Raw genomic sequence first — 56783 nt, forward strand, 5'->3', positions numbered from 1 at the left:
AAAGGGCAGCATTGCTACTAAAAGTTTTACTACCTTCCTATCTTTTATCCATATTTTTTTACTTTTTCTTTTAACTTGGCTCTTCTATAATAAGATACATATTATCATCTTTCATCATATAGTCATGTTACAACACGACGACATTATTTAGTACAAATATGTTGTAGTTAAGTATATTCTTGAAATATAAAAGAATATAGAAATCAACTTACCAATGATTTTTATGGAGTGTAGAGAAGTATATACTAATAATATCTTCAAAATAAATAATATCAAGATATATATTATTTAAATAGATGAAATTTTCTATCAAATGATGATAGACTGTAGAATTAATAGATTTATCAATAAGACTAAAAGATAAAGAAGTAACTCAAGGGAGTAAATATTTGAGTAGTTTTTAATCTATCATTTTTAATTTCTCAAGAATACTTTAGATGGATCGGTGCCAAAAAAATAAAATGTCATTGATGTAATACTTAATTTCTACTTCATAGTATTTTTGCAAGACTAGGACCCTTCTTCTTATATTTCTTATAATTTTTTTGTTTGATTGTGGTAATATATAAAGATAAACTTTTAGTAATAATTTGATTTTTAAAAATAAAATAAAATAATAGTGATGCAAGATACATTTATAAATATATTTTTAGATTATAAGAGCTCTTGGTCTATGTATACAAGAAGAAAAAAATTAATTTCATAATACTACATACAAAGACTTTATTTGAGTCCATAAAATGACTTTTTAAGCCTCAAAATAAGGTGCTTAGATTTAGAGTTGACAAAGAAAAGAAACTAGTGCATATAAATTATTTCTTAAAGAATGTTATTGAAAAAAGAGGTCACAACATTCATGTAGAATATTGGCTAATTAAATAAAATTATAAGAAAAATATTGACTAAGATTATTGTTTATTTGAAATCAAGAACAAATATTTAAATATAATCAATATTATTTGCAAATTTTAGCTTTTAATGACAAGTCAGGCTTTTAATGTGGTACATATTCCATTCATGTTTAGTTTTCTTTAAAGTATCTATTTTTCAAAGTCTAGTTTATTATTAAGTAGAAGTTTTATAAGATCTTATGTGACATTCTTTTAAAGTAACCAAAATTTGCTTTCAAAAAAAATACAACAGTAAGAATTCATAAGTGCTTTTCAAAAAGTGACCTTATTTAAGCAATTAATACTGAAAATATATATATTAAGTGAATTCTTATACAAATAGAGATTGTAGTGTAAAAATTATAATATGATATTTTGTATATTATAAGGAGTATCAAAGAGTATCATTAGAACCACTTATAGGAATAATTTTAATTAATATTGATAGTGGTGAAAGTTATAGATGAGATACTTCAAATGGTATTTTAAGAAAGGAAGTAAAAGAAATTAGTGATTTTACTTCATATAAGTCTATAATGGAATAGTTATTTTAGTAGTGTGATTTTGGTGTATCTAAAAAACTATTATTGAGGTTGTCATAGAGAGAATAGAATTGAACAAGTCAAATTTGATAATAGCAAAGGCAATAGCTTTAAAATTGCCACACTCCTACTTATTGAAGACAACATTGAACACCTGACTACCTACTATCAAATAAAAATAAGAAAATTTCTTCTATGCAAAAGCATATCAAGGTATAATTCAAAACAAACTCACAAATTAGATTCTAATATTACTAATATAAACACTTGTAGTAAATTAATAAGATGTAGAATTTTTATTTTTTATAATTTTATATTTAATAAGACTATTTTTATTATATATATTTTTAGTTGATTAAATTTTCTAAATAATAAAAAGTTGTTCTAATTAGCATGTATATTAGACACATGGATACATAACTAAACTCCCTATTTACACTTAACTACTTTAAATTCTTATGTTTGTATTTCTATTTACATCTAAGCTTCTATTTTTTTAAAATCTGATTTCTATTAGATTATTTTTTTTAAATCCATTTTTCCATTTAAATAAAAAAAAAATCTAATTTATTTAATATAACCTATTAAAATTTATAAAAGAATAAAGTTCATTCTTCCACCAAAATTTCAAGATGGCCTCAATTGAGAATTTCTTGTGATTGAAGATGTGAAGTGAAATATATATATATATATATATATATATAGATTAAAGAAGAATAAATACAAAAAATTGAAAGAATTTCAATCAAAAAATTATATACTAAAAAATTAGTCTTAGCTATTTTATTAGATTTTTAATAAATAAAAATAAAAATAAAAATAATTTTTTATATATTTAATATTTAAAATATTTCTAATAATATAAAATTAATAAAAATTTAAGTTATTAAGAATAATTTATAATTATTTAAAGATAGAAAGAAAATTAAAAAATCAAAAGAACATAGATTATTACAAGAATAATAAAAATAATAATAATAATATTATTATTATTGTTATTATTATTATTCTACATCTATAAAGTTTTTATTATTTTATAAGTAATTATTAGATCCTTGGTATAATTTAGCATAAGTAGTATATTTTTAAAATCAAAACTTCAATATGTAGATCAATATATTAAAAGAGATGTAATTGATCTATTTTAGTATATTAGATAATGATATATTGCCAAAATATCTTCTACAAAAGAAAAATCAACCATCTTTAGGATTAATTTTTTCAAAAAATCATAACTTATAGAAATAGTCATATTTTTTATTTATTTTTATCTATAATAATATATAAATTATTAATCATAAAAAAATATATAATTCTATTCAAAAAAAATCTTCAAAAATAAGACTCTTTAAAACAAAAGAAATTATATTTTTATTTTGCAATTGACTCAATGGACAAAATACAAGGTAAGACCATTTATATCCGTCTTGTTTCCTATCTTTAAATGAAATATAAATTCATTTATTTAATAAATAAAAATTAGATATTTCATCCATTGATTTAAAAGAATTACAAAAAGATAGTAGGAATAGAGTATAATAACATCTAGAATATTGTTGTTCTCATTGTGTTCAAGTTTTAGTATACCAAAGCAATTGAACTAATAGAGGTGGATTCAAACACGAGGAAAGACTGGTTATATGAATTGGGTCTGTTAGTGTCACCATTGACTCTATTCTGGCTATCTGAAATCAAGTATCAAACTACAAAATACCGAGGCTTATTACTTCTATCTTAATTCAATCTATAATCCATTCTACGATTATCAATTCAACAATACTTCTCTCAATTACAATTCTTCATAAGCAAATAATAAAAAAAACAAAGACGTAGCACCAAACTTACCCCGGCTTATGACTCTCACAGTTTGGCTCTGATCTCTCTTTCCTCAACCTATTTATCCTACCAAAAAGATGATCCATTGGCCAACGGATTCCAAAGGTTATGACCCTTTGAATTCTTAACCATTTATTCCACTAATAACCTACTGTTACCAACTAAACTGCCTAACCATCAGTCTAATTCTCAAGGTTGTCAATAATCAACCAGTAACTTACCACAAAGTTTATTTACCTATTCTACAAACATCTAGAAAGTACGTCTAACAAACCTTATTCTTTCTTAGGTCAATATATATTATTTAATAAAATCTTAATAATGATATGCTCTAATAAGTATGGCAACAATTCAACACCCACATTGACATGAAATACTTAAGGTTCTTGTAATTTGTGTTTACGGTGTCATATTACGTGCTTTCCTGCTCGAGAACGCGCCGGACGTCTGGCTGTAGAAGGTAGTATGGAGATTCGCCGATAGTCAAGCAGTCTATCAGTTTTTGACTGCTGGAATATAAACGACTGCAACAATGTACCGTAAATCTATACGGATGCTCTTCGACTGCTTGTCGAAGTCTTTTTTTTGCCCCAGCCGATAGGTCTCTAGACGTTACAGAGAACCCCGAATAATCCAAACTGTTAATCTTCAATACCCCTTTGTACTTACGATCTTGTATCCACTGACTGTCCTGTTAGATTAACCCAATAAATTTCATTCACTCCGCATACTCAATCCTATAGACACCCCTTTAATCCTTCAATCACAGACGTAACTCGATTTTACAAAACAGTCAAGAGTATTCAAACCCACTTCATTTAAAAATCCCGATTCACCATTACAACACTGACTTCAGTAGCGATTGCCTCAGTCTTCCCAAAACTCTACGAAGAAGAAAAATCCAAATTCTATGTCTTTCCTTCCCCGATCCGAAGCATGAAGTTCCTCTCTCTAATTCCCTTGATCTTCAAAAACCTCCAATGAAACCGAACTGGTAACCTTGCAAAAGCTTGAAAACTAGCTCCCCCCCCCCCCCCGATTCCCCAAAAAAAAAAAAAAAAAAACCTCCCCTCCTTAAAACTATATTCTCCCCTAATCTTATCCTCTGAACTTCTTCAATCTTCCATCTTAGATCCGGAATTGGCTCCCGCCGTCAGAGCTTAGATCCAAAATTGGCTCACGTCATCAAGGCCTTCTCCTCCGTTTTTACCTTTAAGAGATCCATTTACCGTAAACAACGTTCCCTGAAACGGCACAGAGAACAGGACAGCCCGAAACAGAATCGAAACCCCGTAATCGGGACCACATTGAGTCGCCCAACCAATTCAGGTCCCATATTGGGTAAGATGCCCGTAGTAACCTGGATGCTTGCGTAATTGGGTCAAATTGGTCTTCGCGTCAGACTGGCTGAGGCCCGTAGTAAGACCTGGATTTTCCCATAACTAGACTGCATTGGGTTGCCCCGCCAATACAGGTCTCATATTGGGTAAGAGGACCCGGATTGGATTCTCGAAATTGGATCCAATTGGCTCTTCAAACCTGTCGTGTGAATTGGTCCTTCTCATCCTGCTAACTCCTGTTATTAGAATCGAATGGAGCATTTCAGTATGCCCCGGCTGACTGTAACGGGGTGACTGAACCTGACCACTCAGTATTTGCGCTGGAGTTGGTCGATGCTCCCAATATTCGAGGTAACTGAATATTAATAAAATTCCCCTTCTTCTTCTTTTTTTTTTATTTTCACTGTATATTCGTGTTACAACACGACAACGGTAATTGAATTAGAAGAGCCTTGTAGATAATAATGTCATTCCAAAAATTGGTCTCAAATGTTGAAAATTTCCTAGAATGAAAAGATACTAGATGAAATTTGTCATCTACTCTCAGTTACCATAATACTAGGAAGTTAACTTTGATAGTGTGAAATACTCACTTTTCCAACTTGGCATATAAACTTGCATCTCTAAATATTTGTAACACATGAAAAATATGAAGTTCATATTCTTTTATATTTTTAAAGTAGGTTAGAATGTAGTCTAAATATTAGATAATAAAATCATGAAGAAACTCACAAAAAATATTATTAATGAAATGTTGAAAAGTAATTGACACATTTGTGAGTCCAAAAGACATGACATTATATTTGAAATATCTATAATTAGTTTGAAAAATAGACTTTCATTCATCACTATCTTAATATCGATCAAATTATATACTCTTTATAAATCTATTTTTATATAGATCTTTATTTGATTGAGTTGATTAAAAATTCTTAAAATTAGAGGTAGAAAATATCTACTCTTGATGGTGATCTTGTTAAATCCTTTATAGTCTATGCACATCCATAGAGATCCATCATTTTTCTTCACAAATAAAATAAGAGTCCATGTTGGATATTTTAAATAGAGTGTGAAGTTCTTAACCAAGTTCTTATCAATATATTTTTTTAGTGCAACCAACTCATTCTGTGATAAGTTATAGATTGGTTTAAATGGTAGTTGAGCTCTTTCTTGCAAATAAGTTGATTTTTCTTTTGCCGTATAGATAAAAGATCTTATACCTATTAGTAAAGATTTTGATGTACTAGATTTTTGTATTTCTAATTAAATAAAAAAAATAGATTCAACTACAAAAAATTAAGATTACAAAAAATCTAATTTATTTAAAGGTTGTATTTTTTTAACCATGATAATCTTAAAATAATTGCATTGAAGGGAGATCTTATTATATTAAATATTACTATGATTTTATAATCTTTAATTGTTACATCTAAAGAAACAGTCTCATAGGCAATATCTTCAGAAGACAACAAACAACCATCTATGACTTCTACATGTACATGTTTAATTTTTTTGATTAATGATATTTCTTATTTTTTAATAAAGTCTTTGTCTATAAAAGGAGTTGAGGCTCCTAAATCTAATAAGGTAAAAACTTTATGGTTTTTAGGTCTTAAACATACATCTATTGTGAAACATGGTAAAGGATCTAAAGAGAGAATATGACCTACACTAAGTGTTGTATGTGATTCTAGCCGCATAGCCCCTATTGTAGTTGGAGAAATTTATTTTTTGATACATTGTCTTCTTTGGTAACCATTTTTGTGATGCAATATGACTAATGAATGAAAATGAGAAGAAAAAATTATATTATAGAAGATTTTATTTTAAAATATTATAAAAAAAATATCTTAAAAATTTAGATAATAGTCAAAAAGATAATAAAATTAAAAAATTCTAATATTTCTCTTTAAAAAAATAGGCTTCTATTTACTTTATAGAGCTATAAATAAGGCAAAAAAAAAATGGAAAATAAAATAATATAAGCATGTGTAGAAGAAAATTAAGAATAGATTTTAGCAATATTATCTTTAAGAAGCTAAGAATTGATATCCGGAAAAGATTGGTTGTTAACTTGAATCAAAATTAGATTCTAAAGCATTAAAATATATACCTACAATGATTTTAGAATTATTTTGTAGATTGAAGAATAGAATTTAAGAGAAAACTAAAAAAAAAATAAATAAATAAATAAATAAGAATTGGTTTTATGTTATTTGGATCAATATTAAGATTTTCAAGGATTTTCAAAGTTATTAATGTTCTTGGTAGGATTAGGATTTGAGAAATAAAAATATATTTACAAATTTGAAGGTTTCTTAAATTTTTTATTGTATATATAGATGAAATTTGGTCACTATATTATTATACTAATTGTAAATGTATATGCAAGTTTTGAGATCAATCAAATACTTATATTGAAATATATGAAGGTTTTTGTAGATTAAAGTCTGAAAAATTGGAGTTTGAGGGTCAATGAGTGTTTCTAAATTCTTTAGCAATTTGTTAATTGGATTGAAGTGAAATTTTTTATATAGATATTAGATTCAAATTCTATAAATTGGATGAAATTTGAGAGCAATTCAATGATTAAGAAGGAGATATTAGTACTAAAAGTTTAGCATTCAAGTTGGAATAGGAGACCACTCAACATCCAATTGGATTATCTTGCATTTATATCAATTGATAAGTACAATCAATATCATCTTTCTTATGCATATTTCTAACTAAGATATTAAAAAGTGTACAAATTTTAAGTTGATATCAATAATTTTATCATTAGTTGTTGAGGTTCTATTTTGCTATAGAATTTGTTAAGAATTTGTTTAAGCTCTAAGATTTGATTAGGATTTAGTTTAGGATTTATCTACAATTTTGTTAGGATTGAAGATTTGATCTAGGATTTGTCTAGGATTTAGGATATTAATTAGGATATTAATTAGGATTTGATTTAAGATTTGATTAAGATTTAATTAGGATTTCAATTAGAATTACATTAAGATTTTTATTTTTAATATTTTTTTAGGATTCTTTGTTATTACTTTAATTTTTCATTTCTAATATTTCTTTTAAACTATTATTATTTCTTTGAAATTAAATCATGATTTTTTTGTATTTTTTTAAATATTTCTTTTAAATTTATTTTGATAGATTAAAGTTTGATTGGATTTATTAGAGACTACGTGAAGTTTATTTAAGGCTCTATTAGAATTAGTAGAATTATTATTACATTTTTACTTATCTTCTATAACAAAGTAACTGATACATTCTTAAGCAAGAATATATGTAATACAACACCATTGTCATATTACATTAAGCCTTACTTGAGAATGCATTGAGCATCTAGCTATGGAAGGTAGAAAGAAAATTATAACAACAAGATTCTAACTCTAATAGAATCCTAAATAAGTCCAATTAAACCTTAACAATGTTAATGAAGCTTTAATTGAATCTAAAAAAACCTTAAAAAAATTACGAAAGAAGTATGAAAAAATCCTAAAGAAATTCAAAAGAAATAATATAATAAAATTTTAAATATATCTTAAATAAATTCTAATCAAATCTTAATTTAATTCTAATTAAAATCTTAGTAGTCCTTAATTAGATCCTAAATAAAATCCTACCCAAATTCTAAAAAATTCTGAATCCTAAAAAAAATTGAATCCTATTTAATCTCTAAATCCTAAACCAAGTCTTAAATGCTAATCAAATCCTAATAAAATTCATCTAATCTTAAGGTAATTTACTACTTCAATATCTATCAATTATACTATTGATCTTGCTTAAGATTTTACACACCTCTTGACAACTAAGTTGGCAAGAAGCATATAAAATTTGAAGAAGATCAAACTTACTAAATAGAAGATCAATCCTAAATTCTACTTAGGTATTGACTAGCCTCTTATTCCAATCTAAATGTTGAACTTTCAGCACCAATGTTTCCTTCTTCAACCATTGAATTACTTTCAAAATTCACCTAAATTGATAAAAATCAAGTCTAATTTCTAGACAAAATAAATTTATTTCAATCCAATTGATAAATTGTTAAAGATCTTAGAAATATTCACTGACCTTCAAACTCCAATTTTTGAAATCTCAACCTACAAGAACCTTCACATACTTTGATCTAATCATTCAATCAACCTCAAAATTTGCACACACACTAACAACTAAAACATCAATGTACTGTTCAAAATTTATCCATATACATACCACAAAATTCAAGAGATCTTCAAATTTATAAACATAGATTTATTTTTCAAAATCTTATCTAATGAAGAACATCACTAACTTTGAAAATCTTACAAAAATAGAATATTAACTTGATTAATATAAAATCAATGTCAAAAAAAAATTTACAAGTCTATTCTCAAATCCCACTCTAATATCTTTCAAAGAACTCTAAAATCTCAATAGGTGCATAATTTTGTCCCTCATGGTGTTGTATTACCTGTCGTCTTATTTAGAAATTTACTAGACATCTTCTTGTGGAAGGTGGGATTGTATTATACAAGTATCTAAGAATCCTAATATGTTTCATTCTTATAAGAAAAATGTAATTTGAATTTTAATTCAAAAGTACTTAAATTCAATACAAAGTACTCAAAAGTATTCTTTTTAGTAATTTCAACTATAAATAAACTCCAATTTCCTTATTACTTTTATAATTAGGTAATTTTGAATTTTCTTTGCAATCTCTAATCCTAATCAATAAGCTTTAGCAAGCTGTAGCTTCTAATCTAAGCATCCACTTGGAGCAAAAATTTTGCATAAAAATGCCACTATAAATCTTCTATGTGTTTAAAAATAATTCACTCCAATCCAATTTGCAAATCATGAGAAAATGCCCAAAATCCACATTGATGTTACTTGGCTCTCAACTTGAAAGTTGATACAAATGTTCTAGCAGTGATTTCTCCTTCTCCAATTATTAACTTTAATTCAAAATTGGTATGTAGCTTGTTCTTTAAGTCTTCTAAGACCATGCTAAATTTTACTTTGATCCAACAAGTAGATCTTTAGATATCATAGAAACCCTATCCAATTCCAAACTACCAACTTTCGATACATTTTTATACCAAAATCTAGATGTCTCTCAATTTTACTATTAAATTATCACAAAATTTTACATACACTTAGTGCATCCAATTAACCAAGCATTGTCAAATTTTGAACTCTAGATGTGATACCAATTTCACAAACTAGCTGAGAGTGCTAGCCCTAATTGTATTTTATAAATTCTAAGTCACTAATATAAACCTTGATTTTGAACAACAATTACAAAGTCAAATCAAATCCTACAAAAATAAGCCTTATGTCTTTGAAAGAAGCTTATAGCTAGCTCTCTAATTCTAATTTCCAAACTTAAAATACCTCCTTATTTTACCCTTGGCAGTCATTTTAGTGACTAGAGGTCTTATTTTGACCTTTTCTTTTAAATGGTTGTCCCTCAAGTATCAATCTAATCTATCTTAGAGATTTTTTAACCCAATCCTACCTTCAACTTAATACTAGTATCAACCATGCTAATTATTTACTTCTTTTAATCTGATTTTATCAATTTATGGTCTTTCTAAAGCAATAAAAGAGTCTCTACAACCTAGAAGCTAAAATTACTAATCAACCTTTAACCTATCAACTATTAAGATAAGAAAATAAATTAAGAAGCTTTTATAAAATCTATGTTTAAATATATTGAATTATTATTGAACCAAGATAATTAGATATTAATTAGAAATTTATTCTTGATTATATTTTTATCATATAGTCATATTACAATATGACAATGGTTTGATTTTGATCTAGGTTGACAACTAGTCCTCTCCAAGTATCAATATTTGGTAATTTGAGATAATTTTTACTTAAATCTATTGATAATCCTCTCCTAAACATGTCTATATTAATTATTTATCTCATTTACTTTGATTTGAGGTATTTATGCCCCTACAAAGCAAATAAAAGTTTCTTTTCTAAAAGGCAACATTAAGACTAAATATTTTATTACCTTCCTATCATTTATTCTTATTTTTCTACTATATCTTCCTATTAGAATATTTTGTAATAACATCCATATTTTTATTTTTTATCATATAGTTGTATTCTTATACAACACCATACTCCTCATTTTGTGATTGTATTACTTTTTTAGATAATATTGAGTAGTGTGCTTAATTTTTCTATAATGTAAGTACAAATCCTCTTCATGACATTGAATCTTTTCTTACTTAATAAGAGATTTAAAACATACTACATAAATTTGTATTAGTTCCAGCTTTGATGAATAAGTTTTTAAAAGCTTAAAAATTGCCATCATTACTTGATTTGTTCCTCTCAAGCCAAATCTTAGTTCTTGACATCTTTCAAATAGTTAATTGTTGCATGCAATGACTTGAGCAATAAATTATTTCAAAGAATCTACTTTCAATATTATTAATAACAAATCTTTGATATTATCTTTAAATCCATTTGTATCTCCTATCTTTTAATGTGGTTAGAAACTATATTAAATAATAATGGCCATCTATTATCAAACATGTACTGAGTATTCCTATGAATTGTTCTACATGAACCAAAGAATCTTCATCTCTTATATCTTTAAAGATTGGAAGATTAAAAAGCATAGAAGCGGGATTAAGTTCCTCTAGAATCCAAATAGGTAAATTCTTTGGTTGAATCAAGAAATTAATTCATATGGATAAAGGTTCTTTCTTTTCTATCTTATTCAAATTTATTATTTTTCATGGTTGAGGTGAATAAATGCTCCTTTGATCTAAATTACTTATACCACCTATCAAGAGATTTGAAAATAAGTTTTCAAAATTTTCTTTAATTTCTTTTAAAGAAAGATCTTTAAATTCTTTTAATAGATCTAAGAAATATATAAAGTAGATTCACTAATTAAAATCCTATTATTTGATAAAAAAAATTCTAATAATTCTTATGGATTCTTGATTCTCTAAAGGTTGTACTAATACAAGTCTATTTCTATTTCTTACTTAACTATCATTTTAAGCAAGGCTTTCCTTCTTTTAGACTATTGTAGAAAATGACCTCATTTGAAAGTAACTTTAATCAATATTTAGTGCAAAGATATTCTATTACTGATAATAAATCTAAGATTTCTTTTTTTATCATTTATATTAATATAGTTAAAAAATTATCCACTATTTGGTGAATAATGAAATTTTATTAAATAATAAAAAAATAGAATGCATTATCTCAGATATAAATATTTATTCTAATAATTATCTATATAACTAAGTAGAAGTTGGTAAAAATAAATTAATTTTATAATATCTTTTAAAAAAAAAATTTAGAAAAGAAAGCTTTATAGATGCAATTTTGATTTTACATGTATTTATAATTGATTGGTATATTAGAGATAGGGTGAACAAGTTAGCTACATGTCACAAGCTAATTATGAAGTGCATATATAGAAAATTTGCCTTATAAGTTAAGATACATATCTTACAAAGTCAACACGTGTTGGAGGTCATGTAGAGCATTGCCACATAACTCATAACTAGATAGTATATATAGAGGCAAGAGTGAAGATTTTTTACTCTTGTCAACGCCTTTTTAATTCTTAGTCTTGTTTCAAGACTTTCTAGTCTTCTTGTCTTTGGCAATAGCCATTCTACTTCAATACATTACCATCTTTTACTAACTTTATCCATTATCAACCTTAAAAAGGTTATCCTTCTATACCTAGTGATTGATATAAGAATTTTTTAAGACAATCTTTAATACAAGAATTAGAACGGAAATTCGTAAATATATCATATAAAATAAAAGAATCTTAAAATATTAAAAATAGAATTTATTTAAATTAAAAAGAGGTATTTACATATTATCATTTGATTATAAAATATCAAGATATTTATTATAAATAATCTTTTTGAGTATGGCTGTTCAGATTATAATCAAATTATTATAGTATCTAAAGATCACCATAAAATAACTTTTACAACTCCCTAAAATATTTTTAGTTTTTTAGTCATGCATTTTATGCTTTGTAATGCTCCTTTTGCTTTCCAAAGAATCATGTTCTTTATTTTTTTGGATTTGCTACACAAATCTATGAGAGTATTTATAGATGATTTTAGTATTCAATTAAATGCTAAAGATTATATAAATCATGTAGAAGAAACTTTAGAAAGATGTAAAAAATTAGAAATTGCTTCAAATTTTGACAAAATATATTTGGAAGTACAAAATAGGATCTTATTGGACTATGTGGTATTCTAAGAGAGAAGAAAACATGATCCAAAAGAAATAGAGGTTATAGCTAAAATGAAACCACCAATAAATCTTAAGGAAGTAGAAAGGGTCTTAAAATACATTAAATAGTATCAAGAATTAATTTTCAATTATGCTACAAAAAATTTATCCATTACCAACCTTAAAAAGAAGTTTGTTAAGTTTGAATGATTGAAAGAGTATTAAGAAGCCTTTGATTGAATAAAGACAATATTAAGTTGATACCTAGTATTAAAACCACCCAATTAAAATCTTTCTTTCCATATTTATTGTGATGTTTCATTCATAGTAATAGATAGTCCATTATGTCAATCAACAAAAGATAGATGTAAAGATTATCCTATAGTCTTTGCTAACAAAAAATTAAATGCAATAGAATAGAATTATAATATCATAGAAAGAGAATGCTTAGCTATGGTCTTTTTTGTGAAGAAGTTTCAACATTACTTTCTGTTAAATCCTATGGTATTTTTTGTTGATCATATGGCCATCAGATACTTAATCAATAAGGCAGATTTGAACGGTCGCATAGCTCAATAGGTATTACTATTGGGAGAATTCGATTACAAAATAGAACATAAACTCCAAAAATTACATAATCAAATCGTTTACCTTTTAAAGTTAGAAGGAAAATTAAGCCCTACTCCTATTGATAACAACTTGGTAGATAAATCTTTTTTTATCATCTTCACCTATCTTTACTTGGTACAATTACATTGCAAAAAAAAAAAAAAAAAAAAAAAAAATCAACAATTTTTTGAAAGATTAAAATTAATAACACTCATTTTCTTATTATCAAGAAATGATTGTATTATCAAAGAGTAGATGGTCTATTCAAACACTATATAGTGGCTAATAAAGTATCAACCATATTAATTGCATGATTATTCTAAACAATGTGATGTTTGCCAATATTATACAAAAAATGATTTGCATATGGTACTTCTTTTCTACATATCTTTGATTTTATTTTCTTTTAAAAAACAGAAAATTGATTATATAAGAGAAGTTCGTCCTATTTTTTCAAGAGGGATGAAATATATAAAAGTTGCAATAGAATTTTAACAAAACAGATTAAAGCAAGAAATGTCAAAATCAATGATGCTATCCATTCAATTAATTTTACATGTGAGCAAATCATCACTAGATTTGGTTGTTCTAAAATTATAATTAGTGATTGAAGTACATATGTTTTAAATAGTATGATTGAAAAGATGATCAATAAGCTTAATATAATTGTATGATGTGAGTTCCACTAATAGATTTTAATTAGTAGAAAAGTTAAAAATGAAGATTTTACTTATTTAAATATATAAAAAAAATAATATTAAATAATCTTTTTGATGATTTAAATACTTATTAGAGTTTGGAAATTTTTTTGAGGTATAAGAGTCTTATTTTTAAAAAATCGTAAAAATGGAGTATTAATAAGTCTTAGAGATAATTATTTTAGTTAGTTTAATATTTTATTTATTATTAAATATTAAGGATTAATATTAGAATCAATATTTATTTTGGCCTTTTAATAAAAATATATATATATATATATATTATTAAAAAAAACCTATAAATATTAGTCAATAGTTAAAAGAAGCATAAAAAACCTCATATCTTTTTAATTATATTAAAAATATTATTTTTAGTAGATTTAAATTTTTTCATTTACTATAAAAAATCATCAAAGTAAAAAAATTGGCTTTGATTTGATTTTAGTATTATAAAAATATTATAGGATTTTTTAGAATTTATTTAAAATATTTTAAGAATTTTTAGAGAAACTTTCAAAACTTTAAAGTTGAGTTTTTACCACCTTAAGAGATATTATGAAGAAATAGAGTTAGATTTAAAGACTATAAATTTTTCAGGCTAATTAGGTGTTTTTAAATACATAGTGAATTCAAAAATGTAAAAATATTAGTTTTACTAATGAAAAATAGGAGGACCAATAACTAGTCTAATTCTTGCAAAAAGAAAGGTGCACAATTCTCACATGGATTGTAGCACCTGGAATATAGTTAGGAGGATAAGACTAAGGCCTCATGGCTTTATATGTTTCTTATGTCATTGGAAAGATAATAAAATTAACTATTTAAATAATAATAATTATAATAATAATAATAATAATAGATAAAAATCTAGTGAAAAAAATGTGACTAAGTTTTGAAGTGTATATTTGCTTGAATACATTCATTTTACTTGTTTTGTATTTGTTCTTCTTTGTTCTTGTTAATTACTTATCTCACTTCATACCATGAATCATAAGCAACTCATAATTGAGGCCATTTTATAATTTGAGTTGAAAGGTGAATTTTACCTTCAAATATGGCTATCCTTTATCATCTACAAATTAATGGGCATATGGAAAGAGTGAACCAAATCTTAGTTAATATCCTAAAAAAAAAATAGTACAAGATTCTAAGAAAGATTGAGATACAAAATTACTAGTAGCTTTGTAGGCTTAGTATATAACCTATAAGATCACAACTAATGCTACTATTTTTGCTTAGTATATAGAATAGAAGCAATTTTCCCAATTGAGTTTGAAATCAATTCTCCTAAGATAGTAATAGATGATAGATTAACTATCCAAGAATCTTTAAGAAATAGATTAGAACAATTGGAGGGCTTTGACAAAATTTGGACTATGGCTCAACTCATAGAAACAATTTAAAGAAGGAGAAAATTTATTTTTGATTAAAAAAACATAAGAAGAGAGTCTTACAACCTCAAATGCTAATGTTGTTACAAAATGGTAAGAGAATGGATTTCCTTGTCAAATTTGATGCTCTTTGGTTAGATCCTTATCTCATGTGGGAAGTCTAAGACAACAATTCCTTGTAGTTAGAGATATTAAATGGTGAAGTATTTCCAACTATAACATTGAGAATAGATGTAAGGAGTATAGAGTGTGAAAAATTCATCACATAATAAAAAAAACAATTTACACTCTTATTACTCAAGTTGAAGATCTAACTATACAACCTAATGAAACTTGGTTTTTATCAAGAAAAAAGGACCATAAACTCAATAGAGAGACAAAAACAATTTTTTGAAAGATTTTTGGTTCCCCTACAATATTATCTCTTCTATTTACTAGGAGATGAATTAAATCCAATGTACACTTTTTAATTTTTCTCCCTTCTCTTTTATATTTTTTGCATAAAAAGCTTCAATACAATGTTCACTATTACAATAGTTTTTTTATATAAGAACAGCCATTCATATTAGATATGAACCTTAGAATTGTTGGCTTAGATTTGTTTTGTTTAAAAACCAAACAAGATCTGTTTTGAGATCCAAGCCACAAAGTTATGTGAATTTGTGAATCCAGTCAATGAAATTGGATCTCAAGTTGCAATGAAGTGCCAGTTTATTACAAGCATAGTTGGTCAAACATGATTCAAAAAGTCTTTGCATTTGCACTTCAAAAAGCTAGGAGGAGCCTTGGAGCAGCAATGTCTTAGCCAACTTGTTTCTCAATTTGAAGCAATGACATGCTAATAACCTTAGCAATTTGAAATAACAAAAGACTTATTAATAATCTCCAATAATAGTGGACCTCACTTACTCAAAAAATGGCAAATCAATCAATTTCAAGGATGTAATTCTTGGACATGTCATTACACACGATTCTGATAGATAGAATTGCAGGTGTTCTGTCAAGGACACATGCAAAATCATTGACAATTATTTTGGTAGAGGTAGACGTTAGACTTTATTTACAATAAGTCGACATATGATTAGATAGGTCAATTCAATGTTTGACGTGATTGTAAACAATTAATGCGATTACAGGATAATATTATTTTTCTCAAAAATTGTTAAATTAATTTAAGCTATACCAACCCAATATAGGCCATCTAACATGATGTTTCAATAAATAGCTTAATAATGTTTTGATTTAGTCACATCTTTAATTGAATTTTAATTTAATGCAAATTCATACAAACAATTTGGAACTGGTCACAGGTGGGATGTTGTCACCATAGAGATGTAGCAACTTAGCACCATAGAGAAGTTGACATTACAACAATTTCACATGGATGTCTAGAAATTTCTAAAAACATTCCCTGCATATGGTAGTGACAACAATATACAACCAAGAACGCTTACCCTCCACAGATGTTTGTGGTTTTATTATTTAAATCCACATCAGCCTAAATCCCTCCTGAAGGTCAGCTTTATGTTTTGAAGCCCTATAGAATTGCCAAAGAAATTACATTCTTAAGTGAAATATAAAGACGAAGGTCGATGTTGCAGTGCAATCAACACTACAACAGAACAACAAATGTACAGATCCACTCTGCTAAAACTTTCCCAAGACGACGAGGCGCTGATCTACTCCAGAAAGGGAAACAACAAAGAAACCCATTCTCAAAAACGATGCAGAATACTCCTGCACTCAATTATACACAGTGAAAAGTAGTGTCCGAGTTGAACTCTAGAGAAAAGAGCGTTCAGAAAATGGAGGTGAAGGTCGGATTGGCATTATACGATAAACAGAGCACAAGATGATGCATTAAGGTAACATCATAGCAGCTAATACCATAAAATGACTACATTTTACCGAATGCTCCGGATTCTATTACTTGATCCCTTCCTTAATCAGTCAGGCAGTCACATTTAGACTAACCAATCAGTGATACCTTTTAGGCCTTAGCACCGGGGGCGCCCTGAACGCGTGGGGGTCCGTCCTCCTGAACAGAAGAAAAATTTGCTGTTAGAATTGTACTGGCTTAGGGACACAATGTACGAAAATGCACGGTGCAGTGTTCAAATCTCAATGCCTAATTCTTTGAAGCATCAAATCCACAGCTGACCTTGCGGCGAAACCTCTGCGGGGGCTCACGGATCCTTCGTGCCTCCCGTGATCTCACACGAACGACGTGTGAATGGATAGCACAAGAAATGCAGTATTGCATCTTGGCGTACAACTTGGGGAGCACATACCCTGCAACACATAGACAATTCAGCAACAGAACTCGTCAAATGTTGCCTCCATGAAGCCCAGGAGTTGTAAATGGTAAGTCACATCCAAAACCCTGTTGTAATTTAGCCTCGTCCTTTCTAATCAGGTGGTACATAAAATGAATTTGAAGACTATTGTCTGCACTTACCATCGTATACGCAAGCTTCTTGCACATCACGGACAGCAGCCTGCTCAACAATGTTACGCACCAAAAACCGCTTCACGGCCTTGTCCTGCAAAATTCAACACCAATGATCAGCGATTCTAAATCCTAATGTGATAAAAATGGCACATACTTGAGTTTGACAGTAGTTTACGACACCTGATTCTTAACTGATCAGCCAATTACGACACATTATTGCAACGGAAGTCTAAAAACTGTTTAGGAGCACGGCAACCTTGGGGACACAGCGCCCACAGTTAGAGCACCGAATAGGGTTCACATGGCCACGGCCATGCTTGTTGCGACCTCCGCTGCGCCTCTTGACAGTCTTCATCACACAAACATAGCCCACACCCAAAGCATCAGTAACTATCGATTGGAGATACCGACAGACTACTAAATTCCAGCGAAACCCTAAATATCTTAAACATTAAGAAACCAAGAAGCCTAGTGTATTCTTAAAGCAGAAAGACAGAGCTGCACAGAGCAAGGTCCACAACCCTAAGCGTACCATATTGCGATACTCGGCAGACGCTGGCGAGGCAACGACGCGAAAGCGGGTTAGTGCTCAGCGATGAGCAAGTCAAGCAAAAGGGGCAACACGGGGGAAGTGAAAGACCCTATGTTGGGTGTTGCTGGAGATTGAGGGAGCTGCTTTGAGCCGTAGATACCGTATGGGTGTGGGCGGCTTGAAGCCGTCGGGAGGAGAGGGATTGTAACTCTAGACCCATGTCTCAGTATGTTAGGGCATTCGTGTCTGGTGATGGGGTTCGACCAAGCCCTATTCGCGGATGTAGGGTTCAGAAACATGGGCTCTTCACCGTGAGTTAAAATAGGGGTGCTGTTATGTGGAACAATCACAAGCTATAATGCTGAGTCATTTTTCAGAATTCGTGTCTGAATGCGAGTGTTGCTCACCTGAGGATTTCCAAGAAGTGCAGAGCTAACTTGAGCTAAAGTAGTGTTCTATCTTACATTAGGTGTAGTGTTTAAATGTATGTGCATTCATGCAAAACATGCATCGTTCCCCACTTTTCTAGATATTGCAACTTGTATTTGTAGTATTCAATGTCTTCACAGGCTAACATGATGGTGTGTTACACCATCACAAGCGTGGCACCGTTAGCTTTGAGCATTGTGAAACCACACAAAATCTCTACATGCCTTCCCAACAGACTGCATAGAGGAGATCAGACTAGGTGTTTCACACTCCAAGAGGTTCCCCAGGACCACCTACAGAAGCTAGAATTTGAACACATTGTGAGACTGGTTTGCAAATTTTGTGCTTACATTCGGCTGCAAAGATATGCATGTCTCGAAGCTACCTTTAAATGATATCTCAACCAGTCATGTATTAACATGTGAAGACTGCGAAGTGATGCACGATAGACCAATGATATGATGATATTGTAGACATATAACAAGAGGATACATTGCTTCTCCAAATAATAATAGGAACTACCGGGGCAGCCAACTATTGTGACCAACTCGAAAAGTCATTGGCTTTACAGCATTCATTAAACAGCATTCATTAAACATACTAACAAGCATGTAATGCACCCAGTTCGACTTCCTCCCCTATCTGACTAGGCCAGTAGAGCCTTAATTCACAACGCGAGAGATCTCACAGGAGTAACGCTCCGTAAAGAATCAGCAAAAATCTCAACCATATTTCTGTCACCAAGTAGGTTCCATACGCTGATAATTAAAGCGGAGCACACTTTCCTGCTTGGAAGAACATAACGCTCATGAAAATTTAGCTTCTCCTACTTCAGGTTCAAATAATTTCCCTCGGTGATTGAATGTCATGAAGTCCAGGTTTGCACAGAGCATTGTTACCCTGCAAGGGCAGTCACTTGTTATGATTAGCCAAGGAGTCACTGGGTACACGACTGAACAAAAGTATCATGTTTAATGAGCTCAGCATGAACTTCACTGAAGCATCTGTGCTCTGAAATACCTGTCCAAACATGTTATCGCTCATTCTCCAGTAACGAATTAAATTTGTAATACTCATAAGCAAAACACAAACCTCAGATCATCACATTCTTTTATTAGAAAAAGCAAAGGCTTCCAGGATTCCCACCTATTAGCTTCCGCGTCTGGTAATATCGGAAGAAAAGAGCCTGGTACTTTGAGAGCAGCCCATAAAAACAGAAGCAGACTTACAGCGACCTCAACGACCACCTGAAAAGTAGAACAACAAAAGACTCTAATCAGATCACACCCCGTTACTGAGAAGAATGGCAACAAATAAAACCTACACATGCAACCAAATACTTTTAAGAAAGACAAACGATTTAAAAATTCCTCTCACCTGTATCGGCGGATACGTGAAATCTTCTTCTCTGATCTTCAAAGCACTCCTATCTGCAAAAACAAAAACGAAAATAAAAATTTCTAAGAAAGAGCATGATTCAAGGTGATATTTAAACACAATGGAGGACTCATTAGCTTAACACCAGGACCCCAGATTCAATCACTGAATAATACGAAGGGACACTGATTCCCAATATGCAAGGATCGGAAACAAACCGATGGACTGAAGAGAAAAGGGATGTCAGGCTACACACATCTCATTCACATAAACCTAACCTAAACCAAAACATGAAAAGAACCAAAAATCAACAAACGAGCGAAACAAGATCTGCGCTTACATTCTATGGTAGAGACGGCACTGTGCATCAACAAGAGAGCGCCGACGACCCCGATCCCAAAGTCGACCCGTCCCATTGCTTCCCCTCCCGCGAGGAATCACTCGCACCGTTGTCAATCACGCTCGTCGGAGAAACAGAATTAGGGTTTCAGGGTCCCCACGCCTTCTTGCGCGAGAGACACAGATCCCCCCACCTCCCCCCCCCCCCCCTCCTCACCCCGTTCCTTCGATATCACCGACCAAACGTAAAAGGAGAAGGACACAGGGGATAAAGTAAACTCCCTGAAAGCTGGATCTCAAAAATATATATATGTATATTATCTCAATAAAATAATGGTATTTTCTATTAATATCGAAGTTTTCTATGTATGTAGAACTAGATAAAAAAAAGGATTAAGATCCTTGAAAAAACAATTGATTTCCATTTAAAGGGAACTTAATCTTTTATTATACAATATCGACTGTATTTTTCTTAACTTGATTTCGGTAGTCAATTTTTTTGAATCAAGTTAAGAAAAAAAATTTAAAAAAAAATTGACGACCGAAATCAAAAAAATCTAGATTTATCTTTTACTGATAAAAAAAAAAAAAAAAAAAAAAAAAAAAAACTAGATTTATCTTTTACTGATACAAAAAAATCTAGATTTATTTTAATTATTTTTTCATTAAATACTCTCATTTTATACAGTGATTTTAATACTTGTAGAAATTCTTAAAATAATATTACTTTGATTAATGAGTTCAGATTGAAAAGTTACACGCAATCAAGAATATATTGAAAAAAAAAAAAAAAAAAAAAATCTTGTGAATGTAATAATCAAAATATTATGTCGTAAAGATTAAATTATATATGCAAATTCTAAATAATCCTTTAAAATGGTATTTTAAAAGCAACACATCATCCAACTTAAAAGGTCTAATGCAGTTTTACTTATAATTCAGTTCTATTAAGTATTTAAAATGCACAGAATAATTCATAAAAATCTGAATTTTTTAATCAAATCTTACAAATAAATTTTGATCTTCATGCATCATATTGTGAACTTTTTACTTTCGTAAAATTTTGTAATTAGGAAGCATTTCTTTATGTTAAGTACATCATTTGTATTTATTAGAACATTAATTTATTGTTAAGAATCAATCATCAATGTGAGTTTTTTCATGTCTTATGTTGTTGATTTTGTATTTTTGTATTTAGGATGTTTTATTTTGTTTGATTTATGTGTGTAATTTTTTTAATATTAATATTTTTATTTTTATTTTTTATTTTTTAATGATTAAATTATTCTTAACAATTAATAAAATAAATTCTAATTATTTATATATTCATTTTTCTTGAGCTTTAAAATAATGACTAATAAAATTACAATAGATTTCAATCTTCATTACGTGGCAAATTACATTAAAATCATATTCAAATCCAAAGTATTTGAAGATTTAATTATAAACAACATCTATTTCTTGACTTTAATTGTGTTTTATTCATAATGACTCGGAAATGTAGTGTATGTTTTATTTGGTGTTGATTTTAATTGAAAACTATAATTTGAATGTATATATCAAAAAGCATTTTCTTTCAAAACATGGGTTTCATTGCTTACTACACAAATTTCATTATATTCTATAGGATAGATAAAAAACTTGCTAAAATAATCAACACTAGTAAAAACTACATAAGTATTAATTTCAATATTGTGTATTTAACAAAATAAATAAATAAAAGTTAAGAAAATTTATTTGTAATACTTGAGTTTAATAATATGGTAGTTTTAAAATTACAAGATAAATTATATTATACATATTTGATTATAAAAAGATAAAAAAATGAATTATATATATATATATATATATATAAGAATCTTTAAAACATATAGAAGAATAGTTTCTAGCAAAAATTATCTTCAAAGCTACAAATTGATATCCAAAAATGACCAATTATAAACCATAATCAAAACCAAATCCCAAGGCACAAAACTACATACCTATTGCAATTCTAAGGTTATTTTTTTAATCATAATAATAATAATAATAATAATAATAATAATAATAAAATAGAGAGCAAACTTGCTAGGATTTGGTTGAGTATTGATTTTGAATGATTTGGATTTAAATTAAATTTTTGAGGGCTTTTCAAAATTATAGGTGTTTAAAATAATTTGGAATTTTAAAAAATAAGAAAAAATTTGTATATTTAAAGATTTTTTGAGCATTGTAGTAGATTATTATTTTGAAAGAAATTGAATAATGCATTAGAGAGAAACAACTATTTGTAGCTTAACATTAAGATTGGAAAAAGAAATTTGAAATCCAAGTAAATTAAGAGTTTTTTATCTTAAATAATAATTTGGATTTTTTTTAAAAATATGTTTTGCTTGTTGTTAATGAATATATTTTAAAAATAGGCATATTATATAATAAAATTAACAATTCAATTAAAAATTATTAAGGTTTTAAAGTTTCTATAAGATTAGATTGAAATTGAATAGAATTTTATTAAAATTTAGTAATAATTTATTTAAAATTTACTTAAGATTTTTTAGGATTTTTTAGGATTTTTTAAAGATTTATTGATGATATATTTAGAATTTTTTTAAATATTTAGAATTTTATATAATTTTATTAAGTTTTTTTAGGATTTCTTCAAAAAAATTAATAATTTCTTTAGGATTTTTTTTAAAGGATTTTTTAAGGTTTTATATGATTTAGTATCTTTTTAATTATTTTTTTTCAATCTTTCTCTTCTATTAATCAAAGAAACTCAAAATTTTTACAAGTACACAATTTTGTGTCTTAAGGTTTGATTTTGGCTTTAATTCACAACCTACCCTCTTTACATATCAATTTCTAGTATTTTTTAGTAATTTTTTTAAATATACTATTTATTTCTATTTAAATATGCTTGTTGCATTATTTTTAATCTAATTTATATTGTGTTATTTATGGCTCTACAAAATAATTAGAAGCATTTTTTATAAAAAGGAAAAATTAATACAAAAAGTGTTTACTATCTGTCTATCTTTTACTTATGTTTTTATTAATTAATATTTTAATATATTTTTTTAATTAAGCTCTTCTATAATATAATGAATATTTTTCTCTTTCATCCAATAGCCGTGTTATAACACAACACCATCATTCTTTAATCCAAGTATTTATCTTCTAGTTTGAGTAGCTCTCTTTTGAACCATTTACTTCCTCTCAAAATTTGCACAGATTTTAGAAACTAAGTCAACTACTAGCATACAAAAAAAATATTTCAATCCAAAAAAAAAAAAAAAAAAAAATGATTAAAATTATAGAAACCCTCATCGATCTTTAAAATCCAATCTTTGAGACCTTGACTTAATTGAATCTCAATTACTTTTGATTTTACATCTAATTAAGTTAATTTCACAACACATTTAATACAACAAAATTAAAATTTCACTATTGACCTAAATGTGACATCTTTTCTATTATACAAAAAACAAAAGTTATCTAAAATAATCTTGACTTTGCAAGCTCTCACAAAGTTATTATAAACTCAAATTTCTAAAAAAATCCTATCAAAGCTATTTTTTATTTTCATCTAAAGGTGCTTGTAATACTAATTTTTCTAACCTACTTTGCTTTGTCTTTTTTATAGCCCTACAAAGTATTAGAAGTTGCTTTTTGTTTTATCTAAAGACAACATTCGTACAACATTATTTTTAATACTTTTTTATTTTTTTATCTATGTTTCTAAAGTGATTTTCTATTATATTTTAAAATAAGTTCTTCTATAGTATAATTATTTCTTTTCTCTTTCACCTAATAGCCATGTTACAACATAACAATAGTTGGCATTAAAGTGATTTAGCTACATTCATTTTTAATTGATAGTTTCTATTCTCTTCAAATTTAGTATTATTTTCTTAACTATAATATTAAGAAATTTTTAAAATTTAATACAATATTAGAAATTAGTTTTATAATTATTAAGGTTTTAAATTTGCTATAAGATTTTTTTATGATTTAATCGAGATTTACTTAGGATTTTTTAAGGTTTTTAGAAATTTGTTAGGATTTCTATAAGATGTCTTTAGAATTTCTTTAATATTTATTTATTATTTATTTAATATTTATTTAGGATTTATAAATATTTTAAAAAGATTTCTTTACAATTTCTTTGAGATTTCTTTAGGATTGAGTAGGTTTTTTGAAAGATTTTTTTTAGATTGGTTAGGATTTTTTTAGAATTTAATTAATGATTTTAAGGATTATTTCATATTTATTTGGAATTTATTAGAGTGTGATAAACCACTTTGAATGGCAAATAATTGCCTAAATAAGACAAAGTCTTCTACAATGAATGCATCATGATAAAAGGTTCAATTCATGGTTCCAATCAACACTATTATAAATTTGAAAATCATCCATCAACTTTAAAAATCAACCTAAGAATGCACTTGCATGTGTTGTGGCATCAACATGGTAGCTAAAGACATTAAATTCTCTTTCAATAACAAGGACAAAGCAATCATCTTATAGAATATTGTTATTTTATATTTTCTTATTTAAAATGGCATTGTTGTAATATTATTTAGTTGTAAGAGAAACTCTTAAGATATATCCTTAATTCTTTTGTGAGACAATGCACTTATTCAACATCTCATAAAAAAGTACAAACTATTGATTAAAATTGTGGCAACGAAATATGTATTACAATAATTATTAAAAACTAACTAGAACATGTTGTTTTATTAAGCATAGCTTCTAGTTGGTTCTTAATTTTCTTAGTTTTATCTATTTGTTGGAAATATTCATCAAGTTATGCTTATCACATCTCATACCAAAGGCAATTCTTTCTTAATAAGCTACCAACAAGACAAGAATTGTTCAAGTCTAACATATTTCTTATTAGAAGGAATGTTGCATTCTAAATAATACCATTTTTCTTAAAACACATATGTATATATATATATATATATATATATACATACATACTATGAGAAGAAATAAACTTTACTTTGTTCTATATTAACTATCAAATCCTAAATTTATTCATTTCAAATCATATCTTATATGTCCTTTATTAGTAGATATTTGTGTCTTATATTATTTAATATAGGACAAGTATAAAAATATTCTACATTAGAAGGATCCATATGTGTGTATATATATATATATATATATATATATGTGATTAAATTATATGTTTGTAAGTAATTAACAATTGTGCTAGTATAAGTGGCTTAATATTTGATTAAACTTATAAATAAAATTTAAAGAACATATATTAGATATTAATTTAATAATACATTTCTATAATTTTTTAAAAACCAATTCTAAAAATAAAAATTATATAATGAATTTAATAATATGTGCTTTATAGTTATTTTTAAAATATATAATGATTTATCAATTTAAATTTGGATTTAAATCTTATTATTTTATCTTTGTGAACTTCATCGATTATGCAAAAAAATATATTTATATATATTTTTAGTCCAATTATATTTTTTTTCTTTTTTTTTTCTTTTTTTTTTTTTTTTTTTATCATTCTTGTATTGTATATCCAACAATGGTGGCCTTAACTTGTGTGGAAATAATATGTTAAAGCAAGGTATTGATGTATAATAATCCATAATGAAATAACAAATGATAATATAAATAATGTGAAATGTTTTCATATAAACAATCATGAAATATTATATTTTATGTCTGAATAAGAAAAACATTATTCAACACGTAATAATGCTACAATTCAATATTATCATGGTCTTTGTGACGATAGAGGTATCCATATGCACACCCTCTAAGATTTCAGCCAAGATCCCCAAGACCAATTAACCTAATCATCACAGGGAGACATCATATGTTCTACCCCTCCCAATTGATTATTTGCAAACCAGTAATTAACAGACAAACAAATGCAAATTACACTATATTAACAGATCATGAGTTCAATATTTTAAAAAATATTAATAATTTTAAAAATATATGTTCATAAAAAACGAGGTTTTAATTTAGAAAAAATAAAGTGAAATAGTCATCATTCAGTATTTGGATGCATACATTTATTTATTTATTTTTACATAATATTAAATACACACATTTACAATGGACATTGTTGTATTCTATGAATGAGAGTTGTGAAATCTTTATAATTTAAGCCAAAAAAACATACTTTTTAATATTTTCAATGTTTTTAATTTGTGTTTGTTTGTTGTTGTTGTTGAAGAATGTGAGGTATCTTTTGCAAAAGCTTGGTTACAAATTTGAGAATTCGAGTGCACTTTCGGAGAATGCCGGAAAAAACGGATCCATGCGTTGGAACACATGCCACTAGTGACGTCAGTTTCCAAAAAGAACCCCGCTCCCAAGACCGGCCCTTGGTCATAGATCTTGCGGTGCCAGGGTGGACGGTCACAGGACCCACTCAAGCGCATGCAAAGACGGGAGGAGGAGAAGGGACAACTTCCAAGCCCGAGCTCGGATGCGTCTGGCTTCGCAATCTCCCCCTCCTTCGTCGTCCTCCTCCTCCTCCTCGGATCACAGGTTGCTGGGCAATCATCGTCCCTTTTGCTGCTGCTGCTGCTGAGATTTGAGCCATGGCGTGGCTGGTGTCATCCAGCATTGGCTTTGCAGTGCTGTGTTGGTGATGCCTGTGATCTGTGTGAGAGGAGCGGAGAGCAGAGATAAAGGGGAGTGGAGTGGAGGAGGGCATCGTGGAATGGTGGCGATGATTGAAGAAGTGGGAGAAGCTCGATTGATGCAAAATGACACGATATCCCGTGAAGCATTCATGGAGCGCAAGCTCAGCAATGAAAGTTGCGCTTGTAAGAAGAGCCTCCAAGCTTAGGATCTGGGAGAGGCGGTGAATTTTGAAAATTCCTTGGGTTGAATGTGATGTGGGTTTTTGGAACATGGTGTTGAGCAGTTATGTTTGCGAGAGAAGTTAATTTGAGGGAAGGATCGGGTTTGTGTAAGTGGGGTTGAAGGTGGAATAATGGGGCAGTGAGGATTGAAGATGGGACTGGTTGAGTGTTGGTAGGGGATGGTTTTGGTTAACATGAGGTTGAATCGTTTTCCAGAAGCATTGACCTTTTTGTATGGAGCGTCGATCGTGGATCGTTGGGAAGGTAGATTATGGCAGAAGAAATGTGTAAACTACCGCATTAGTGTACTCCGCGTGAATTCAGGTACTTCATCCATTGCGTATTCAATGGGATGTCTGATAGTTTTGTGTTTCTTCACGGTATTTGTTTATCATTCACATGTATCCGATTCTAGTGACTACGAGGTTCTTGCTGGACCATGGGATGCAACGTTGGGATTATTGGGTAACTACATTATTGCTGGAAGGCGTCGCGGGCTTAGGCGGTTTTGTTCAATTATTCAAGAGTGTTTGGTGCGAGATTAGACCGTCTGTGACATTTTCTTTGTTATAGTTTTTGCAACTTAATCACAGAGTGGGTTCGAATGAGCCTGGTGATATTGTGCGGACGTTAACATGAGTTTGACTTTACTCATTCATGCTCACATGCGAACTATGATCTTCAACACAAGTGGGGAAAAAGTCGACTCGAACTGGAGTCTTAGAGATTATATTTTAGTGATAGTCCAGTACTACTCGCATGCAAGGAAATCATATGATACAATTTGAAAGCAAATCGCTTCTTGGACTTACTGATTTGTTTTAAATAGCATGCACAATTAAATGGAGCAGCAGCGTCAATGGATTGTGATTGACTAGATGTTTCTGAACGACATTCGCGAGTATAGTTTCTCTTCAAAGGTGTTGCAACTCAAGAATTCTGCCTTGATTCGACATGCAAGTCTCATTTTCAATCAATTAGGGTTTATCGTTCCATCAAATAAATGAATACATATTGTACTTGTACACGTTTGAAATTAGAGATTGAAAAGTGAATATCTGCGTCTGGCTTCGTGACATCAGAGTCGAAATTAGACGCTATTCGAAATGATTAACAGTGAGCAAACGCTTTAGATATGACGCTAAGAATGACGCCGTGAGGGCCTTTTCATCGCAGATTTCATCGGGAGGTGCTGTATCGATATATGAGCACGAAATTTGCGGAGGCACCAAGTTTGTATCAGGATCTTAGCGAACATGGAGGCTCTTCATGTAGGGGGTGGGAGACAACGGGTTACTCACTCACAGTCTTCCACCTACGCTTCGCATGCAGTATCGCTTGCACCTGCAATGGCACCAGTAACCTTGGCAGACAACGATAATGGCCTCAATATGCGTAACATCGACAGCAATTTGGGGACACTTTGTGAGCATGTGCAAGTGGAAGGATGGAAATCAAAAGCTTTCTCAGACATCGTTGTGAAGGCAATGGGGCGCACTTTCCTGCTGCACCGTTTACTACTCTCTCGGAGCTCCTTCTTCAGGTCAGGATCCGATATTTGCCGCTAACCTTAAATATTCATGCTCTGCATCTATTCATTGAGAAAGATTTTGAAGAAAAGCTACAAGCTGCTTTGTCGCCGACTTCGCTAATTATAACTATTTTTGATGCTAGTATTCATTTATCCAACAGTCTCTTTTGTGATTATATGCTTACACTGATGGGTGGTAACAGGTTGTGAAAAAATAAATTGTGGGCTAAAATAATCTGGTTTGCGGATAATTTCTTGTTTCTTTTCCTTTCAAGCTGGGAAAATTCTTTTCTGTTGTTAGTGCATATTGTACTTAGCGCATCAGAATGTTTGTTAACAAGTTAGGAGAATCTTGCATTTATATATTTATTTTGGTTGAATCCAGAAACATGCTGCAGGGTCCTTGGAGAGAGGCAGGAGCTCCCGAGGTGACGCTACAAATAGACGATGAGAACGTGAATGCGGACGCTGTTGAAACCGCTTTAGCCTATTTGTATGGACACTATCCAAAACTCGATGATACCAACGCCTTTCGAGTGCTTGCTGCTGGTTCCTTCCTCGATCTTCAGGTAACTTGATGGGAACAATCTTATTGAACCTCATTTGCCTTCAAAAGCCACAAGAATTTTTCTTCTGGTGCCTATGTGTCAACCACCTGCATACATTTATTTTAGAGAGCCATGATATCCCGCAATTGCTGTTGAGTTGCTTCCTGACATGCTTGTGAATTTTGAACTGCACTGAGTATTTATACACGTTTTGGCACAAAATCCCAACTTTTATATTTCATTGTGATTCTTGTCTTTGTAGGATTTATGCTCTCTTTGCACGAACTTCATTATTTCGGAGCTTTATACCGAGAATTTTCTCGCTTATCAGGTAAACTGCTCTTGTTCCGGCGAATGCTTCAAAAGGTCCAGTTTCATCTCTGGGAGTGATTATGTACATTCTTGGTTTGTTGTTTGCAGTGTTTTCTGGTTTGTTAAAATTCAAAAAGGCAGCCAGAGGGTTATTTATTTATTTATTTTTATTGATATCACTAACATTTGTCCGCGGAGTGGCAGGCGTTTGCCGAAAGCCAAGATTATGGAGTACACGGTGAAAGGGTTCGCAAGGCATGTTGGGGTTATCTTTGTCGTGGCGGAGCTGTTGAGCTTCGGGAGGTTAGTTTTTCCCACAACTGAGTCATGATTGCGGTTGTAATATACCCTTATGATGAAAGACGACGTTGCTCACGCCAATATTTTCTCATTGAAGTGAACGACAAATTCAAGCTATGGGTTTGTCCCTGCAGATTCTTCCGAAGCTTTCCACTCAAACCTTGAGGAAACTATTGACCTCTGATGAACTCTGGGTGCTGAGTGAAGAGAAGAGGTGCGCTATGTGCCTCTTAGTCGCTGTTTTGCACTGTGATGTAATTAGCTAAGCAAAGTGTAGCTAGATTTTGAACGAATCTGAAAATCACTGAATAAGTGATGTCCATTTAGTCAAATTTGTAAGTTTCAATTTAGTGATAAGTGTTGCAAAACTGATTCTCAGAAAAAGAAAACTTTTCCTAAACATGGTATTTTAGTGATGGCAGGTTTGAGCTTGCATCATATGTTCTGGCAGCTCGTGGTGTGGTGCTCGAGATGCCTCAGATGCCAGGCACTGAATCGAAGGGCTCGCCTATTGAAGGGAACCCTGCAACAGAGGATTTAGTTTTGTCTGTTTCATCTGCTGACAAGGATCAGAAACTTGAAGAGACTCCTGACAAAGTTGCTTCTAGGTCGGACTACCATTGAATTTTTGCACAGGAGTTTATTGCTGTGGTCTTTTTGAAAGAAAGTGTCATACTGTTTCTGCGCTTCTTTTTTCGTGATAATGTTGTACTGTCACGTGCTTTCCATGCGTCAGCTTGCATTGGGGTACAATAGTACATGTGCTGAAACCCATTAGAATTTGAGCTCAGGTTGACATCAGATGGAGAGGTGAGTCACGTGTCGGTGGAGGGTGCACAAGTCCCAACTACGAAAGAAGTTGCAAAAACTGTGCACGATATTTTGTTCGAACTCGTTGATTCAGCAGTTACCAATTTTTCTGCTGGAATTTCGTCTCCTTCAACTTCCTTGAATCTGAACTCCTGCGATTCTGCACAAGGTAATCAAGGTCTAGGAGCGCCAGTATGCATGTGTGATCATGGTTTGGAGGCTCTGAATGGAAAGCCCCTAAAGGAAGTAGATCCATCACAAGCTTTTATTGAGATACGCAAAGATGGAGAAGCTTGCACGAGTGGGGATACATGTTCTACTCCTGGCCAGTTGAATTTTTCTGGTGCTGAATCTGGGTTTTGTGGACGGTTCGGCTTTGAAGAACCTTGGAATCCCCCTCGAACCGGTGAACACGTTGGTCATGATCTTTGCTCACCATCACCAGAGACAACTTCGTCGCCGAGTAGTAAAGTACCGCAAGACCAATGGTCAAGGTAAGAGCTCTCAGCCAATCTTGTTCTGTTTTTGGCTATATCTGTTCTTTCAGACAAGATTACATTCATAGTACATATGGAAGTTAGCTTCTATTAATAGTTTCTCTTATGGCAATGGAATTTTTGTACTTCGTCCCAATTTCCGACCTATTAATGACAGTAATGAAGATAGCATCTCGCTCTCTCTCTCTCTCTCTCTCGAAGCAGTATTGAATCCTTGGCACATATTTTTGTAGCAAATTTTTCAGCACTTCAAATCATTTTTTCTATTGTATTTCTCTGCCTACTAAGTTGTGTCCGTTTGCACCAGGGATAGTGCTTGCCCAACGCCTTCATGGGGTGGGCGAGTAGTAGAGAGGAGAATGAAGAAAGCTTTTCCCAACAATGGAAATTGCGGCATTGCCGAAGATTGGGAGGCTTTCTTAGGAGTGTTCGAAGGGGGAGGTGTTCTCTATTGTCATATGACGTTCGATGATTTGCTCTATATGCGAGGGCGTTTGGAGGAGCTGGGTTTCCCATGCAAAGCAGTCGCCGATAGCTTGTGGTTACAGGTGCTGTGCTTATGATCATATGTAGCATTCACAGCACATTCTGGCGTTATTATACTTTTGAGTCTATCCTTGCTTTTGTACCAATTCTGCAGGTTAGTAGGGCAATCAATGAACTATGACTTAAAATACTTTTTGGAAATTGAAACCCAAACTAATTTCCCTAGACCTCTATGAATATTGATTTGTTGGTCTGGTGGATGCGAGGATGAACTTTTTTGTCATCTATGTACTTGCTCTTCACCTGATAATGTTTGTTATTGCAGACACACTTACGTCAGCAAGTGCTTACAATTGCTGCAGACACTTGTAGGAGTTGTAGCTTAGTGTACGCAAATTGCAGTTGCCGCCAGTTCAACCCAAGTTATGCGCATAGTAGAATATCAGGTCTGCTCTACAGAGACGACGGTCAGAGTACAGACCCTATACCCACTGGGATTTTTCCTGGAGCGGAGGGCATTGGTGGCACCTCAGGTAGTGGAATTGGTGTCAGTTCACAGTCTGCTGGTCGAGTCCATGTTCGCAACACAATAGATGGTTTAGCAGGTGTCGGTCGAGGTACAACTTTCGGAGCTCCTGGTAGTTGGCCGGCTCCTAGATTCCTCTACATTCCCACCTTAGGGGCGTATGGTGGAAGAGGAAACCCTCAGCAGAGTGGAGGTGGGAATAATCAAGCGGATGTAAGGCTTGATCTTATTGGACGCGACCTTGCCGTGGCGCATTATGCACCAGAAGGTCCCACTCAAGGAGGCACTGCTTCAGCTAGTGTTCCAAGCCCTGTTCAACCAGATCTCACCTCAAGGACTGAGGGTTCATCAGTTGCAGGAAAGCCTGCAAGTATTGATACAAGTCTGAGCAATGTGAGCATCGACAAAGATCTTGCTACAAAGGAATATGAAGCAGGTGGAGGAGGATCCATACAGTTGGATTTGAACACACCTTTGCGCAGCTTTCCCCCGTTCCGGTTTGGGTAAGTTGTTAAAACTTGAAAATGTTACTTCTAAAGTACGTTTAATTTGCTTTTGATAAATCTTGTGGACTTTAAGTATTACACTCAGTATGGATAACGGTCGGTATGAGATAACAATCCTCGAGCCTTCTTGCAGGGTTGAATTTGAAGATGTGAATCGCCTCCAAGATGGCCAGTCCAAGCATTCACCAGAAGCTTTCTATGGCGGTTCTTTGTGGAAGGTAAGAATTCGTAAAATTATTAATTTTTACCACGTGTTTTCAATTTTGAAGTACAAGGTTGTTGCACTGCAAATGATGACCTCAACACTCACTAGTAGTGTCTAAGCCAATTCGTATTTGAGTAATTTGATGTCAATTGGTGTACAAGCAGCTCATCAGGAATAGGTACTGCAAATCCTTACAATATCTTTCTATTTAGTATTGATATTCTGGTGATTTTTGTGAGAATCAGGTCAGTGTGCAAGCCTTCAATGACGAAGATCCGAGGGGGAGGCGCACACTTGGTAATCATGATTTCCCGAAACGTGCAGATCGTCATTTCTTAACCTTAAAAGGATTGACAATAGAGCACAACGGACATTTTAGACTTTTATTTTTTTCTTTTTGCGGAGGGTGGGCAACGTAGTTACTCTTGTGATGCAATTGGGTTGACTCAAAATGGAAATTCGTGGCAAAATGTACTGCTTCTTGACTAGTTTTCTGTCTAATTTTGTAGGAATCTTAATAACCTCAAAATGGCATGAGAGCAATTTTGAGAGATTTCGAGTTCAGATGTTTTACAAATTTTGATCGATAGATGTAAAGCAAGTGAAGCTTAAAAGCACATTCTAAATATTTAAGACATAGAAGATTTGTGTTTGAAGTGTAATGGCAAATGTAGAAAAATCATTTTTAACCTACAAAGTTCATAAGTAATTTTTATTTTTTTATTTTTTCTAAAATATTGAAGGAAAATATGTGGTAACAGTTTAAACAACGCATTCAAATGTTTCGTACTATATGTAAGAAGAAAAATGTCAAAACTATGTTTTGAGATCGAAATGTTGACCCTTGCAGACGTTTTTACCCAGAACTTCTGTTAGAATTACTTGAAAATTGAGGGTATTGGCGTCCCATTGATAACCTTTCGCTGTGTCGCGTCTAATTGTTGGATTTATAAAAGCGTTACACAGGCCTGTGTGTAGACCACAGATGCTCGAGAAAACTTAACCTGCTTAGAGTTCCGAGATTTTTTCGGGTCCATTTAGGGGTAACTCGAATTTGGTTGTTCCACAATGACAGTGGCAAAGATTTGCCATATTGGTTCCAGGAGTTCACAACTGAGAAATTATGTTTTTCAGGTCTTTTCCTGCATAGGCGCAAAGCAGAGGACGTGGGTCCTCACAGAAAGGTGGGCTTTTTACAGATGAGGGGATATAAAAGGTTTTCCGTTATTAAGAAAATCTTTTCAATGTTATTTACTCTCAGATGATCTCTTAGATTTTTTCTTCTGAGCTCTGATTAATCACATAGTTTGACACAATTTTGGACCCTAAATTGCCACCGAGAATAATCAAGTATGCTAGAAACACATTGTTGTAGGGAGCAAATAAATAATCTCAGTTTTTCCTCGTCAATAGAGATGATTATCCAATCACATACCCGACAACTATTTATTATGATTTATCGTACTGTCTTTAACTGCGATTGTTTTGGTGTAGGTTTCCTTCTACACCGACACCAGAGAAAAGGTGACAGCTCGGTACCAAGTAAGATTTCAACCCCGAGCACTTTAGCTCTAATCTTGTCAAAATAATGTTGTCGGAAGAAGACGAGACGGCTATGATATTCATTCAGTTTTCGTGCATTCAAGTTGTAACGAAGCAATTGATGTCTTGTAGACGATTAATTTCGTTATGTGATACATTGTTACAGTACCATATTGTGTGGAGCATGATCCAAATGAAATATATTTGTGTGGTACTAAGGCAAGTGCGGTAATAAATGTGTTATTACTTTTACTGCCTTGCAGCTGATATGTCCAGCCAAACGTGGCGTGATTCCACTTGGAAGCCTTACCCAAGCAGGGACATTGCTACCAAAGGCACCTAAAGGGTGGGGCTGGCGAACGGCTTTCTTGTTCGATGAACTACCAGAGCTTCTGCAGGGTGGTTCCCTTCGAGTGGCAGCTGTTGTACAACTTGTCTAACGTGCACCCACAAGGAGGAACAATGCTCAGAAACTCTTCTTTTCCCGCCTGGTCGAGTTCTTGAAGTGTGTTCTAAGAAAAGGAATATTGTACTGTCATGTGGGGTTCATTCCTCGTACTGTAAGAGTAGAAGATACATGTAAGATTTCAATTGCGAGTGGGCACAAAGACATTTCCTTATAATTTGAATCGAATTCTTACACTATCAAAAAACCTATTTTGTATGGGTCGATATGAGTGGAGTGAGTCACAGTAGAGTTGACCCTTATTTTGTAGATGCGAGGTTTATTTTCTTATCAATGTAACTGACTCCAAAGCTTGGACCATTGTGGTGAAACATCTCTCCTGATGAAATATTCTCTTCATTTCCAAGTCGCAAAGTCTTTGTCTGCGTAAAATACGTTTTGTCTACTCTGACCAATAGCGTCAGTTACTTTTACTCAAGGCTGCCCCCAAATTGCCTGCACGCCTGATAATCAGAACTTTTCTTCCAATAAGTTCTGATTTGTAAGCTCAAGTTTGATCCTCTCTGCTGAGACAAATTTGCTGGCTGGCTGTGACAGATAGCCACCATCACTGCAGTAACGCAACCACTCCAATGGAATTCTTGATAGTTGCAAATTTTTAATAATAGAGACGGACCCTTTGAGCTTAAAAAATTACAAATAAGATAAAATCACGTGTCTTATGTCTCTTTCATGTATATGTAAAGCGATTCGTTTGATTTACAAGACTCAACTCTATTTGAAGCAATTTAAGTGAGCCTTTGGACTCAGAAGCCCAATTTGAAAGGTTATTGTACAAAAGTTTTACAAAGGTCATATGTTTGGTAAAGAACTGTTTTTAGAAGTTTTGGTAATTGGCAATAGTCAAAATTGAGAATATGTCATAAAATGAATGAAATCATTTTTTTATTATTATTACTATAGTTCTAAATATAAAGTTGATTTCCTTGACTAGAAAGCTTACTGAGTGAGGCTTCTCAATTTCAACCAATCATTAGCATAGAAAGTTGTGGCTTCTCACCTTGGTCATTAAGTATAAAGACCTCCTAAGACAAATAAAATGCACGAACATAATGTGGACAAGGTAGAGAGAGTTTGAACTACAAAATCTAATTTTTAAATTTCAAAATCAAGTTTTACTTATTGCAATGAAGCATGGAGCTAATCTAATTCTTAAAAAGTTTAATAAAAATACATTCTAATTCAAAGACAAGAATAAAAAATTAAAATGAAATAAAATTCATCAAACCTTGTTAAGAATATTCTTTGATTAAATACATACATGATTTTAAAGACTAAGAATTAAATTATAAAAACCATTATTTAATATTTATCTAAGACAAAATACTTATTTTTTATACAATTTTTTATTTTATTCTTATTAAAGATGTTATTTCTTAGACATCTATTTTAATAGAATCTGCATGCTAAATTAAACTCTAATCCCAATTTTAATTGAAGTTGTCTCAAAATGATATATTGACAAGATTGAATAAAAATAATGTCATTGATTTTTTATTTGTTGTTGACTTCTAATTTTATTTCTTGGAAGATTTATTAATAGACAATCTTGTATTATTTAATGTACTCATATTTGGCTGAACATAAATAAGTAATAATTTTGTGACTAATTTATAACTGCAACAAACATGTTATATTTAATCTTAGAGTAAATTATACAATTTGATAATAATGGTTTAGTTCTGGTGCAGTTATGCTCAACTTGTTGAAAAGTAATTCTAACATATCAATCTTTTATATCTTATCTTTTGTTTATACTTGTAAAATTCAAAAAATAACAATGAATTTACTATGCTCCAATAATGTAATGATCAAGATATAGTAGATGGCTCCTAGACTATTGCATAAATTTAAATTTTAGCTTTAATTGCTTCAAAAGCACTATACAACAAAAAAAAATACTCTAGTATGATCAAGTTAATTGTAGCTTTTTAGATCAATTCTACCTTTGCAGAAAAAATTGAATTCATTAAATATATGCTTTGATCTTGTGAAAAAAAAAAAAAATGATAGTTAATTTTAAGATGAAAGTTTTGTATCTTCTCATATTATATTTATAAAAAAATAAATTAAATTAAACCAGAGTTTAGAGTATTATATCCACTCCAGTATTTATTGGGCCAGATTAGAGAACATATTAAATGTTGAATTGTTTTAAAAGAATTTAAGTACGTCACTAAAATTTAATTTTCTTTTGATCATTGTGTCTTATCACTGAATTAGTATACAAACACATAAATTTCTCAAAAGGCTTTATTATATAATACATGGTTTATTTTTAAAACGTGAATAAATTTATAGTATTTTTTTGATAATTCATGTTGAAAATAAGTATGAATTAATTTTTTAAAAATAATTCAAAATATATTCAAACTGAATTTAAGGTATTAACATTAAATATGATTTTATAATTCAAATACGTGTACTTTTGTATTATAATTTAGTCAGAAATAACTTTCGATAGTGTAATGTTAAAGAAAGTTGATCTTGATCCAAAAGCGTACATATTATACAGTTGAATAAAACATCAAAAGCATGCATAAAACCACCACATACTGTTTGTTTTTTAAACAAAAGTTAGGTTCTTCTTTGAATGGATTTTTGCAATGAATAAAGGATTTTGTTTTTTGGTGAAGATAAAAATAATTATTGTTAATGATATAAAAAGAAGTGTCTTTTTACATCACCAATATATACACCACCATCAAACAAAAAGTAATGTAATTTTAAATCATGATGTGATTCAATGATTTAGTGTCTTTAAGATCATGTATGAACATATATCTTTCATTTACGTATGAACATAAATGAAATATACGTATCTTGGAGAGAGAGCTGCTTTCAAATTAAAAATTATATATATATATATCAAGAATTTGATTCTTTCCAACTCATGCACATAACTTGAATCATTATGCATGTTCTTTTTCTTCTCCTTTTTTAGGAAATGCCATTAATATAAGCATTGAAAAAAAAAACAAAAAACAAAAAACAACTTTGAAATTTTAAAATTGAAAGTAGGAAGGAGACGGTAATCATGACGAATGCTAATAAATTTGATTTTTTATTTTTATTTTAAATAGAGACATACATACTTCATATATTAATTCAAGATTTGGTTTTATTAAAATAAGTTAATATTTCAAAAAAATTCAAGGCATCTTTAATAACCCTACTAGCAGCATCTATTAGATCCTAGAAGTTGCTCGGTTATTACTTTCTCCAGCCTCCATTAATCTTCGTTGGCTTAAAAGTGCCACTAATTACTTTCCGAACCAGCTCCGCATTAACTTTCCTTAAATAACTAATTCAAAAGAGATCATTAGTAGATTCAAATTGTTAAAAGTTCTTTGTTTATAAATAATTGACCACTTAGTCAACTGCAAAGGATAGATGCATTGTAATCACATGTAATGTAGTTATTTTTGATTCCTAAACTCAGCCTCTACTTCTTCTTTAATGTAACATCACAGGAATTATTGCTATTATTATTATTATTATTATTATCAACATCACTATATTTTGAGTTCATATTGTCAAGTTACATATGATAGAATTAAATAAAATTCAAATAATAACTAAAGAAATTAACAATTCATAGGTTTCTCTTAAAAGGGAAACTTCCCTATGTTACCTTGAAATGTGGCACAAAAGTGCCTTCAACAATCTGATCTCTGACCCCTCACCAAGTAAATGGGAAATAATATTAACAGTAGTAACAACAATCCATGTTTCGAAAACAGTTTCTTAAATTTTCAATTATATTTAGAAGTAACACACTTCTTACCTTCAAATTCTACCACCTTCCACACCCATTGCCAGTAGATAAAATTACAAATTCACAGCAGATAAAAAATTAAAAATAAATAAAGAAAAAGGAGAAAGTGCAACCTTGGACAAACAAGACAATTACCCATGTGTTCAACTTCACCCCACATGACAACAAGGGGCATTCAAATTGAATTATCCAAGCATCACCCACATGCATAGTAAGTACTCATATATATATATATATATATATATATATACATCTTTATCTGATGCCACTGGTCTTTTTCTTTTTCCCCAAGTGGAAGAGCAACACAATCAACACCATGTGCAAAGTGGGGGGTTGCAGTACACAAAGGAAAGCCACATGGGTTTACACAGAGAGACACTTGGGGACTGACTTTGAGTGGCTGTGCTCTTGATGCACAGAACTCCCCTCCCTTTGCAACAACAAAATCAGGAGTAAGTAGTTGTGGGAAAGGTACCAAGTGCACTTTGGATTCTCTGAGTGGGAACCCACATTCCATTACTCCTGTGCCAGCGATGTGGGCATTGCAGCAGCAGCAGCAACACTCCCATGTTGATGAGCTGGGGACAACAAGGAAAAGGAGATGATGAGGATGAAGATAATGAAGGAAGAAGAGGAAAAGGAATAGTGGGTAAGGAAGGAAATGGGGGTCTGCTGTGTTGCTTGGCTGCTGCAGTAGCAGTAGTACTACTACTACTACTCCACTAGGGCCCTCAGCTCTGCAGGTTGTGGTCCCTTGCAGATGCCTTGTCAGTCAGTCATCAAGGAAAGAAAGCCAGACACTTACTTCTATACACACCCCACAACTCCATCACCCTTCTCTTTAATGGCTCTATTTACCAGTCTCTGTTTTGGAGGCTTTCCTCATTATTATTATCACTTGTGCATGGTGCCTACTGGCACCACCACTACCAGAACAGCACCCTGGTGGAAGTCCATGCATGATCAAGGTTTTGATACATGGGAATCATGGTCTCCATCAGCCACTACAGGGTCACAGAAAATTTCTAAGTTTTGTGAACTTGGAATTTGTATGACCTTGGAAATTAGAGTGTGTTTGTGTATTTCCTTAAGATGTGGATTTCTTTACGGGTTGTTTGTGTTGTGTCATAGAGAGTTGTTCTGTTACTAATAATGGAGCCCAATTGTTAAAAATTAGATTTCAAAAACTTACATGTTCAAGTTTGTGTTCTAGCAAAACAGTGAAGGTAGCATTGTAGTTCCTTCACTGATCACAAGAAAGTTCCCACCAGCTTGAAACTCAATGCTTGTGAGTTGATACATGCAACCTCACTTGAGGAAGGTGTAGGAGAAAATCCCAAATCAAGAAACAATAATTTAATCAAGGAAAATTGCAGTGACAATTAATAGCTTTTACTATAGATGAGTAGTAAGTTTTCTGAAAAGAGAGGGGAATGACACTCCATGTACAAAGGGGGGCACGCAGCAGGGGGTCCCTCATCCCAGCTCAGGGTAACAATGTACTAGAGTAATTCAGTGGGACCCTTGGCAAAGCTCTGAAGTTGGGACCATCTGATAGAATCTCAATACTGTCAAATAAATGAAATTAGTAAAATAGGCCCAATATGTGAGGTTATTGCATGATTAAAAAATCTTCTCAAGAAGTAATAACCAAACATATATACATATCAAATTCAATTAGGTATTTCGTCTCTGTTATGCATTGCTAAGGATTGCAACATTTCTATTCACTATGCCAGCGTCATAGGGCTGCATACTTAAGCGCGTGCCAGGTGGAAGGATGAGAATTTGTGGAAACATCCCCAGAGACAACCTGGGAAAAGCTCAGATTGCCCATAAAATCATCTGCAGTGGGAGCTGGAGCCAGGTTGGCGCTTCCACCAGAAAACAGTTTTCTATCTGGGACCAGTTTCTCAAAACTCCAGAATGGGGCTGCTACCACCTGTCTTCTGCTGTTGGTCCAGCTTTGGGCGACACTCCCACCTGATGAAGATGGATGACGATAACATTGTGCACCTGTGCTAGCAGTGTGTAGGCTCATCCAGAATTTTGGATACAAACCCAAGCAGAGAGGAAAAGAAATCTTGATGATGCAACAGTGGTGGTTGTAAAGGTCCACCAAACCCATTCTTTCTGAAGAGCAATCAGGTTGCACAAGAGAGGATATGTATCCTCGATTTATTTCTTACAAAAAGAATTTGATGCTAGCAACTCTGTACATACAAGGGCTGGTTGGCAGTAGCTGATTTCTCAACATAGGCAACAATGGAGCAAGATAACATTACAACCTTTGCTCTTATACATGGAAGAGAGGTCACTAAAAACCTTCACTTTACAAGGAGTGGGGCTGCTATCTCAATCACATTATATATTTACCATCAATGGTGAAGAAGGAGACTGGGCAGAAAAAAAAAAATTGCATCTGAGGATAGGAAAGATGAAGAGAAAAATCGAGCAGCCGCAACAAAAAGCTGCCAGAATCGCAAGATCACAGAGCAGGTTGGGGCCTTTCAGAGAGAGAAACAATCAGGCGGATCCCCAGGCAGGGGCGCCACAGATGGATCCTACCTTGAAATGCCCTTATTTTGCTGACAAACGAAATATTCTGGATCAAATGTTTTTAAAGAATGGAGGATAATCATCTAGTGGCTAAAATGGCTGACAGCATGCTCAAGAGTTTCTTGGCTGGGGCCTAGTAACTCCTTCACCTTGTATCCATTTTTGTAGATCTTCAACGTGGGAACAAATTCGACTGACTCAGCTTTTGCCAGGTATGCATTGGTTTGAACATCCACCTTCACGCAAATAGGACAAACAACTTTCAGATAGACATATAACGAAGGACTGCTGGACAGACCTGCAAAGTATGAATGGATTGCTGCATGCACATTGCAGAACGAAAAAGTTACCTTGAGGAAGTTCACAGTGGGATTCTTTTTGCAGAGTTGCTCCACGACCGGAACTATTTGCCTGGACCGCTCACTCCACGTCGAACTAAATAGCACTACTGCGATGCCTGATTGGACCAATTCTTGAATCCTTCAGCCAACTTAAACCAAAAGGACATGTTTTGCGAAGGCATGCAAATGTAATATATCCAATGCAGACAATTCCAATTGAACATCATAAAGTCGTTGAATGAGGGAGAGAAAGCGTGCGGAGGGTTTCACAGTATATACCAGGGTGTGAGAGAGCCTCTCTTAATTGATCATTGCTGGTGATATCTTCAATTTCACCCCCGAACCACTTGGGAAGTATCCCTTCACCGTGATGTTTCCTTAAAGCCACTTGAACATCAAAATAAGATCTTGCAACTTCCGCATCCCCAGGCAACTCCCTTTTCAATATTTCATAATCGCGCAGAGCGTCTTTCCACCTCTCCAACTGCGCTCCATGAATACGCGACAGACATAAGACAGGAGCAACAGCGAAAACTTGACAAAACTGTTCACAACAGGAACAGGCGGTAAGTGCAGAAAGCTATCAGGTGAGAACTTCATTTCACGGATAAATACCTTGGAATTAGAATGACCTCGCCTAAGAAGAGCCTTCAAGTGATTAGGGTAAGCATCGAGAGCCGCATTGCAATCTTCAATAGCCTTTTCATACAGACCAAGTTTCGACCTGCAAATAATAGGTCACAAATAAATAAATCATGATCTCAAGAAAACTACATTCTGGATAAGCCTGGCTCCAAGTCTGTTAGTCTGCTAATCACGCCTACGAGAAGAGAATTTGCTGAAAGCAGGTACTTGTGATCCCGAGATTTGTACTAACCTGCATGCTGCCCTATTGCACAACAATACTGCGTTGGTGGGGTTATATTGTAAGCCTTCACCATATGCTATAGCCGCCTCCAACCACCTGTCTGCTTTGAACAAATCGTTACCAGTAGCTCGAGCAGTAGCCACGGCTCGTGCTTTTTTCAGAAGATCTGAGACTTCAGGATTATGCGGTTCAAGAAGGGCTGCCTTCTCAGCAACTGTAACTGCATCATCAAACCTGCCTAGTGACATGTTAATCTGAGCCATGACACACAGAATGTTCGTGTCAGCAGAACTGCTACTAGACTTCCTCATCAAATTCTCCCCCTTTAGAGCACCTTGTAAAACTGCATCCGCTTCCTCAGGTTTGGAAAGCTTCACCAAGGCTTCTGCTTTCAGAGCCACAATCTGCAATAGTGAACGCAAATTCTTGAGGAACAGAGTCACGAGTCATGTTCATCTGGAACAGAATATATCACACGTATGCACCAAATATTCAGCTCCAAGTTCTGATACGAAAGAGCACAGAAACCTGTGCCGACGTTCCTATGTCTTGCATGCAAAATGGACTAGAACAACTTGAATAAGGTATGCCTCAATATGCTCCCTGACCTGAGGTGCAGAATCTGCTCCAGCTGCCACGGCACCTTCGCTTTCTCTTATAACGGTGCTCCAATCAGAAGCTTTTCTAGCGTCAAAGCACTTTATCAAATGATTTTCTATTTTATCCACTTTTTGAATGTCTCCGATTTCAATGTGCTGACCGTTGGATTTTACGATCTTCTTTGCTCTCTCTATTCGACCTAATCTGCAAATTATTTAATAAGTAGGGTTAGAATCAACAGCTAATTTACGTAGTCCTGCAAATCATAATAGATCGATATCCAGTATGCAACAGATGTATCTGCATTTACAGTTGCAGGATGCACACTTTTCAAGAAATCAATTCGCATGAGTGGAGCGTTTACCTTATGCATAAGGACACAAGCCGTTGCAGGGCACGCACATACTGAGGATCCAGCTTTAATGATTCTTCGCACTCCTGATAAGCCTCCGTCAGCCGACCAAGACATATAAGCGTAGCTGCTCTATTGCTTCTGTATGAGGCACGGCCTGGAGCCAAGGAAACAGCGCGGTCATAGAGAGAGAGCGCGTCAACAAAACTCCCCTTCTTGTACTGATCATTTCCTGCATTCTTGACTTCCTCAGGATCACTACTAGCGAGCACTCGCTTTATCAACAAGCTTTCTCCAACAGCAATTATGTTTCCACGCCCAGCATCGGCTGAAGCTCTTAGCCCATCTGGCTTCACGGGGGAATAAGAGGGTTTCACTGCTGTGCCATTCGATTTTCCACCATTTTCTGTAACGCCTCCAATTGAGAGTCTCGAGTGATTAGGCCCACATATGATTCCAACAGGCGCAGGAAAACCCACATTCTGGGCTGGTTTATTTGGCACAGCGGATTTGGCATTTCCTCCTGCAACACCAACCCACAAAAACCTGTAAGGGTAAACAATCACAAGTATGAAAAGTTGAAAACAGAGACCAAGATTGTGGTCATCAACGATTGTCGTCCTTACAATAGAATCGAGGTCAGATGAACAATAGACACATGCGTCATGAGAAGGTTCTCATTTTACCTGATGTTGACAACGCTCCTACATTACACGACCCTCCGCGCAACTGTCCAATGCTGCAACTGCTGCTTCTAGAATTGGTTGTAGGGGTAGACTCCGATGGTGCTAAACCAGTAGCTTTTCCAAACAAATTCCCAGTACTGCTTGCTCTGCCCACGGTAGGACTACCCGCAACTGAGCTCCCTCTTGAGCTTCCTCCACTGGAAGAGGTGCTTGCCCTTGGACTAGGGCTGTCCACAACAGGACTGCTGCTGACTTTCAAATTAAGGACAGAGGGGCTACTACTTGACCATGAGCTTCCATCCTTGGATGAAAACCGGCCACTGTCGCTCCGACTCCAGTATGGAGAACTGTCATTACCTACTTTGGGAGTATTCCCACCAGTACTGCTTCCGCTGGAAGACATCTCTCCGCTGACGTTTCTACGAGGTTCTCCGTTGAACAACGAATCCACAGTAACAGTCCCAACATCAGACATTCGACGTCTATGCGTACCGTGGTGATCTTTGTTTAAGCTGTCATCGCTAGAGCTGCTCCTCCCATGCACTACTAGGCCTGAAGAGGCAGCACTGTTCTCGTCTCTCAAATTCGGTTGGGTAGAATTACCAGATCTGTTGGCGCCCGGCGATCCTCCGGCTAGAGGAGGAACACCACTTCCACTGCTGCGTAAAGCTTTACCTTCCGCTGTAGATACATCAACCACAGCACTGACAGGCTCATGGCTGCTACTACATGCTTTGGAACCGTTCCTCAAGGAACTTTTGGATGCATTTCCATTCCCGGCAGTTACAGTGCTCTGTCTTTGGTCTTTTTTCACATCGCTTTCATGTGGTTTTTCTTTGTAAAGAGAGCTATACGAGAAAGAATCCTCCCTTGAGAAGCTGCTGATCCGAGGCTCGTCGAGATGAGCCCCATTGAACCTAGACCATCCCTGAAAGCGGTCTATCTTCCCGGTCTGAGTAGTTCCAGACACTTTCCCATTGAGAGCTCCCCCGTGGTAAGCACTGAAACTGCTGGGGCTAAACTTTTTCTCTGTATGAATCTCCGCCATTGCGCATCTGAAGCTGGTGTGCTGATGTACCTTGTGAGACCACAGACATCAGGCGGTTCAACACCAATGATCCAATCTGTAAGCAGAAGTATTGACTGCTATGTATGTCAGCATCACCTAAGTGTCAGCACAAACGAAACAGAGGAAGTCAGCGAGGATAGCTGACGACTGACAGACTTGAAAACTGATAATCTTAAACTGAATACTTCATGGTTTGTCAAACCTCTACACATGTCGGACGCAAGGGGTCGATCAACATATGATCTGATTCCATGTTAGAAATGTTCAAGATTTCATTCGGATCCGACTCCAAATAATGATATGAATAAGCATGATGCTAAGTTGAGTAGATAAACAGATACATTTCTTAAATAAAGACTTGTCGTAGTTAAAAACTTGTCATGAGGGTAAACAGATCCTTCAATCAAGAGATAAAGCATTTAAATTGGCAGCACCAAAAATTAGCAGACTACAGCTTTGGTTATGATTCATTCATTGAGCGAGACTTATCATGGGTTTCCAACGCTCTTAGCCAACTTAGGAATCAGAGTGCTTCGTGCAGTCTTTCGCTACTCACTCTTGGTATGCACGAACTTGTTCTCTCTTACTCACTTCAAATGGACAGATTTCAGTATCGAATATTCAAATCGCTAGTGCTCCAATTCCCATGGGTATTAAGAGTTAAGAAACGAGAGGTTAGATACAAATAAATTAAGAAACAAATTACACATACGGTTCACTCGGATAATTATGAATCACTACCTAATGGACGTGTTAGCAGACTGTGGTCAGTATCAAGAAAAATGAAATGAAATCAATGGCTGAAGGAATCTTGCAGTCGAAATACTCCTGAACCCAAGCCCAAACTTTCGTAATGTTTGACAGGATTGTGAAGCAATCCGTAATTTAGAAGGAGATAAGAGACAAATCACTTAACATAGCGCAGTTCTCAACTCTACGTTTACTACATTCGTTTACTGAATAGTACAGATTAGGCGAAAGGATGGGTGAACTATACCCAGAGTGGAAGGAGTAGTCACATTAACAAGTTAACCATGATGTGGCCGAAGATTAAAACATTTCGAAAAAAAAGAAAAAAAAAAAACGAACATAAAATAAAACAAAATAACTAAACAACATGACAAAATAACGTAACAAAACACAACAAAGCAAAACAGATATAAAAACGACACTTACCACTGTCTGTGATGGCTGTTTCACTGGGCGATGCAAAGTTTCCAAAGCTCTAGAACAGAAACGACAGATATTTGCGATTCAACTATCCGACCCGTTTCGCGAATACAAATGCGCCCTATGAGATGGTAAATGTCTGCTTACGTTTCCGGTGCTAATTGCTACTGACACGAGGTTTTACAAGATGGTGATGTGCAATTCAACGAGAGGAGCAGCAACACAAAATAGCTGTGCTTCTAAACAACCGTAACGCACAGCGAACCAGGATTAACCTGCCCCATGAAACAGTCCTCCGCAAGCTTACAAATCACTTGAAGGCTTGATATGTTTTCGAGTATCGCTACTGCCGATGGCACCAGGATTGGATGCAACTTTCCACCTTTCAACATCTAAGAAGAAAGTGCTTCAGATGCGCGGTGGCTAAGAGAACGATTCGGTTCTGATAAAACGTAAGCGCAGATAGGTACGCATTCAACGCTACAGTGAATGTAGCAGATACATTGCCAGAAGGCAATGAGAGGGGGAGCAAATGTGTAGAGCTCGAGATCAATTAAATGACATTACGGCAAGCGCAGCTCGATATCCGAAAATGCACGCAGGCACATAGTTTTTCTCTCTTCTAACTGAGACACCGTATGAACCCGAACTTTTCCGCAAGCTCTAAGAGCTCCCACAACAATTTAAATCAATCCCCTGTGAAAATACCGCAACTATCCCTTCCTCTTCGTCTCTGAGAGGATCCAGAACCCGGAAGTACGCTCTATTCGTCCTGAATAGGATACAATTCCCTACAGCTCCCCCTCAGCTTCCACCTAATCGAAAATTTCAGCTAAGTGAGCCGTCATCCTCTTTCCGTGCGACTCCCTGACCGAGCTTCCTCGGTAGCCGAATTGCGCCCCATTTGCAACCTCCAAATCTTTTACGATCCCTCTCAATCCAAGCAAAAGAAGGATGCGACACTGCTACCCTGTGCTATCAACTAAACCACAGCTACACCGCTAATGCGACGAAGAAAAACTTCGAAAGACTGCAGCAGAGTGAACGCGCAGTGGTGGCGACGTAGCTGGGAAAAGTCTTGATTGAACATGGAATAGGGAGGGAGCGCACAGAAATGAGCGCATTGGATTGCAGTGAAGCTATGTAAAGAAGGGAGAAACGTGCCGGGGCAGAGCAGACCTGCTCGCCATAGCCGGAAAGGCGAGGCAGAGACAACAGCAAAAGAGGAGGGGGCACGCAGAAGCTGCCTTTGGCAAGGCAAAGGAGAGAGATTAGACTTGAGAGCCTTGGCTAGACCAGACCAGGCCAGGCCAGACCCAGTTAAAACTGGCTTAGCCTGGCATCCCTTGCATGGGAGAGGAAAATAAAAACACAATAAAAAAATATAGCAAAATCAACAAAAATATTTTAAAAAATAAAAAACAATGTAGTCCTCCCCCGGCCTATCCCAACCAACGCTATGGCCCGACTCCATCTTTCCTCGAGGTGGATGAATGAACAATCCTTCGTGTCATTTTCAGGCGCTACATTCATCGTGAATGCCCTTTTTGTGGCTGTCTGTGAGCTGGATCAAGCGAATGGATGATTGACCCCAAGTGCACTGTGCTTGGAAGTGTGTGAATGCTATTTCAAATCAGCATCGAAAGATGTGAACATCTGTCAAAACAAAGTGGTTATGTTTTTGTGTTAATTGGATGAAAATCAGCTCATGTGTTGCTGTTCAGATGGGGGAAAAGGGTGCTGAACCCACGAAAAGCGTATGCAATGCCATTCAAAGATGCCCTTTGATTGAATCTGGGGAGTTGAGATTTGAACCAACTTCCATGAGGGTGTCACACTCTGGAAGACCCACCAAGTGAGGTCGCTGAGCAAATAATTCAGTAGAAAGTGCCTGCCCCTCCCCCCCCCCCCCCCTCTCCATCACTGGGACCAGCTCCCCTTGCACCTAATGCACATGCTAAGTCTTCTTCTCCTCACTCTTCCAGGTGCAAAAAGCTAGCAAAGGCTGTCATTTAATATTCAGGTGCAGTTACCCACTTCAACAATCTCCATAAAAATACTGTTTTCTCATTTACATATAGGAACATATGGGAATTTACTTGTATGCTACTTTCCATCTGGCACTGTTGATATTAAAGTAAAAATATAGGTAAAAAAAACTAAAAAGAACACAAATCCCCGATGGAGAAAACAATTTACATGGTAGTAGTAATTCTGCCTCATCATGTTCAATTGTTCAATAATTTATTTATTTTTCCTGTGGAATGAATTCCACGCATACTCACACGAGAATTTGAGTAAATACATAGAGTTTAAAGGGGGGGGGGATGGAAACAAATGAAAGTGTTCGGTAACAACGATCATTCCGTTCTGTATAATCCAGTTGGAAGCACCATTTTTCCACTACAGTCGAGCTTCCTCTCGGACTTCTTCCCCTGTAAGGAAGTGAGAAGCTTGCTGGTGACGCCGACGAATGAACGATTAGTCTGTCTGCGGTGCCTCCTTGCACATCGTTTGTCAACCACTGTGTCTCCACTGCGAAGCAATTCCCTCCCTCCCTGCTAATAATCCTCGTTGCAGGAAGAGCACATAATGAAGGGGGAGGAGTTTAACAGTTTAGTGCCACCAAACAAGTGAGTGACTCCTATACCTTAAATGGCTTCCAAGTGGTTCCATCCAGCTCCCCCCACGAGCGGATGAAAACTTTGCACCGATAATGTCAGAGTTTTGGTGACCTGAAACTTTACACACAAACCCCAACCTTCCCCTGTATCCTGAGCTTGGCCAATACAATAGATTTGGGTTGTAGCGGAAGGAAATATTGTATTTACACTCTTCACAATTGATGCGGATGAATGATTATGTACATGATGGATGAAGTAATGGATGGACGGAGTTCACGTGAGTGGTTCCCATATGTTCCCGTCGTTCCCGAGCCAGATTCCCCTTCTCCTCGAGTCCAAAATTAACAAGACAAAGGCTTTAGCAGAATTATTCATTTCAGGTGTTCTCTGTGACCCTCACCTGGAGACCATAATTGGGAAGATAAGTTTACGGACCCAATTAAGGATACCTCTATTTAAGGGCTTCCGACAATTTCTTTTTATCTTTTTTCTTTTTCCAGCCAGCTCTGGAATAAGCTGAAGCCCTAGGGCTGCTTCCGGATGGCAGACCTGGTGACTATTTTTATCCAGGACACCCTCAGAGAGCGAGAGAAAGCCCCCAGGACTCACTCTTTTTTCGCTATTTTGTGGTCATTGCTAACCAGCTGGTGTGCATCATTGTACTCCTCCCCCTATCTCCCGCAAGGCATCTGAATGTTGTGTGCAGCTTTTGAATGAAAAGCTACAGGTTCCTCCTAAATTAACACCCCCATTAAGTTTCAAAGCTAGGTCGCACAACTGGTGTTAAACCCGTGTTGGTTAGTGATAAACCATGTTCAGGAATCATAACTGTTACATACTCAGAGAATCCTCTTTATTGTGCAAACGGATTGTTTCAAAACAAGCTGTAGTTCTAAAAAAAAAACACGTGATGCAGGAAATGAATTCGTTTCCTCATCCAAGGAAGAGATGAAAGCACGATGGGACAAGAGCAAAGCCTTGTTTTCCTTTTATCCCTTTCCCCTGCAACAGAGAGGGCAGCAAGGTGCTTTAGAACCTGCATATGGAGCAGAGTCCCTTTCAGAAGGGGAAAGAGGCATTTGGAGCCTATGGTTAGGCTTCAGCCCCCTTCATCAAGGCTGTCATGGCAATGACACCTGGACCTGTCAGATTTAATCCTAAGCTTATGAAGCAGGCCCAGACAGAGAGAGGGGGCGAGAAATTATTGAAGATCCTTTGCAAAGGTAAGGGAGCCTCTAGCAAAGGGAGGCTTGGATAAGAAGCCCTCCCCCACTCTAGAGTACAAAAAACTTGAAGTAAAAATGCATGAAATGTGGGGTTGGTGGTCTTGCCACATTGCTTTCAGAAACATGGTTGCCATCAATAATGGAGGGATGTAATATTCTCTGCTTCAAAGGAATCTATCACCCCCATATGTGGTGTGTCTAAGGATCTGCTGGTCCATTCAAATAATGTGTCACAAAAATGCCCTCTCTCTCTCTCTTGGTCCTTCCCCTTTGGAATCTCTTTAGATTTTCCCCCCTTCAAGTCCTTGTCAATTTTTTTTCTTTGGCCAAGTAAGGCATCTTGTTGCCATGCATGAAAGCAAACATTCTTTGAAACTTCTCAAGCCACCATTTTATTGGATTACCCACAGCAATGTAACAATCAGTGGAGGGCATTCAAGGAATAAACCCCGACCAACAAAAAGTCTCTGGAGTCCAAATTATCCCATCAAAACCCACAAGTGTGATCATTAAGTAGTAAACCATCTCTAAGCTTGGTTACAAGTATTGTAAAGTGCTATTGGGAAAGAGCCAAACTCCACTGCGCAAGAGTTCCAATGGGTGTTTATGGATGGAGGGCTGGCATGTTCCAGTGACAGGTGACCATACAATGGGGGGTGAAAGCAGCAGCAAGACTGCTTCTCTATCATCCCAGCCCTCATTTCTTGCATGGGAGCAGGAAAGTTAAGGCCATGCAAAGAGGTGACCATGAAAGACTGGCTTCTCTCTCTTACACACATACACAATTGAAGCATCTATCAGTTGTTGCCTCTGAAAAGAAGGAGAAGAAGAAGGAAGAGGACCCAACCTCCCCACCTCCTCCTTGTCACTTGGTTGAATGAATGAATGAATGCATGAGTGAGTGAAGTGAATGGGCTGGCTGACTGTATTGACAAGCATGGGGAATGATGGATGTATGAAAAGGGCTGGACCAAGGGGGCTTTGACTTTGAATGATCATTCACATGGGCTGGCATAACAATGGAAGTCCCCTCATGTAATACTGCTACTGCTACTTCTACTACCCCCCTCCCCCCTTCAGATATTTGCCCCCTCCACCAAGCAAACTCCTGCTGCACCCATTCATGGGCTTTCCTCCTTTGTTGACTGTCTGCCACACCCACTTCTCTGAAAGAGAGTGTGTGTGTGTGTGTGTGTATATATATATATATATATATGTGTGTGTGTGTGTGTGTGTATATATATATATATATATATATGTGTGTGTGTGTGTGTGTGTATATATATATATATATGTGTGTGTGTGTGTATATATATATATATATATATATGTGTGTGTGTGTGTATGTAATAGACATAAGAAGTGAAAAAAACTCAATTTGAGACAGGGCAAGCAACTGTGGGATTTTTCTTTTCTTTTCATTTCATCTTGGTCCCTCAGCTGATATCCATACCTGCCAGGGGAAAGAATAATCTCCAGTTGCACAAATTGGAAAGCTAACACAGTTAGGAGAGGAAAGTGGGATTTCAAAATCTCCTGATTCTCCAGAAATGTGTATACAGAAGGGCAACAACAGTTTTCTATTTTTGTGTACAATTCAGCACATGAATTGGTCATCATAATCAGATATGTTTTGGTCCTTGTGTGTCTTGGGTACAGAGAAATCATAAGGGAGTGTAGATGATATGAGACCAAACTAGGCTCCCAATTCTTTTTCTGGTGCAGCTGTGAATGTGCCTGCTTAATATCAGGGACATTGGCTTTGGATTCTGTCTGAGTATAGGAGTGTGCTCTGTGAAAATTATTGTTTCTTTTGTATTTGTAATAACCATGTAAAATTAGAATAAATGTCTTAATCATAGTTTAGTCATTACTATTCATGTCTCTTGCAGGGTTTTCATAATGCTTTAATTGTACATAAAGTGCTCAGTTTTTACCTGCACCTTCAAGCAATAAAGAGGTTAACTCCAACAACTTCTGAGCCAATTGTTGTGTTAGAATAGAAGTACTGGATCTTGGTAGACCAAAGAAAGACTATAAAAGTAATTGAGGGTTTTGTGGATCCCTTTGAGGTATACTTAAAGCATTCATGCCATAAATGTAAGAATTGCTTCTTTCTTTTTATTTTACGTCTTCTTTTCTTCTCTGGATTTATCATCCATCCCCACATGTATGTATGTATGTATGTATGTATTATTCTTCATTCTTTATAAATCAAAATACAAGCACATAGTTTCTCAATTGAGAAACCTTCAATGCCCATGTGACAATAAAACCACAAACATAACAAACATACTGTGGTACACATTTGGATGTTGGGTGTAACAAAGGTTGCAAATAAGAACAAAACCTCCATGAATGAACAATAAATAAATAAATAAATAAATACTTACTATAAGAGTTTCAAACTCAACCATTTCTCTCTCTATATATATGCATTTTCTTGAATTGTATACATCATTTTACAGCCATTTGATTCAATTGATTTACTGTTGCACAAAAAGATAATGTCCTTCTGAAATGCTGAAGAATACATTTTTTTAAATTTTGAACTCTAGTCTCTTTGCAATTAACTGTATTTGCAATTTTATTCTTTTTTTTAAACTTATAATTGATTCAATATTATATATATATATATATATATATATATATGTTGAATCCCTTGTTAGTGTCAACTGCTTCACAGTCAAGCTGAAGAGAAGACCCCTTCTGAGAAGAGAAAAGTTTCTTGAAAGTCTCCACCATGTGGCACACCATTGCCTGAAATTACACCACTAATGACTACACACAAGGATGGAAGAAGAAACACAGAAACCCAATTTAAAAGAACCCAATTTTGGGAAATTAGAAAAATAGCCATAAAAAATAAAATTAAGGCATGGTGGCCACAAGCTCAAGGTTTGGTCACGGGTTGGCCCCAGTTGCAGTGGAGTTGTAAGCCCTAAAATCATTCAAGTCTGGTCAACCAATTCACAGCAGCCCCCTTTGAACCCAAAGAACACAGCACTCTGCCAAAAGGTGGCAACGCCCTTTAGTTGCAGCTCAGCTCATAAATAGGAATGGCTGCGTTCACCCATTCCTATTTCAGCATTAAAAAACTGAATATAAAATACACACACACATTCATTTTTTGTTGGATGGGTAGGGTGTAGTATGTGTAATGTGTAGTGAGTGAGTGATAATAGTGTGCTGGATTTCAGAGAGCCTGGCATGATAATGCTGGCAAGAGTGTCCAGTGCTTTGGAGGGAAGGGGAATGGGGAGAGGGAATGGAATGGAATCATGGGGCTGCAGGCTGGTTGGACATATTTTACACAACCCAGAGAGGGTGCACAAGTCAGTCCCATGTGGATCACTCTCTGCCCTTGCCAGCTCTGCAGCAGCCATGTCAGCAACATTGTCCCCAGATTCAATACCCCCTTTGGGTACATCCATCCATTGACTCCCACCCCATAAAAATGCCCAGGCGTTTTTGTATTGTGGAGAGTAGCAGGGGGTGGGGGTGTTGCAGGGTCAGGTGGATCCTCCAACCTACCACTAACCTACACCACATGCACCTGCATTGCAATATATTTACAGCACATAAGATTGAACCACACACACTGATGGAGCAGGAAAGATAACATATAAATTCATAAAAAAACAGAAGAAGAAGAGAGGATTCAAGCTCTCATGACAAGGTGTGCGCTCAGAGGCCAGGCTCCATGTCCTGGACGCTGGTAAATGGTCAAAGCACTACTACTACTACTATCACGACCACTACCACCACCATCCAGTAATAGCAGCAGTTATAGTAGTATTAGCAGCAGCAGCAGCAACTGATGAGTGATTTTGTGAGTGAGTGAGTGGCTTTGGGTGTTTAATTTTGGGGGTTCACTCATTCATGAGCAAGTGAGTGAGGGTGGGAGGGAGCAAACAACAGGGGGGCTCATAATTCCTCTATTGACCTTGAATGGTTATTATGGGGCTGCAGGGGTTGGGCTGAGGGCAGGGCAGGGCATCAAGAGAGAGAGAGAGAGAGAGAAAGGGGTGGCGGTGCAGGTGGGCCACCTTCCGCAAGCATGTGTCCATTAAGCACACTTGGCCGAGTACTGTCATGGCTAATGGCCATTCAAACATGGCTTTTGAACACCCCCCACCCATTTCTATGTCATACGCAGCAAGTGGTCAAGAATAACAAAAAAAATAATAAATAATAAAAAAGAAAGAGAGAAAAAGAAGCAGAAGTTCTTCAACTTTCAAATTGTTTTGGGGATGTTTCAAGGGAACATAGTCCTATGCTGTATCAATTTTATATGCTTGAAACAGTGCAACAGTTGATATACATTGTCTAGCTGAGTTCAGATTCCATAGGTGGTATAACATACTGTGTCCTACACATGTTTTGATATTTGATGGTGCTGTTGTCATTGTTGTGAGTAGTGTTATTTGCAATAGGGGTCCAAACATGGCCCCATTTTTGGGCAATATTTTACCTATGATGAGATGCCAAAGTATTCCATGATATTTTGAAATATCACTTCATACTTCATCAACCACATCACTTGTCTCAACTCTCTTTTCTCTTTGACTTCATACCACATTATAACCTTATGATGCCTTTGAGTTCCAAAAAACAACATACATTCTTCCTTCTTTGACTCCATACTACATTGCAACCTTACTATGCATTGATGCTCCAAATAACAATAGATCCTCTTTTTCTTTGATTCCAAATTATACCACAACTTCACTTTTGTAGTTGATGAAGAATTAAATGAATTATTTGAAGAATAATGTCACAAAATTGAAAATAAGTTTTAGGAGCACTTTTTTGAGTTCAATGATGTAAAAGAACTTGCTGTGGTTCACAACATAATCAACAACTCTTGTTTTCATATTTACTTGAAATTCTATACTCAAATTGTTCAATTAGATTTTGAATTATTTTATAAATGAGCTTGATGCCTAGTTTTTTCAAACCGCAAGAACATTATAAGAGTGCTTTCAGATGGTTCTTTTAGCCATCAAAGACCACCTCAATTTTAAAAACTGAAGCCATTACCCACAAATTGATATTACTTGGTAATTGGTTGTAGTAATAGAGCATCTTGAATCAAATGGGAATGGAGCCAACATTAGAACATTGAAAAGAACTTGAGATGTTGGCAACGATACAATGTGCTTCTTTACAGATTTGATGATTTAGACCATTCTTTCACTTAAATAACAATATTTGTGGTAGTCAGATAGTGTCCAGAAGCTTCAAATTAGCCAACCTTTTAGCTTACTTCACTTCAAACATTGCATTGGATTTTTCAATGGAATACAATTTTTTTAAGCTAGCACCTTAAGAATGACAAAGACACATTCTTTGGCATAAAGAAGTACTTTGTAAATGCATATGTTAATTGTGGCCTTGACTGCCATGTCATTGATCTAATGACTAGCTGACTTAGATCTTCTGCAGATGCAATAGTATTGAAGAAGATGGAGATATTAAAAAATCCTAAAAAACACTCTAATCTTGGATAGTATTTATTGGCAAACTTGGACTATGGTGTGAGCCAAATAGTTATTCCTAGCTACAAGTCTCAACTACAAAACAATTGGTCAACAAAAAAAATAACTATTATTTGACTAAAGCATAGATTGCAGATGAATACTACATTGAGATCCTGAAAGGCATGTGGATTTTACTCAAAGAAATTCGTATTCAATTCAATCAAACAAAAGAAATGAAATAAATTGTAGATTGGATCTTTGCTTGATGTATTTTGTAGAATATGTTGGCTGAATTATACAATTTATGGATGACTAAATTTATTAAGATTGACCAAAAGATATCAAAGAATTTTGTTGCTGTGTTGGGAGAGGTAATTCTCTTCACACAAATGGTTTAAAAGAAAGTTGTGACACACAATTATGCATTGAATTTTTTTTTACTAATATATAATTCAAACTAAAAGATTATAACTAAGTTTATTGCAATGTATTCAACCATTAGGGTTTAGTTTGTCTACACATGATGTTCTTTATATATTGTACAAGTGAAAATAAAAATAATAGTTTTGGATTTTATTTATTTATTTATTTATATGGTTATAAAATACTTTATAAAACTAAGGCCTCTAAAATCTTGTACTCAAGACCTTTGAAATTATAGAAAATAAACTAATATATAAATTTTAAAAAATATAAATACAAAATGGGCAAGCAAAGCTCAGCTTCTAAATTACAGCCACTATGCCTCGTATAATATACACCCATGTACTAACACTCTATACTTGACTTAGTTAACATGTGAAA

The 56783-nt window shown here is 34.1% G+C and overlaps 4 protein-coding genes across 11 annotated transcripts; 1 reads left to right on the plus strand and 3 right to left on the minus strand.

Annotated features, from left to right (window-relative positions):
- Positions 1-17332: 17332 nt before the first annotated feature.
- LOC112282910 (small ribosomal subunit protein eS26y) lies at positions 17333-18581 on the minus strand. The gene is made up of 5 exons (XM_024521079.3): positions 18511-18581; positions 18235-18327; positions 17985-18069; positions 17688-17818; positions 17333-17564 (listed from the first exon to the last, which is right to left on the minus strand). The coding sequence occupies exons 1-5, from the start codon at positions 18511-18513 to the stop codon at positions 17517-17519; spliced, it is 360 nt and encodes a 119-aa protein (XP_024376847.1). The 5' UTR covers positions 18514-18581; the 3' UTR covers positions 17333-17516.
- An 806-nt stretch (positions 18582-19387) lies between these two features.
- LOC112282912 (membrane magnesium transporter) lies at positions 19388-20785 on the minus strand. The gene is made up of 4 exons (XM_024521080.3): positions 20657-20785; positions 20317-20369; positions 20086-20186; positions 19388-19839 (listed from the first exon to the last, which is right to left on the minus strand). Exons 1-4 carry the CDS (start codon positions 20730-20732, stop codon positions 19746-19748), a joined length of 324 nt encoding a protein of 107 aa, XP_024376848.1. The 5' UTR covers positions 20733-20785; the 3' UTR covers positions 19388-19745.
- A 6323-nt stretch (positions 20786-27108) lies between these two features.
- LOC112282709 (uncharacterized) lies at positions 27109-35562 on the plus strand. Of its 6 annotated transcripts, none has more exons than XM_024520694.3 (16): positions 27109-27455; positions 27711-27818; positions 28671-29037; positions 29411-29594; positions 29836-29904; positions 30090-30188; positions 30320-30399; positions 30599-30793; positions 30977-31489; positions 31800-32040; positions 32304-33007; positions 33144-33228; positions 33461-33512; positions 34350-34399; positions 34710-34757; positions 35021-35562. In XM_024520694.3, exons 3-16 carry the CDS (start codon positions 28751-28753, stop codon positions 35195-35197), a joined length of 2784 nt encoding a protein of 927 aa, XP_024376462.1. In that variant the 5' UTR covers positions 27109-27455; positions 27711-27818; positions 28671-28750; the 3' UTR covers positions 35198-35562. The 6 variants fall into 6 exon arrangements, with proteins under 6 accessions (XP_024376462.1, XP_024376465.1, XP_090106640.1 ...); XM_024520697.3 differs by having other exon boundaries at positions 30608-30793; XM_090250514.1 differs by having other exon boundaries at positions 27110-27455; positions 29424-29594; positions 30608-30793.
- A 5588-nt stretch (positions 35563-41150) lies between these two features.
- On the minus strand, positions 41151-47939 carry LOC112282439 (TPR repeat-containing thioredoxin TTL1). Of its 3 annotated transcripts, none has more exons than XM_024520014.3 (9): positions 46653-47939; positions 44408-45572; positions 43734-44244; positions 43378-43573; positions 42779-43173; positions 42517-42625; positions 42181-42385; positions 41911-42017; positions 41151-41796 (listed from the first exon to the last, which is right to left on the minus strand). In XM_024520014.3, exons 2-9 carry the CDS (start codon positions 45453-45455, stop codon positions 41644-41646), a joined length of 2724 nt encoding a protein of 907 aa, XP_024375782.1. In that variant the 5' UTR covers positions 45456-45572; positions 46653-47939; the 3' UTR covers positions 41151-41643. The 3 variants fall into 3 exon arrangements, with proteins under 3 accessions (XP_024375782.1, XP_024375784.1, XP_024375783.1); XM_024520016.3 differs by having other exon boundaries at positions 44408-45485; positions 46653-47890; XM_024520015.3 differs by having other exon boundaries at positions 44408-45550; positions 46653-46791.
- Between the last annotated feature and the right edge of the window lie 8844 nt (positions 47940-56783).

The sequence above is a fragment of the Physcomitrium patens genome, chromosome 5, assembly GCF_059467195.1.
Source record: "Physcomitrium patens ecotype Gransden chromosome 5, ASM5946719v1, whole genome shotgun sequence".
In the NCBI taxonomy this organism is placed as follows: Eukaryota; Viridiplantae; Streptophyta; class Bryopsida; order Funariales; family Funariaceae; genus Physcomitrium; species Physcomitrium patens.

Excerpts from the sequence above, each read along its gene's own strand:
- LOC112282910 (XM_024521079.3), bottom strand. Across the intron at positions 17,819-17,984 it reads AGAAGCTTGCGTATACGATG|GGTATGTGCTCCCCAAGTTG; the intron begins GTAAGTGCAGAC and ends TATGTGTTGCAG. Across the intron at positions 17,565-17,687 it reads CGCAGAGGTTTCGCCGCAAG|GAGGACGGACCCCCACGCGT; the intron begins GTCAGCTGTGGA and ends TCTTCTGTTCAG.
- LOC112282912 (XM_024521080.3), bottom strand. The coding sequence starts at position 20,732 with ATGGGACGGGTCGACTTTGGGATCGGGGTCGTCGGCGCTCTCTTGTTG. Across the intron at positions 20,187-20,316 it reads TCACGTATCCGCCGATACAG|GTGGTCGTTGAGGTCGCTGT; the intron begins GTGAGAGGAATT and ends TCTACTTTTCAG. Across the intron at positions 19,840-20,085 it reads CCAGACGCGGAAGCTAATAG|GGTAACAATGCTCTGTGCAA; the intron begins GTGGGAATCCTG and ends CTGCCCTTGCAG.
- LOC112282709 (XM_024520694.3), top strand. The coding sequence starts at position 28,751 with ATGGAGGCTCTTCATGTAGGGGGTGGGAGACAACGGGTTACTCACTCA. Across the intron at positions 33,008-33,143 it reads TTTCCCCCGTTCCGGTTTGG|GGTTGAATTTGAAGATGTGA; the intron begins GTAAGTTGTTAA and ends GCCTTCTTGCAG. Across the intron at positions 34,400-34,709 it reads ACGTGGGTCCTCACAGAAAG|GTTTCCTTCTACACCGACAC; the intron begins GTGGGCTTTTTA and ends GTTTTGGTGTAG.
- LOC112282439 (XM_024520014.3), bottom strand. The coding sequence starts at position 45,455 with ATGGCGGAGATTCATACAGAGAAAAAGTTTAGCCCCAGCAGTTTCAGT. Across the intron at positions 42,386-42,516 it reads GAGGTCATTCTAATTCCAAG|TTGGAGAGGTGGAAAGACGC; the intron begins GTATTTATCCGT and ends CATGGAGCGCAG. Across the intron at positions 42,018-42,180 it reads AGAGGCTCTCTCACACCCTG|GCATCGCAGTAGTGCTATTT; the intron begins GTATATACTGTG and ends TGGTCCAATCAG.